Source organism: Panthera onca, chromosome C1, assembly GCF_046562875.1.
Source record: "Panthera onca isolate mPanOnc1 chromosome C1, mPanOnc1 haplotype 2, whole genome shotgun sequence".
Classification (NCBI taxonomy): Eukaryota; Metazoa; Chordata; class Mammalia; order Carnivora; family Felidae; genus Panthera; species Panthera onca.
The window spans coordinates 101,412,574-101,473,521 of record NC_138346.1 but is presented as its reverse complement, the minus strand read 5'-3'; the positions used below and the strand labels follow the sequence as shown (position 1 = coordinate 101,473,521).

General features: G+C 47.2%; 2 protein-coding genes across 2 annotated transcripts in view; both read right to left on the bottom strand.

The window, feature by feature from the left end:
* Positions 1 to 3,484: 3,484 nt before the first annotated feature.
* LOC132673255 (5-hydroxytryptamine receptor 5B) lies at positions 3,485 to 19,245 on the bottom strand. Its single transcript, XM_060625762.3, has 2 exons — positions 18,059 to 19,245; positions 3,485 to 4,989 (listed from the first exon to the last, which is right to left on the bottom strand). Exons 1-2 carry the CDS (start codon positions 18,833 to 18,835, stop codon positions 4,657 to 4,659), a joined length of 1,110 nt encoding a protein of 369 aa, XP_060481745.1. The 5' UTR covers positions 18,836 to 19,245; the 3' UTR covers positions 3,485 to 4,656.
* Positions 19,246 to 44,453: 25,208 nt separating this feature from the next.
* Positions 44,454 to 60,948, bottom strand: part of DDX18 (DEAD-box helicase 18) — a 19,029-nt gene continuing 2,534 nt past the window's right edge. The window contains exons 3-14 of the mRNA XM_060625763.3: positions 58,261 to 58,401; positions 56,481 to 56,616; positions 56,025 to 56,125; positions 55,706 to 55,905; positions 55,496 to 55,610; positions 52,508 to 52,647; positions 51,001 to 51,162; positions 50,544 to 50,696; positions 49,320 to 49,433; positions 47,760 to 47,816; positions 47,216 to 47,393; positions 44,454 to 46,162 (exon numbers count right to left, since the gene is read on the bottom strand). Of these exons, the coding sequence (XP_060481746.1) occupies positions 46,020 to 46,162; positions 47,216 to 47,393; positions 47,760 to 47,816; positions 49,320 to 49,433; positions 50,544 to 50,696; positions 51,001 to 51,162; positions 52,508 to 52,647; positions 55,496 to 55,610; positions 55,706 to 55,905; positions 56,025 to 56,125; positions 56,481 to 56,616; positions 58,261 to 58,401 (1,640 nt within the window). The 3' untranslated portion in view covers positions 44,454 to 46,019. The remainder of the gene's footprint in view (positions 46,163 to 47,215; positions 47,394 to 47,759; positions 47,817 to 49,319; positions 49,434 to 50,543; positions 50,697 to 51,000; positions 51,163 to 52,507; positions 52,648 to 55,495; positions 55,611 to 55,705; positions 55,906 to 56,024; positions 56,126 to 56,480; positions 56,617 to 58,260; positions 58,402 to 60,948) is intronic.

The window sequence follows — 60,948 nt, the reverse complement described above, 5'->3', positions numbered from 1 at the left end:
CGTGAGGACAGAGAAACCCCACAGACTGAGCTTGGCAGATAGAACAAGCTGGACTTCCTGAAGGCACAGCAGGCCTCTGAACCAACCTGGGGATCCCACACCCCCATATTTCGGGTTCCATGAGAAAAATAACTCCCATTCAACCAACAAATAGTTGAACTTCGACTGGGTCAGGCCCTGGGAATGCAGCAGTGGACAGAGCAGACGAAAGAACGTGCCTTCACTACCCTCCCGTGGGGGAGCCGTCAAGGAGGGCAAACCGGGTAGGCCGTACGGCATTACTGCCTCAGCATGCTGACTGCGGCCCAAGCCTCGGGAGTGCCTGGCTCAGCCATGATGGTTGCAGTGTTACGAGGAGTTAAGGACCACCCTTACATTCTTTACCGGCTTTTCTTTCTGGAAACTTCTCCAGGGCGCCAGTTAATCTGCTGGCTACTGGAGACATCACACCTTGTCAGGGCCGGCCCAGCATCAGCGTCCTGGTGCCATCCAGGCTCACCATAAATGTCACCAGAGCACCTGCTTGCAAAATGCCTCCTGTCCCTCACTGCCTGTTCCATCTGACTCTTAGCCGCCCTAATTTTCTTTTAATTCTATAAACTGCACGTTATTTTGTATGTTTCTGTTTTATTTTTGTCATGCGTAAGCCAGGTGTGGGTTCTATGGCTTAAACGCTATGGGCAGCTACGCTGCTCTGCGTGAATATTGGCAGATATTTGGAAGATAAGGTTTACGTGGTCTCGGCTTGATTCGGGGAAGAAACCATGTTTTACATTTTCTAGATTTGTGGGCTGTTGGGTTTCAGAAGTTTGAATCGCTATTGTTTTTATGATCAAAACGTCCCATCCGGAAAAAACTTTCTCGGTTGTTTGTCTCTTCTTTCGGGTATCAGTGTTCTCAGCATTAGATAAACACCAACAAACAAACGCACGACCAGGGAGGAAGGGAGCCACATGGACACTGTGAGGGAGATGCCAGGCAGAGGGAGTCGTGAGGGGAAAGGCCTCAGGGTAGGAGCGGCCGTGTTAAAGGGGAGAAAAGTAGCATACTTTATCCATTACATATGACTACATTATAAAATAAAACGATTGGTTTAGCCACAGCCTTCCTACAAGCCTAGAACTTTGTGAAACGAGATTCTGACATGAAGACACCGTATGATACCTTAATCAGGAAATGAATCCCGACAGGGAAGAGACTAATTCCTCCTACACCCCCCCCACCCCTGTCTTAGTCGTGTTCCTCAGGCAGATTTGAAGCAGAAGAGAAACATGCTTATTAAATAAGTTCCTGGAATGTTCATTTTAAATCGGATACTTTGCCAATAGACTTATTTCTAATACTCTTCTTAAAAGGAATTACAAGTGCATCCTTACATAAAGTCAGTCATCAACTGATCTGTTTCAGAAATCTATGCATTTTGTAATTACAGTGAGTGGTCAGGGAAGGCCTCACTAACTGAAGAGAAGATTCAAGTCTGAAAGGTCCAACAGAAGTTGCCACCAAATTAGCAAGGAAACAACCTCCGTTTCCAAAGGACTCAACGTACATCATTCCTTCTGCCTGGGATGCTCCCATCATGACCCCGCGTTAAGTCAAAGCCCAGGCCAATGGAACACAATCATAAAGCATCCCACCCATGCGTAAGAGTAAACAAAACATTCCACAAGTCCCCCGCTCCCGCACCCCCCCTCCCACAACCCTCCCTAGATCCTTCCTCTAAGGCTCCTGCCTAGAATCCAACTAGAACGATGCAGGCAGACCCACTAAAGCGTGTGCAGGTCTCATGCTGCAAAATGGGAGCCAACATGGAAACATGGAGTCCAGGCAGACTTCTGTTGGCTTCCCTTCACTGCCCCGTGCTTGGATGCAGGCAGCCCAGTGTCCACACACCGGTTCTGCCAGGTGTTCCTGTGTGACCAGATGCAGGCTACTTCCCCTCTCGGAACGTGGTTAAATGAGAACAATACCTACCTTGAAGGATACATGTAGGATTAAATGAGCATTTATATATGAAACCTACTACAACAGCAACACATGGCAGATGCCCAATAGATGGTACTCTTAAAATTATTCCCGATTGTGTGTTTTATGAAGAGAGAGACAGGGAAGAAGGTCTTTAATGCCGCCTAGTGTGATTCAGCCAAGAGGGGAAATCCCCAGTAGCCCCAAGCTTGAGCTCCAGCCTTGTAAAACACAACAATGTGCCTAGTTTTCTCTTCCCTGCCTTGGTTCACGGAGGATTTGAGGTGGCTTTTAGGAAATGCACAGAATATGAGAGGAAAATACAAATCGAACAGAAAACACCAGGATAGGGAAGCCCTAAGTAAACACTGGAATTACAGACTGGCTAGAAACATTAGACACAAATCTAGTTTGTGTAGGTTGCCAGTTCCTACACAGATTCCAAAGTTAGGCCAGAAATTTGGATCTGTTCTTCTCCCTGATCAAGGGAAAAATGCAAACAGTCAAAGAAAAGTCCTCATTATCATAAAAAAAAAATGGCCTTCACAAAGAATGGAGCAGATGACTACATTTTTATGTGAAATGCATTAACAGGTTTCATAAGACTAGTTCTTGAGGGGCGCCAGGGTGGCTCAGTCAGTTAAGCATCTGACTCTTGATTTCCCCTCAGATCATGATCTCATGGTTTGTGAGTTCAAGCCCCACGTCAGGGTCCTCACTGACAGCACGGAGCCTGCTTGGGATTCTCTCTGTCCCCCTCTCTGCCCCTCCCCCTTCTCGCTCGCTCTCTCTCTCAATATAAGTAAATAAACTTCTAAAAAATTTAAAAAGACTATTTCTTGAAGCATCTTCCAATGAAAATAACATTCCAAAATGACTCCAAAAAGGCTGTCGTAGGGACATGCATAGCACCTGCGTGATGGGCCACTCTCCAGCGGTGAAGAAGTAGTGGGACCACAGTCTCTTCCCAGACTCCCTTTGGAAGTTCTCACCTGAACGGGGCTGACATGCAGCAAAGCTGGGACTGTGGATCGTCTGAGGTCTTACGGGCCCTCTATCGTAAAAACACTGAGTTCGGTGAACAGGTTGTTTCTGACTCATTCGATGACAGGATCTGATCTCAGTGTGAGCTATTTTTAGCCTTTTCTCACAGTGTAAATATTCATATATTTCACTGCACAGTTTGAGTAGAGACTGCTGCCCCCACCCCAGCTGGGGGTGTTATCTAATTTATGCAACACATACCATATTGCCTTTCTAACACTTAAAAAAAAATTCTAAACTCCAAAGCCTGTCTGGACCCAACGATTTTGGAAAAGGCACTGTGGACCTGTATACTCTGATAAACCCCAAAGTACCAAATCCCGAAGAGTATCTACATACCTCAGACATCTAGTGAGCCAATGGCAGAGGGGTCTGTTTTGTGTACATTGAAAAGCATAATCGGTAGGCAGCCAGCACTTCTCCAAAATCAGACGGACTGTGGCCTGCATGACTTGGTCCAGGAATCCCCCTCATCCAGGCCCTCGGACCCCTCCATTCCTGGGCCGCATTTGGTGTTTTCAGGAAGGCCAAGATCCACTATGGAAGTTGGGGGGCTGTTGTATCTTAGTTCTACAGTAGGTGTCCCTCTTTCAAAGGCATGTGTATGTGTGTGTGTGTGTGTGTGTGTGATCAATCATACATATGAATGATTCTGAGCCTAGAAATAAATGCTTCAAAAGTATTTTTATTACACATACAAATCCATATGCTGAAGAAGGTGGGAACATTTGTTACAGCTGCTCTCCCTTGTACAGAAGCAGAGAAAGGGCCCCACCGGGGTCCTCAACCCTGGCGACACGGTGAGATCACTTGGGGAGATTTAAAAAGCACTCGCGCCTGCAATTCACCATGCTCCCCCCCACCCCTGAAATGCCTGTTAAATTGGTCCAAAGAACAATCTAAGCACCCAGCAGTGAAATGCCTGTTTAATTGGTCCAAAGAACAATCTAAGCACCCAGCAGTGTCCCTCACTGATGAAAAAGAAAATCATCTGGAGAAGTCAATAACATAAATTGCCAGCCCTCTTCTCTGAAAGTCTCCTTCAGTAGATACGGCTGCACAGGACACTTCTTTTAAAAAACCAAAGTTCAGATGATTCCCGTCTCCCAGACTGGGATACACCACCTTGGAGGGTGGGGAAGAGAAGTTGAATCGGGTGGATAGAGGGTGGGAGAAGGGCTGTTTCACAAACGAGACAGTCTCCTGAGTGGACTCCCAAACAGGCCCCTGGGCTCCGTGCTGCGGGACCCACCCCCCCACCGGCCCCGCCGGAGAAATAGGGTTTTATGCGAAGGAAAGGCAAGCCGGCTTGGACTCCCCTGTCAGTTTCAGCCGGTCAGCAGTCACTGCCAGGAGCGCTGTCTGAAAAGGATCCCGGGGCAGAGGTCTACTCAGTGGACAGACTGCCACGATCAATTGGCAGTGTCTGTCACACATCCGGAAGAGGGCACACCGCAGGCTTGCCAGACGCTTTCTGCAGAGCCCTTGGCGTTGCTGCTCCTCCGGTCCAGGCCCAGCGGTGCGGCTCTCACACGTCAACACCCCGCTTAGGGGGAGAGGCTTCCAGATGACTGGGGTGGGGGGGAGGCGGGGGTCCTGCCCACCGGCCCACAGCCCCCCACCTGCACATCTCTCCAGGCCCCGCGTTCATCTCTGCCTGCTGAAGAGACTCTTGAAGGCGTTGTTGTAGTTCTTGTTAAATGCCGTGTAGATCAGGGGGTTGAAGAAGGAATTGGAGTAGCCGAGCCACAAGAATATGCTTTTCCAGATGGGGGGCAGGCTGCAGGCACAGAGGGGGCTGATGAGCTCCGCCAGGAAGAAGGGGATCCAGCACAGCACAAACACGCCAATGAGAATGCCCACCATCACGGCCGCCCGCTTCTCCTTCTGCTCCCGCCATGAGTCCCCGCTCATCTGAAAGGCCACCACCGGGCGACGCGCCGTGAACACCATCTCAGCCTCGTGAGGGGCCTCCTTCACCTTGGGACAAAGGAAATGTGCTGTTAACACCGAAAACCCAACACTGGATGCTAAAGCAACGTGGGGTGGCTCCCGTGCGGCCAACCCCTCCCCCGCAGCCTCATTCAAGACCCATTTATCCATAATCCATCACAAATGTTCGGTGAAAAGGTTCCTGAGACTGTAGGTTAAATTAAGCCCCGAAGGTTCTTCCGGGAGTGAGAGTGGCAGTCTCCACAATGTCAATATGATATAAAAAGAGAGGGAGGCAGTTAAGAGCGGGAGCCTCGTGTCAGACTCTGGCTGGAGTCCCAGCCCCACGGGCCATGTGTGAAGCTGGGTGACGAAAGTCCTCTCCCCGGTAAGGACACCATGGAGGTGAACTGGGAATGTGCTGGGTGTGCCATTCAATGCTCATGGAGTGGGCTGGGTCGGGGACTAGGACCCCAAATAGAACAGCCCTGACCCAGGCCAGGCACCAAGTTCGCAGCTGGAGAGGCAGCCTATAAACCTCAACATTGCAAGAAATTGTACAACTATGTGCTAAATGGATTCAATTCGGATTTGGGGGTACTTCTGTACTACCTAACTTTGGGGGCACCTAGGTGGCTCAGTCGGGTGAGCGTCCGACTCTTGGTTTCAGCTCAGGTCATGATCTCACGGTTTGTGGGTTCGAGCCCGCATCAGGCTCTGCACTGACAGCAGGGCTCCTGCTTGGGATTTTTCTCTCCCTCTCTCTCTGCCCCTCCCCAGCTTGGTGTCTCTCTCTCTCTCTCTCTGTCTCTCTCTGTCCCTCTCAAAAAATAAACATAAAAAGTTTTTAATTAAAAAAAAGACAGGGGCGCCTGGGTGGCTCAGTCGGTTGAGCGTCCGACTTCAGCTTAGGTCATGATCTCACAGTTCGTGGGTTCGAGCCCCGCATCAGGCTGTGTGCTGACTGCTCAGAGCCTGGAGCCTGCTTCGGATTCTGTGTCTCCTTCTCTCTCTGCCCCTCCCCCGCTCACGCTTTGTCTCACTCTGTTTCTCAAAAATAAATAAATGTAAAATAAAAATTAAAAAAAAAAAAGACAGCTGTAAATGCCTTTGTGGTAATAATTCACTACTCTTTAAGGAGTCCCCAGCACAATGTCCACCCTGTCACCCCCATCCTTTGGCTAACTCCTATTTACTTCTTAGGTCTCAGCTTAGAGGCCACCAACCCTCTCAGAGTGGCCTTTGTGACCCTCTAAACTCAATCACATTGTCCTCTTCCGTAGCAATTTGTGTGACTGTGGCTATTGCATCTGCCCCGCCCCCGCCCCAGTCCAAGCTCAACAAGGGCGGGGACTGTGTCTTCTAGGACTGTGTGCCACCTGCCTGGCAGCAGCAGCCGTGCCAGGCAGGTGCTCCGGGAAACAGCTGCTGCGTTAACGAGTGACCATGACAACAGGAGGGTCCGCATCTGCATTTCCCTTCCTGCCCGGATGCTGCCAGCCGTGGCCCACCGACACTGGGGGCACCCAAGGGCGGGAGGCTTGGGAGCAAGGGTTACATCTAGCTTGGACACCGCTGGAAGCAGCTGTGGGGACAGCATCACGGCCGTGGAGCACAATACAGGGCCCACAGCCCATTTGCCGTCTGCTCTCACTGGGTTAGGATGGCCAAAGCCAAGTGCTGCAGGACCCCCCGGGGGGCCTGACCCATGCAAACCTGGGACTCCACCCTGGGAACCACCTTCGAATTCAGTGCCTTCTGCTACTTTCCCCACCACCCCCAGCTCCTTTCGTGGGAAAATCACTACACCGGCCTGGAGAGAGATCACGAAGACGTGGACAAAGAGTCCTTGCCTTTGCCAGCGCCCACCTGGCTTCCTGCCCGCTGCCTGGAGAGAGACAATGACAAGGAAAGTGATGGCAGCATGGGAACAAACAGCATTTCCCCCTCCCCGCCCTGCGCCCCCAGAGCGGCCAGCCAGAACCCCTCTAATGAGCCTTTCCAAGGTTTGCCAGCCCCCCATGGGCAGGTATGAGCCCCATGTCCCCACTCGTCTTCAGAAGAGGCAGTACTGATCGGCTGATTGCCTCTTTTTTTTTTTTTTTTAATTTTTTTTTAACGTTTTATTTATTTTTGAGACAGAGAGAGACAGAGCATGAACGGGGGAGGGGCAGAGAGAGAGGGAGACACAGAATTGGAAGCAGGCTCCAGGCTCTGAGCCATCAGCCCAGAGCCCGACGCGGGGCTCAAACTCACGGACCGTGAGATCGTGACCTGAGCCGAAGTTGGACGCCCAACCGACTGAGCCACCCAGGCGCCCCTCAGCTGATTGCCTCTTGATGGACCACCAAGTCACCAGACAAGTCTGAGCCACAAAACGTGCCTTCCTGAAACCACCTCATGAATATTTAACAGTCTACTAGGGAGGGGATCATGTTATCAGAGCAGGAGCGGAAGTGAGAGGTGATGCGTTTGTTTCTCTCCCACGGCGCTCCCGCTCCATCCATAATGGGCACTTTTCTTTTTTTTTTTTTTTTTTTTTAATTTTTTTTAATGTTTATTTATTTTTGAGACAGAGAGAGACAGAGCATGAACAGGGGAGGGGCAGAGAGAGAGGGAGACACAGAATCTGAAACAGGCTCCAGGCTCTGAGCTGTCAGCACAGAGCCCGACGCGGGGCTCGAACTCACGGACCGTGAGATCATGACCTGAGCCGAAGTCGGACACTTAACCTACCGAGCCACCCAGGCGCCCCAAATGGGCACTTTTCCAGCCACTTCTCTGCTGACCTACGCGGCCTCCCAGGCACTGGAGTCCCTCCTCTGGGTAAGGCAAGTTCTAAGTCCTTGTTATGCTGTTGAGGGAATGAAATGGGGTGAATTCAGTTCAAAGGGCTCCCGGGGGAAGAGAAACAGAAAAGGCAAGTTCACTGATCAAAGAGGTTTAAAATACCAGGCCTCCAGCACCACGGCATGACGTGGCAGAACCCGAGTCTGTCCCGCCTCAGCATCTGTTCGCTAGAAGTAAGCTCACAGCTTTCCACCTGAGCCTGCTGCACTCTGTGCAGAGAGAGAGAGAGAGAGAGAGGCTGGGAGATCCTGGAATCTTTCCAGAGACGGCTTCAAAGAAACTGAGTCAACCTGGGATGATCCTGGTTGGCGAGGGGACTGGGTAGCTTGGCTCTTCTCATTTGAAATGAGATATCCAAAAGGGGCTAAGGGCAACTCTAGAGAAGTTACTCTAAGACAGACATGATGCTAAACGCTTGTGACGGATAACTTTAATTCATTCTCACATCAGACTTTCGAGGTATTCATTACTATTATTATCTCCATTTTGGAGTTGAGAAAACACTCTGAGAAGTTACATGCCTTGTCCAAGGTCACCCAGTTGCTTCTTATAAGAGCTGGAAGTCAGACTTGAATATCTGGACCCAGAGACCACACTCTTAATCCCTATATGTTGTTCCACACGTTTAGTAAACGTGATTGCTCTGAATAGGTTCCGACAGAACCTATCTTAAGGATATTTATGCCTGGAAATGTTTTCAGAACGGACATGAAGGGTTTCCTGGTGATTTCTCTGGCCACCAGCTCTGGGGCCACCCCTGAGCTTCTCCATCTCTCCTCTTTGGTCTTCTCTCTCCTCAACCTCCTCACCCCAACTTCCCTCTACACCCCTGTCTGAAAACTGACCATCTGGGCTTTAGAGGCCTCTGACCTCTGGTTAGAAATCCGCTCATGTGCAGACAAGAATACGGGCTGGTGAAAGCATACAGTCAGTGGGTCCTGCAGAAAAAGGAAAGGTGCTCTCAATACACAGAAGTTTGGGCACGTCAAATGCCATGGCCAAGGCCACGCAAGCAGGGCAAAATGCCAGACCTTCCCGGCTCTTGACGGTTGTCTGGTACGCAGCTAGGCGGTTCCACACACTGTCTTATTCAGTAATGACAGCGACCAGTAAGGAGGGGATGAGGAAACCGAGGCTCAGAGCAAGTTAGTGATTAGACAGGATTACCATCCAAGCCCCCACTTCTACATCTGTAACCGTGAAGAATCTTGTCTGTACTGTAGGCCTAGTGTGAGGATCACAATGAGGCACAGTGCATAGTAGGACCTCATAAATGTCAGCCTCCTGTCCCCTTGTTCCTTCCTTCTCCTCTAATAAAAAAAAAAAAAAAAATTCTAGTGGGGCACCTGGGTGGCTCAGTCGGTTAAGTGACTGACCAGCTCAGGGCATGATCTCACAGTTCATGGGATTGAGCCCCGAGTCGGGCTTTGTGCTGACAGCTCTGAGCCTGCTTCCAATTCTCTGTCCCCCCTCTCTCTTCCCATCCCCCACTCGCATCCTGAGACTTCGCCTCAGGTCATGATCTCATGGTCCGTGGGTTCGAGCCCCGCGTCGGGCTCAGTGCTGACAGCTCAGAGCCTACTTCGGATTCTGTGTCTCCCCCTCTCTCTCTGTCCCTCCTCTCTTTCTCTCAAAAATAAATTTTAAAAATTTTTTAAAAATTCCAGCTGCTGGGGCTCCTGGGTGGCTCAGTCGGTTAAGCATCCGACTTTGGCTCAGGTCATGATCTCACAGTCCATGGGTTTGAGCCCTGCATCAGGCTCAGTGCTGACAGCTCAGATCCTGGAGCCTGCTTCGGATTCTGTGTCTCTCTCTCTCTCTGCCCCTCCCCTGCTCATGCTCTGTGTCTCTCTGTCTCTCAAAAACAAATTTTAAAATTTTTAAAAAATATTCCAGCTGCCACAGAAAGAACCCACAAACATTTTTCATCCTCTAATGTTGTTAACTCAACATCCTAACAAGGAACAGGAGAGGAAAGCAGAAAGAAGCATTGTCCCAATCACTTGTGGAACAAACACCAGTTGGTGCTGTGACCCCACGGGTAGGATAAGAGTCTCCATGAGGCAGGTGTCGGGGCGGCCATGCTAATCCCAGTGGTGAATCAAGGCCTACGGCCTCTGAGCGAGGAGAGAGGGCATAGAGAGTTTCCTGGTTCGGGCTGAAGGCACCCCGGATCGTAAGTGGAATCCCCTGTTTCTAACCAGAGCTCGGCAGGTCAGGACCAAGAATGCCTGGGGCTCCAGTCTCTCTGCCCCGGGGTCCACGGGGCACATCAAGCTCCCCACTGCATTTCCCAAAGGCACACCAAGGACATGACTAGCCAAAATAGCCCCTCAACGTGAACAGAAACTGTCTAGCTTGTCTGACAACCTAGAGCAGCAAATGTTCTCGGCTGCTTCTCTGGCAGAAAAAAAAAAAAAGAAGAAAGAAAGAAAAAGAAGAAAAGAAATAAAGAAAGAAAGAAAGAAAGAAAGAAAGAAAGAAAGAAAGAAGAAAGAAAGAAAAGAAGGAAGGAAGGAAGGAGAGAGAAAAAGAAAGAAAGAAAGAAAGAAAGAAAGAAAGAAAGAAGAAAGAAAGGAGGAAGGAAGGAAGGAAGGAAGGAAGGAGAGAGAAAGAAAGAAAGAAAGAAAGAAAGAAAGAAAGAAAGAGAAAGAAAGAAGAAAGAAAGGAGGAAGGAAGGAAGGAAGGAAGGAAGGAGAGAGAGAGAAAGAAAGAAAGAAAGAAAGAAAGAAAGAAAGAGAAAGAAAGAAGAAAGAAAGGAGGAAGGAAGGAAGGAAGGAAAGAGAGAGAAGAAAGAAAGAAAGAAAGAAAGAAAGAAAGAAAGAAAGAACCAAGAAAGAAAGAAAGAAAGAAGGAAAGAGAGAGAGAAAAAGAAAGAAAGAAAGAAAGAAAGAAAGAAGAAAGGAGGAAGGAAGAAAGGAAGGAAGGAAAGAGAGAGAAAAAGAAAGAAAGAAAGAAAGAAAGAAAGAAAGAAGAAAGAAACAGAAAGAAAGAAAGAACCAAGAAAGAAAGAAAGAAAGAAAGAAAGAAAGAAAGAAAGAAAGAAGAAAGAAAAAGAAATTAATGAAGTTTTCTTGTAAAAAATAAATAAAAGCAGAGCATGCTAGGCTTGAAAAAAATAACCTTTCCTTCAGTGTAATTCTATTTGTAATAGAGTATAGTTTTGCTGAGCTCTTGGGTGTGATCATAACAGAAGGTACAACTGCTATCATTCTTGTTTTTGGAGAACGTGGATTTTTGTGGAGAGGTTGGTCACTGTGGTTTGGCTAAGAATCCACTGGAGTTCATGCTGAGAAGGAGAATATAGCTCTGTTTTCAGCTCTAATATCATCTGATCTGAAGTCATCCCCCCTTTACGAGTGGATGCCAATGGAAGGGCCTCTGTTGAGGCAAGAGTTCACCCCTGAAATCCTTGGGACCCCAGGACAGAGAGGCCTGGAATGGTGGGGTGGGGAGGAGGGAAGGGGTAGAGGGAGAAATGGAGAGAAGGGAGGTTTTGCCTTTTGCACATGTACTGTCAACCCTCAGTGTTCCAATGCACCCCCCCTGGAGGCCACACCCTGATGACTACAGCCCTGCCTCAGAGAGTCACAATTCCCACTGCCCTGTAGGTTCCATCCCTCAAGAGGGCCAGCTGGGAGCAAGGCTCAGTATCACTCTTCAGAGATGGGCTTCAGGGAGCGCCCTATGCAAAATGGCTAAGTACCTACATACCTTTCTGGGCAGCAAGTCCAAAGCTTTCTTGAATTTTCAAGTCATCTGTGACCTACCAGAAGGTTAAGAACCATGGAGTTCTGATCTCAGTGTTCCACTGAGAAGCTCAACCTTCTCCAGGAACTACACGGATTTAAGAAGCAGCTCATTGCAAGGTCATTGGTGAAGACACACGGTGCCTGCACCATATTCGCCTATGCCCCCTTCATTTCCCCTTCTCCCCCTGCACTCTTCCTCAATGATCCAATCAGAGAGAAAAGAGAAACGGAAGTAGACGTACAGAGATAGAATGAATGTGATGATGTAAGGAGAACAAAGGAGAAGTTTATAGAAAGGGGAAGGCCAGGGACATTTCTAAAGGGGTCTAGAAAATGCTCCCTGGCAATTCCAAGTATTTCTGAAAACAGACTATTAGGTACCCATCTTAAAGGAATCAAACCATAAACCAGATTTTTGATTACCACTGATACGATTTGATTCATAAAATGTACTTTCCTAAAGTTAAAATAATCTTGCAGTCTGGAATGGAATGTGTTTGAGCCCACAAGTTCTTTTAATAGACAGAGTGAGAACGAGGGCGACGTCCTCTTCCCGGACCCGAGCTCTGACAAGAGCAAAAGCCCACCAGCAGCTTAGTCTTTGGGATGGTCTGGTGACAACTAAACATTGGACAAAGGACAAAAACAAAAGGGGCTCTGTGCAGATTTCAGTCACTCAAGGCTCACGTACTGTATGCTTACAGCACACAGACCTGCTTATATTAATACAGACAATTAACTTAAAGAGGCAAATATTTTATAATATAGCATTAGCTAACACTCAGATCCAAGTTGTCATAAACCCCACAGCTCAATACTACACATTTATTTTGCCTTTTGCAGTTTACAAAGTGCTTTCCCCTTTATTATCCAGTCTCTCAGGACCATTGTATTCTGGACAGACTTCTAGCAGAGCACCTATAAGAGTTTATTCACTTTTTAATGCTATGGTTGTAGTCTACTAACACTAACCCCTGGAGAACAGAGGTCTTGCTTGCGCATTCCTTGAACCTTCGGAAGCTACCGCACTGCCTGATATATAGGTCAGCGATAGTCAATCAAGTAATTTTGAGCACCATCTATGTGGTGCTCAATTACACAGATGGTGGTGGTTTTAAAATCTGTCCACAAGTTTCCTGACACTTCTCCAAAGGTAGAGCTTAATTCCCCTTCCGTTGAGTGTGGGCTGGAGTTGGCGACTCACTTCTAGTAAATAGAATATACGGGAAGTGATTGCCTGTAACTTCTGAGACTAGCTCATAAAAGGCATTGCAGTATCTTCCTTGCTGAGCTCTCTTGGAATAGAGGAAGCCAACTGCCATGTTGTGACAACACTCAGGCAGCCTTATGGACACCTCCTGCTAACGGCCATGTGAGTCAGCCATCTTGGAAGGAGAGTCTCCAGCCCCGGTCAAGCCTTCGAATGACTTCTGCCCCGTCTGACATCTTGGCCACCACCACAAGAGCCCTTCGGTCCAGAAGGTCGAAGCCATTCCCAAGCCTGACCCACAGAAATGGTGAGTTATTACATGTTTGTTGTTTTACACTCCTAATACATGTTTGTTGGGCTATGTTACTCCAGCAAAAAGTAACTCTTCTGCCTAGAATGGTGAGTAATAGAAATAAAGAGGACTAAGATAAGAATTCATTATTTATAACTTACAGGGGGAATTTTAAAAAATAATAACAAAGATAATACAGCAGCTGTCATGGATGGTTTACCGTTTTCAATACTCCATATACACCATTATCTCATTTACTCTTCACAAGAATATTATGAGGCAGGCAGCAGTATTTCCTTTTTACCTAAATACAGCCTTAGATTAAGTCACTCAGCTGAAGTGCTAATAAGTCGCACACAAAGAACTGAAAATCAGGTCTCCTTGCTTCCAAATCCCATGCTCTGAACCACTGTGCACGGTCTCCCACCGCGTGTTTATTGACTGAGTGCATGAGTGAAAGGTATCACCCAGGGTGGCGTTATCACATCCCTGAGCCTCAGGCATCTTTGCCTCTGTGGGCCCTTCCCCCATTAAGAAGTATTAAAAATTACATTTTATGACTATATTATTAGAAAGACTAACATAATCGAGGCTGGACACATTATTATATATTCATTGCTGCGATATTCATTGTCCCCGTAATTTTAAAGGAAATTAAAAGTAAACCAGTTCCGTGGGCCCCAAAAAGTATGGTGCCTCCGGGTTGCGTGCCTACTTTGCCTAATGAAAAATTAGACCCTGGCATCAACTTGTATACAACAATCAAACAATTGAAAAGAAAAAAACTTCTTTTTATAGAATTTGTTTATAGAATTTTATTTATTTTGAGAGCGAGAGTGGAGGAGGGACAGAGAGAGAGGGAGAGAGAGAGAGAGAGAGAGAGAGAGAGAGAGAGAGAGAATCTCAAGCAGGTTCCACTCTGTCAGTGCAGAGCTCCATGCAAGGCTCAAACCCAGAAGCTGTGAAATCATGACCTGAGCTGAGATCAAGAGTCGGATGCTTAACCGACTGAGCCACCCGGGTTCCCTGAAAAAAAGAAAAACTTTTTGATGCTACATGTTGAAAGGCAGATAAATAATCCCCATTGATTCTGCTTTTTTTCTCCTAAACAGAAAGGGCACAGGGCAGTAGGAAACGATCACAACGCATGGGGGTTGCTCTGTGGGGAGCAGAATATACTGTATATGCGGTGCTCAGTCTAGAAAGCGGAAAGAAAGGATGTCAAGGTAGGAATGAAGCCTGCCTCCTGAGAGAAGCCGGCAGTGCCTCTGTGCTCAGCTGTTCTGGAACGAACAGAGTCCCGTGCACAGTTTTGAGATGCTGCTCCCATACCCCACCTTGACTGGGATACGACTGCCTCATTCCTATGAAGGTTAGATGCTGTGGGCAGTGGGGCAGCGCTCGGCAGTTAAGTCCCCAGAAGGGCACGGAGGAATGACAAAGTAAAGAACGGTGACTTGAGGTCTGCGACCAGCCTCAGCTTCTCCACTCCATAACTCTGTGGTCTTAGATGACCTAACTTTGTGGCAGCTGAGTTTTATCAACTGGAAGCTGAGGGCTGGTGGCAAAGATAGCTCTCACCAAATATCCCTAGGCTCCCCTGGATTTCACAGCCAGTGGACCGAGAACAGAACCGACATGTGTCCACTTGAGGGTAAGGCAGGTAAAAGCTGCTGTATTTCCATATATCTCTTCCCCTCTCACAGCCACCTTGGAAGCCGCCGACAGAGACTTTAGGCCAACCTGGCTGGGCCATGATGCTTAAATAAGAAGATGAAGAGAAAGCATCAAAACAGTATCCAGAAGAGGGGACTGACTTAATAACCACTGGTTTCTGTCTCTACTGTCGAAAACTGCATTTGTTCCCTCAAAGAATTAAGCCACTGCCCAGGAACTGTGGCTTGGCCCTTTCTGATAATATTTCAATGTTGGGACCTGGCCACAGAATTCCAAAGAAGAGGAGGGATGTACACAGCCCTGTTACCAGAGGCCCTCAGCCTTCCTAAGTGCCTCTATCACCCACAGAAATCAGTACCGACATGTCGGAGTGCAGGAAATGGCAGGTGATAGGGGTGGGGAAGGTAGAGAGAGAGTATTCCTGGCATATTTTTTTTTAAATTTCTGTTTGGGGGTCTTAATACTAGAAAGCTTGCTCAGCAGCATTTCCCAGGCATTTGCATGAGGCCTGGCTGAAGCCTAAAGACGCAGGCCTCTCTCCAACACCCTCACATCTACAATCTCAGCATCACGGGACTCAAGACCCCCAGGCCTGGCCTAGACTGATACCAGAGAACTTGCAGCACCCAAAGCAGGGAACCGGGTTGGCAGGGGGCCCACTGCAAGTGGAAAATCACAATACTTCGCCCTGCCCCCCAGAGCTCCTCCTCCCCACCCACAGGCCACCCCGGATTGGCCAGGCTCCTGTTCACTCACTTCTTCTCGGTATCACCTGCTGGAACCGGGTCTGTCAAAAATAAACACCAAACCCCGACTTGGCAAGCCTTTCTGGCGTCCATTTCACCATGATTTCTCTAGGTGCACGTTGGATTAATGTAGCTATTAAAAGTCAGCCCTACCTCGCAATCAGACAGAAAAGCTATAATCACCCCAGGCATTTCCAAAGGACCTTTCAAAGAACATCATTAATTCTGAACAAAGCTCTCCCCTACCAACACTTTCCAATTATAGTCTTGACATTCCTATTTTATGCTACAAAATCTCTCTGCCATTTAATGGAGAGGGGGGAAAAAAAGCCTGCTTTTTAAAACACATATGTTTGAGTAGCCTACGTATCTGAGTTAACTTTCCAAAATTAAAACACAACTAACAATAGAAAACTCACTGTCCCTTTCCTCCCCCCCACCCCCATCGGCAGTCCTTCCTTGGCCATAGGCAGTAGCCCTCCCCCCCCCCCAACCCGCCCCCTCCACTATCCATGGTTTCAGCTTTCTGAAGTTTCAGTTATCTGAGATCAACCACAGTCTGGAAGCAGATGACCCTCTTGATTTTTCCGGGTCAACAGGAGCCTAACACTATGTCACAATGCCTACATCATCATTTCACTTCACCCCATCTGGTAGGCATTTTACCATCTCACATCATCACAAGAGGAAGGATGGGTATAGTAAAATATTCGGAGAGAGAGGCTGCATTCACACAACTTTTATTGTTATAATGTTATAATGTTCTATTTTATTATTATATATATTATGGGGCACCTGGGTGGCTCAGTCGATTAAGCATCAGACTTAAGCTCAGGTCGTGATCTTGCGGTCAGTGAGTTCAAGCCCCAGGTCGGGCTCCGTGCTGACAGCTCAGAGCCTGGAGCCTGCTTCAGATTCTGTGTCTCCCTCTCTCTCTGCCCCTCCCCCACTCATGCGCACGCTCGCGCGCGCACTCTCTCTCTCTTTCTCTCTCTCAAAAGATAATAAACATTAAAAAAAAATTTAGGTGTGCCTGGGTGGCTCAGTGGGTTAAGTGTCTTGACTTCAGCTCAGGTCATGATCTCACGGTTTGTGAGTTCGAGCACTGTGTTGGGTTCTGTGCTGACAGCTCAGATCCTGGAGCCTGCTTCGGATTCTGTGTCTCCCTCTCTCTCTCTCTCTGCTCTCCCCCTCCCCGCCCCCCCCCCCCCCCCAGCTCGCATGGATGTGCATGCACTCTCTCTTTTGAGAAATGTTAAAAAAAAAAAAATGTAGGTATGTTGCTATCCCTGTGCCTAGTTTATAAATTAAAATCTATCTTAGGCATGTATAGGAAAAGACCAGTATACATGGTTCAGTGCTATCTAAGGTTTCAGGCATCCATGGGGGGCCTGAAAGGTATCCAAGCCGGTTGGGGTGGGGGGAGGGCTTGGAAGGTATCCCTGTGGACAAAGGGCAACCACTCTATTGTATTTGGAAAGGGGCAATAAGTCCTGTTTTTATTCTCCAGGACTTTGAGCCTGCCCCACCCCCCACCCCTTAACAGGGAAAGTCTGGGGCTTGCAGGGTGAGGAGGGAGCTGACTCTACTAGATCCCGGCCCAAAGGCAGAAAGGTCCAACTTTAACTACAAGCAGAGAAGTTCTGCCAAATGCACAGCCCTGCATCTCATTCATTTCCAGGTCCTGCCCAGTGCACACGGCCTGGCCGGACCTCGTTGATTTCTATTCTGCCGCCCCGTGTGCCTGGCACCTCACGTTCTTCATCTCATGTGATCCTTTCTCACCATGAAGTAGGAATGAACTTGTTTAAAGATATGGGAAAGAGGCCCACAGACATTAAGGAACCGCCCCCAATATCCCAGCTGAGGTTTGAACTCACGGTTCTATGTCGTTCGGAAGTCACTAGAGGAAAGCACTGAGGTTGGGGTAGTGAAAGGAAAGCGACGCTTGGGTTCTGTTTTACGCTCACTTCCCTCTTTGGCATGGAGCTGGCTGATAGAGTTGGAGATTTAGTGTCTGGACTGCAGAGCACGGACCAGGGTGTGGTGGGGACGAAAAATACAGGAATGTGCTCATCTGCAGGACGCACATTTCCAGCCCGCCGCAGTCCCGCTCTGTTTAGTCGGGACGGGAAGCTGGCGGCTGCACGATTCACACAGACACAGTCACTCCCCCGGAAAGCACCCGAGGGCGAGGCCGATCGGTGTGCCCTCACTATTGCCCCGACACGCTGCCCCTGCGAGCCCCCCTCAGCTTCGTGGATTAGCGGTGGGAGCGCCCCCGCCAGCCCCAGTGTGCGGGTGGGGGAACCCCTTCCCCCGCGCGTCAGGTCCGCAGGTGGCCAACCGGTGCGCGCCTGGGGCAGGCGATGCGCCCCTCCGCGCGCGGTCCAGGAGAGCAGATGGCAAACTCCCTGTGCGCTCCAGGTGCGCTGGCGGCCAGCCTGGCGGCCAGCCTGGCGGCCAGCCTTCCGGCGCGCGCCCCAAGTGTGCAAGCTTCCGCCGCCAACTCTCCCCGTAGCCGAGCTGCGTCCCCACCCAGCGACCCCCTCCTCCAGCCCTCCCGTGCCGCAGCATGCTCGCTCCTCACCTGCACCTTGGCCGGCAGCGGCAGCACAGCCCCGCGGCGGCGGCCGAAACGGAACTTGGCCGCCTTGTAGATCTTCCAGTAGACGAAGAGCACCACGCCAAGCGGCAGGTAGAAGGCACCGCAGGTGGAGAAGACGGCGTAGGAGGGTTCCTGGCTCACCTGGCAGCGCTGGCGCCGTGGGTCGTACGCCTCACCCCAGCCAAAGAGCAGCGGGGCCAGGGCGATGAGCGCCGAGAGCGCCCAGGTGAGCGCGATCATGAGCGCGGAGGCGCGGCGGCGGGTGCGCAGCGTGTACTGAAGGTGGCGAGTGATGGTCCAGTAGCGGTCCAGAGCGATGGCCGCCACGTTCCAGATGCTGGCGGTGCAGCACAGCACGTCGAAGGAGATCCACACGTGGCACAGGCTCCGGCCCAGCAGCCAACGTCGCCCGGCCGACAGCTCGCTCACCAGGCTCAGGGGCATCACCAGCGCGGCCACGAGTACGTCCGACACGGCCGTCGAGGCCACCAAGTTATGAGGCACACGATGGAAGGCGCGGACGCGCAGGATGGTGACCAGAACCAGCAGGTTCCACAGGAAAGTGGCCGCGATCAGCAGCACTAGCAGCGTCACCACCAGCACCGTGAAGACGGAGAAAGGCGGCTCGCGGCCGGGCAGGGCGGCCCCGCCTGGGGTCGACCCGATGACCCCGCCGGGGCTTGGGCTGAAGCTGCCGGCCTCGGATCCCAGGGGCAGGGAGACGCCGGTGGCGGCCACCGTGAGGTTAGCTGCTTCCATGGCGCGCGGCGCGCGGGATCTTGGTTTCCCGGCAGGGGACACACGCGCGCGGCCGGGGGCTCGGTGTGGACCGGGAGGGTGGGGGCGTGGAAGGGGTCGCCGCGTGCCCTGGGAGGACAGAGCGGGGTCCAGGTCGCCCCACCCTGTCCCTCTTTGGGCCGCAGCCCACGCTTTGGCTCCTCTGTCTGGAGCCCTCGTGGACCTCTTTTCCAGTGGAAGAAAAAAGAGTGGGACCCCTCTGGAGTCCAGCTCAGCTCGGCGCGCCAGTCCCTCCCACCTCTCTGCGCCGTCCCCGGGGCAACGGGCTGTCACAGGGCTGGGAATCCGGGAGCGCCGCGGAGTGTCCGCGCGCAGGGGCGGGTTTGGAGAGTTGCCCCCTCCCGCAGCCGGCCGCGGCAGGAGCCTGGCTGCAACCGGGTGGGCGGGTGGGGGTGGCCTGAGGACCCGCCAGCACCTGCCAGGCCTTCACGCAGCCTCACCGACCCCCACCCCCACCCCTCCGCCGGGCGGAGAGAACCCTAACTGCGGTTGTCTCCGGAGAAGGTTCATGATCGCGCAGCAATGCCGCAGCCACCACCTTCTCGGATCCGAGACAGAGAGACAGAGGCGCCCACCCTCTCTCCTGGCGAGGAGGAGTTCTGGTTTCCTCCAATGACGATCCTACGTATACCTGAACTAGGTACCGAGGTACAGACAACAGCAAGCTCCTAAAGCCGGCTCCACTCGGAGCACTTCTGACCGGCAGGGGCTTCACGGTGCCTTGAGAAGTTCACTCCGGGAAGAAAGGACGCTACTTCTAGGCAGTTTGGCAGGGGCCCCCAACGGGGAGCGTTTGCAACCTGTCCCCTGACCCCAACCCTGCCCACCAACACCTGTCCGCCGGCCTCAACCCTGCGGCCATATCTCTGTTTGTCCTTCCCTCCCTGCCCTTTGCTGTTGCTGACATCCCTGACCACACTCTATGTCTTCCAGGCTAAGGCTGGGGTTATTTTTGTTGACCTGTGAGCAAAGGTAGACACCAATTAGAAAGGTGAAATCACCCTAACCTTCCACCCCACCCCGCTCCCCATTTTCAGTCTCATGCTTTTGAATAATAGTTCAACAATAATTAAATCAACCCAGTGCGGGCACTACTTCTGTGCCCGGGAATCAAAACAGGAACACAGAGCCCAAACGGCCCCTTTTCTTTTCACCGCCGCAGAGGGACAGTCACCCACCAGCTTCTTACTGACACCTGAGGAACAGCCTCAGGCTAAGCAGGGTGCTCAGAACAGCCAGAGTGGGCACGGCACTGAGTCAGCTCCCAGAGAGAGACTTTCTGGAAAAGTCCCCTGAGACCGTAGCAGGTGGAAGGGGTTTCTTCCCATGAGCGGCACCTGGGGCAATCTTTGGGGATCCGGACCTGGCAGGGAGGACATCCCAAGAACGTCCTTCTCCTCTGCTCTCCCTTCGCTTCATCCATTCGCTTTGTAGATGCTCTCTGCTGTCTGCATACCCTGCCTGGCGGTTCTTGCTTACACACTCAGACTTGATAGCACACTCCTAGGGCATAAAAAGCAACAGACAAGGAAGTCAAAAACACTTACAGGCAGGGGCGCCTAGGTGGCTCAGTCGGTTGGGTGTCCGACTTCGGCTTGGGCCATGATCTGGTGGTTTGTGAGTTCAAGCCCCATGTCAGGCTCTGTGTTGACAGCTCAGAGCCTGGAGCCTGCTTTGGATTCTATGTCTCTGTCTCTCCCTGCTCATTCTCTCTCCCTCTCTCAAAAATAAACATAAAAAAAATTTTTTTTAATACAGGCATAAGTGTCAAGTGATTGATAAAATGATCAGAAATGGGCTGCTCAGTGACCGCAGAGACAGAGGATGCTGGGGTCAGAGACAAGGCTTTGCACTTACTGAAGCGCAGGGAAGGGGTGTGGATATTGGACAAGATGAATGGAAGGTTGGACCTGGCAGGGGCGTGAAAGTCTGGGGTCAAGGGGACAGATATGCAGGTGTAAATGACAAGGAGCAGGGTTTGCATGTGGCCATGGAAAAAGCTGGATGCTGGGCGGTTTGGGGACAGTGCCCATGATGAGCAGAAAACGGGGACGGGCCTTTGAAATACTTTCACGATAGTCTCCCCCTTCTATTGGACAAGAGTGTAACCAGAGCAAAGACTATCAAAAATGTAAAAGCATCCGTACTGCAGCAGTCAGATGCTTGACTTGCTGTTATTCTCTTACCTTTGCGCCTACCCGCATGCATGTTTTATTAAACCTAAAATCAATTTCTTATTTGGCAGAGTTCGCTTAACGCTCTTCATGTTGCTAGATATTCTCTTCGTAGCTGTGCTTTTTATACTGTGCCGTTTATTACTTGAGAGACTTTGAGCAACTTAGGCTCTGTTTCCTCATTTCCAAACCAAGGCGAATTATGCCTGTCGGGCGAGTACTAAAGGACTACAGGTAGGGGCGCCTGGGTGGCTCAGCCGGGTTTCCGCTCAGGTCACAGTCTCAGGGTTCTTGAGTCCCCAGTTCGGACTCCACACTGACAGTGAGGAGCCTGCTTGAGATTCTCTCTCCCTCTCTCTGTCCCTCCCTCGCTCTCTCTCTTTTTCTCTCTGCCTCTCTCTCTCCCTCCCTTTCTCTCCAGATTAATAAACTTTAAAAACTTTTCAAATAATAATAATAATAATAATAATAATAGAACTACAGTTAGAGGAAGCTGGTAGCACTGGCTTGAGTCAGGGTTCAATACAGGGTCACTGTTGCTACTATTTCACTCTGAGTTTAACCTTCCATTCCCTTCTCTTGTGATCTTTTGCTGTGGTTCCGTGTTTTTACAGTTGTGATCCCTTGAATATTTGCAACAAGAAAACTCGTCCACACAGTTTATCTCACTTGATCCTACCCGCACCCCTTTAGGCCTCATTCCCATCTGCAGATGGAGAACAGAGAGGTCTGTGGTCTTAACCTGCTGCCTCCCAGCTGGGACTCAGCTCTTCTGACTCCCTGCCCCTCCCGCCCCCGTGTCCGTGACGCCAGGCTGCCCTCCGTACACGGGACTGGGGTCCAGTCTGATTATTTTCCTTTAACTCTTTTATGAAATTTTTGTTTTTGTTTTAGAGAAAGAATGCATGAGCACGAGACGGGCAGGGGCAGAGGGAGAGAGAATCTTAAGCAGCCTCCACGCTCAGCACCAGGGCAGAGCCACACTCTGGGCTCGATCCCGTCACTGCGAGATCATGACCTGAGCCGAAATCAGGAGTCTGACGCTCCACCGAACGAGCCACCCAGGCGCCCCTAAATATTGTTTTATATAAAAAGTCTGTGTTAGAAAAGGTGCCCCCCAAACATATTTCAAAGTTACTTTCTCACTTTGGTTTCAAGCAGAGGGAACGCCTTTCGAGAGAGGGACAGACTGTAGACCTGATGGTCAGGGGAGGCCAGAGAGTGACATGGGTGCAGAGACCAGGATGGAGTGAGTGAACAAGCCTCGCCTAAGGGAAGAGCATCCCAGGGAGCGGGAACAGCACACCCACCAAAGCCCTGAGAAGAAATATGTTTGAGGGGCACCTGGGTGGCTCAGTCGGTTGATTTCTGCTCGGGTCATGACCCCAGGGTTGTGAGATCGAGCCCCGCCTCAGGCTCTGAGCTGGGCACAGAGCCTGCGTAGGATTCTCTCTCTCTCCCTCTCTCACACACCTTTTCTCTCTCTCTCTCTAAAATAATAATAAAAAAAGAAACTTAAAAAAAAAAGAAATATGTGTAAGGAATGTAAAGCTTTAACGACACACAGGAACACCCTTTCTGATTAAGAAAATAAACAAAAGGAGAAAGAAATGAGCCACAAAGAATCAAAATATCACTTCAGGCAGGAAAGAGCCTTATAATTTAAAAAAGAGATTCTAGATATCCTAATTTTACCTTTTGAAGAAAGATACAAAAAATAAACTAAGTGCCTTCACATGTTGCGTTGTTAATAGCAGAGGCCTTTTCTTGGCAGTGAATAAATCTAATTTACGGAAAGCTAAATAAAAATATAAAGCATTCTCTAGCTCACTGTTCTGCTTTGTCCTCACAACACTTCATGAATTGACATCATGTTGTGTATTTCGGCGCTTTTTGTTACCTGCCTTTCCCAGAAAAATGTTAAGTTCCTCCAAGGCAGGGCGGCTTCTCACTGCTGTATCTTAACTTCTGGTTCTGCGCACGCACATAGAAGGTGATTGGATGCATTTGAAAGGATGTCTTGAACGAATGAAGGAGGCGTTGTTGGGACAGGTGATCCACGGGCCCTGAGCGCCTCACCCCGTTCCGGTAGGACGCGCCGAGGACAGGGCTCTGCGTCACTGACCAGGCCACTTGAGAGAGTTGTGTTTGCAGCAAGGGGCCGTAACAGATGAGGTGACCTCTCCCCCTGGGCAAAGGGGATCCCCCAAGCCCAGGGTTCCTCTCCTGTAACACAGTCGCCTGCCCGTCCGGGTGTCATCACAGGCTCTTTCTACAACCCCCGTGGGATTTGGGGAGTGTGGGGAACCAGCACAAATGAACACGGAGGTCAGGCCGCAGCTTTTGCCCAGAGGAATAAAGTCCTTTGTCTCTGACCCACTGTGTCTGTCTTCTGACAACATCTGTGAACAGTTACACAGTAGCTTGTTGCTTGCAAGTAAGGTCAAGTCCCGGACCCTGCACGGTCCGGGTACCCGGTTCCCCACAGGCACTTTGCTTGCTGATTTTTAAATTACAACGAGCAAAATCATTTTGCCCCTTGGGGAATTTTCCTTGATACATTGTTCTTCCAAATTTAATAACTGAGGCAAAAGGTAGGAACAGTATGATTGTTCTTTTTACATATTTCCAAATCGTACCTTAGAGAGATTTAATGGATTTATTGTTCTCTCGGCCTCAGCTTTGGAGAAACGAGAGAGAGATTGACAACCTTGCCAAAACCAATTTTTCTGTCACTAGAAGAAAACTGCTTAATTGGTGTATGATCATGTATTTTGTTTTAATTTTCCTTTCTTCAATGGCTAAGCATCCTGCATTCTCCCACATGGTGATATATTTTCTATACATCCCTGTGTGGATCTGTTCGCCCCATTTTAACTACTTTATACAGGAATCCGGGTACTGACCCTAGGAATATTGATCAATTGCAATGTAATTGGGGAGCCGATTTTCATCAGTGCTGTTGTCACATACCTTTTGCGCTGTCATTCCTCTCTTTGCATTTATTCCATCACGTCTTGTTGAAAACAGTTTTCTTTTATGGGAGAGGACACGTCGATCCTGCCTCCCTCAATGTCCTTAATTTATTCTGTCATCTTAAGTTGCTTTCCTGCCCTCTCTCACTGCTATTAAAGTTTATGAATAGATTTAGAAATTTCTCTCTTTGATTCCTCTGGAGTCGTGTGTGACACAGAAGACCATGATGTTTGGACCCTCCCATCCGCATGCTGGCCGTAATCCCGTCCAGGGAAGCCCAGCCCTGATTACTGAGAGAAAGACATGGTGTCACAAATGCAGGCCAGATGCTGTCCTGATCCTGGATCCTTTTCATCCCCCAGACAACAAAATCTATCTGATAACCAGAATACAGCAACATGTGCCAGCAGCTGATCAGAAGTATAAACAAAGTTTTCTGGTCTTGCTGGGAGAGAGAACTCACCTCCGGTGAGGAGAAGCAGAAAAGGCCTCTTGAAGGAGGCAGACTTTTTTTTTTTTTTTTAATGTTTTATTTATTTTTGAGACAGAGACAGAGCATGAGCAAGGGAGGGGCAGAGAGAGAGGGAGACACAGAATCCAAAGCAGGCTCCAGGCTCAGAGCTGTCAACACAGAGCCTGACGTGGGGCTTGAACTCACGGACCGCGAGATCATGACCTGAGCTGAAGTCGGAAACTTAACCGACTGAGCCACCCTGACGCCCCAAAGGAGGCAGACTTTGACCTGGACATTAAGAGGCAGGAGGTTTACTGACAGAGGTGGGGGGAAGAGGAGGAGGGACTACCCATTAGGAAGAGGGTGAGCAGAGGCTTAGAGGCTAAAGAAAAAACACCGACATACCAAACACATGAGCAGAGAATTGATCAGGAAGCACCCAACGTTGCCCAAATGATAGTTCCTTCCATTTTGGCTTGTCAGTTTTTGTTTTTAAAGAAAACATAGGGAAAACATTTCTGTCATCTTTTGTCAGCGGATCCTTCCATTTCTCTTTACTACTTTCATTTCTCTCCCATGATTTTGTTTCTGTGTTGCTGTTATTAAAAAGCATTCATTCTTTGATATTATTGCCCTTGTGTTCTTCCCGGTGATTTTTTAATATCATTGTATCGGGCTTTTTTTCTAGTTGTTCATTAAGTCTCAAACCAAAGTGTTACCTCCCTTGAGAAGCTGTTCTGATCTCTGCCTCTGCCACACCCCCAGACTCTGCTGGTGCCGGTGCCGGCCCTCTGGAAGCCAGTCCTGGGACAGAGACACAGGAAGAAAGGAAGGAAGGAAGGAAGGAAGGAAAGAAGGAAGGAAGGAAGGAGAGAGACATTTCTGTCTCTCTACTAGTGGACTGGGTACTTGAGGATATGGTGGGGCCTCTCCCTGCTCTTCCTCCTGGCATTACTCAGTGCCTGGTGTGGCTCCTTAACCTGCATGGAGGAAGGGAAGGAGGGAGGGAGTGAGGGAAGGAAGGAAGGAAGAAAGGAAGGAAGGAAGGAAGGAAATGAGGGAGGGAGGGAAGGAAGGAAGGAAGGAAGGAAGGAAGGAAGGAAGGAAACGAGGGAGGGAGGAAAGGAAGGAAGGAAAGAAGGAAAGGAGAGAGTGAGGGGAGGAAGGAAGGAAGGAAAGGAGGGAGGGAGGGAAGGAAGAAAATGGAAAGGAGGAAGGGAGGAAGGGGGGAGGGAGGGAGGAAAAGAAGGAAGGAAGGAAAGAAGGAAAAGAGGGAGGGAGAGGAGGAAGGAAGGAAGGAAAGAAGGAAGGAAGGAAGGAAGGAAACGAGGGAGGGAGGGAAGGAGGGAAGGAAGGAAGGAAGGAAGGGAAGAAGGAAAGGAGGGAGGGAAGGAAGGAAGGAAGGGAAGAAGGAAAGGAGGGGGAGGGAGGGAGGGAAGGAAGGAAGGAAGGAATGAAAGAAGAAAGGAGGGAGGGAGGGAAGGAAGGAAGGAAGGAAAGAAGGAAAGGAGGGAGCGAGGGGAGGAAGGAAGGAAAGGAGGGAGGGAGGGAAGGAAGGAAAAGGAAGGGAGGAAGGGGGGAGGGAGGGAGGAAAGGAAGAAAGGAAGGAAGGAAGGAAGGAAGGAAGGAAGGAAGGAAGGAAAGAAGAAAGGAGGGAGGGAAGGAAGGAAGGAAGGAAGGAAGGAAGGAAGGAAGGAAAGGAGGGAGGGAGGGAAGGAGGGAGGGAAGGAAGGAAGGGAGGAAGGAAGGAAAGGAGGGAGGGAGGGAAGGAAGGAAGGAAGGGAGGAAGGAAAGAAAGGAGGGAGGGAAGGAAGGAAGGAAGGGAGGAAGGAAAGAAAGGAGGGAGGGAAGGAAGGAAGGAAGGAAGGAAGGAAAGGAGAGAAGGAAGGAAGGAGATTCAGCTTTTATACCTGCATAAACGCATCTAAATGCATTTCACTACCTCCACCTAGGTCAGAGTTTCTCACCCTAAGCACTATTGACATTTCGGGTTAGATAACTCTTTGTTGTGTATGGCAGGGGTGGGAGAGGCTGCTGGGGGAGGGCCCTGTTGTAAGATGTCTAGCAGTGTCTCTGACCTCTACGCACTAGATGCCAGTAGCAACCCCTCAGCTGTGACAACTGAAAATGTCTCCAGACATTGCCAAATATCCCCTGGGGGTCAAAGTTGCCGCAGGTGAGAACCACTGACTTAGGCTGATCAGATCTCTCTCTCTAGCTGGCATCTCCCCTCTGGAAAGTGCTGCTTGACCTGGCGAATTCTTAGTCCTTCTAGGTTCCCTTCCTGCGGTTTCCCAGAGAAAGCTCCTCAATGCTGGCATGGTCCCCATGTGATACCTGTATTTACAAGGAATCACACAGAAAACCACTGGCTGCAGGATCTGGCTGAAACACTGTATTGCGAGGTTAGCCACCTGCCTCCATGTGGGGGTCCTTGAGGGTTTCTCCCCTCTCTGGAGTTCCAGCAGTCTTTACACCCCTTAGCCCATTTCTGGTATTCCAGAATGTCTACTTCCATCAGGGATAAATGTTCCTCCTCAGGCCCTGCCTTCATTCCTCCCTCATCTAGACAAATACCAGGTAAAAGCCCAGAAAAGGTACACTGCCTGAAATCAGAGTTATTCAATCTGCTGTGATGTCTGATGGGAAGCTTCAAGACGGAAATATGGGGGCACCTGGGTGGCTCAGTAGGTTAAGCGTCCGACTTCAGCTCAGGTCATGATCTCGCAGTTTGTGAGTTCGAGCCCCGCGTCGGGCTCTGTGCTGACAGCTCAGAGCCTGGAGCCTGCTTCGGATTCTGTGTCTCCCTCTCTCTCTGTCCCTCCCCCACTCACGCTCTGTCTCTCTCTCAAAAATAAACAAACATAAAAAAAGAAAAGAAAAGAAAATACGAAGGATGCACTGGATCCTTCCGGCTAAGGTCCCAGTGTCATTTTGCTCCTACCACAGGTGGGTTAAGCTCTTGAACAAGCATGTTTCTGCATGCACACACACCCCTCAGAAGTAAAATAAACAAAAACATTTTAAACACAGTATAGTCTAAATCCACGTTTGGAGGTATTTTTCCTCCCTGAAGGGAACATGATCAGCAGAGAAGAATTCCACACAGAGGAAAAACACTCTTTTATGGGGCCACGCAAACCGGTTTCCCTCCTTGTGCTTCCCGAACCTCTCGGTTCCAGAAAGGATTGCCCCTTTGCCTTGGCGTAACCAAAACGCTCAAAAAAAGCTGCCTGCCAGTAAAGGTGAAATTCAAGCCTCCACCTCCAGAAAACCCAAAAAGCAGCCTGCAAACTTTAAAATAGCCCTCTCTCCCCCTCACACCCACTGCTTGCCTTTATCAAGGTTTTAAAAAGCATGTAGGCTAGTCTCAGCCAGGTACCCCATTATATCTACAGTTGGAAATAAATCTAGAGACATATCCTCTACACATTAACATATGCCACCGTGTTATCTGCCTTTATAAAACTATTCTTTTTTTTAATTTTTTTTTTAACGTTTTATTTATTTTTGAGACAGGGAGAGACAGAGCATGAACAGGGGAGGGTCAGAGAGAGGGAGGCACAGAATCTGAAACAGGCTCCAGGCTCTGAGCTGTCAGCACAGAGCCCGACGCGGGGCTCGAACTCACGGACCTCACGGACCGCGAGATCATGACCTGAGTCGAAGTCGGCCGCTTAACCGACTGAGCCACCCAGGCACCCCTATAAAACTATTCTTAACCACACTTCTTCATTTAGGTCTTACATTGAAATTTAATACTTTTTAAAAAGCACATTCCTCTTCTCTGCTATGAACTACTGTCATTGGTCCCCTGCCATCCAGAGACGTGCATTCTCCGTGGGGTTGCAGACGGTGGTCTTTCCCACCTCACGCTCAGGAGGAAATTGCCCTGGTTTCTGTGTTGGTCCCAGCCTCCCCACTACTGTGGCTTTTGCTTTTGAATGAAACTGGGCGAAAATAATTTCTCCAGATAAGCAATAGGCTTCTCTCCAGCTCACTATCAAAGTAATGTTAATAATCAGATGGGGATGGTGATGGGGAAGAGAAAACATGTTCCAGGAAACATCTAGGCATAATTGGCGTTTGTTTTTCCATTGTGTGGGTGTTGGAGCTAATTTGTTTGCAGGAATGTGGGGAGATAGTGCCTTAGAGTAATTGTTCCTCCTACTACTCTTGGAGTTTTAATTAGCAGATGGACTCTTTTTTTTTTTTTTTTTTTTTTACATGGCTGCTTTCTTTTACACCACCAAAGGTAGCTGTTTGTTATTTGTTTTTACATTTCTATGCATTCCAACCTACCTCCTTAAAAACCCCACCTTCCTTGCTAAAGCAAAAGCCTCTGGCAAAGACTGTTGGTCCAGAGCTGAAAGTTCTCCAGAGTCCGTGGCGACGACAAAGAACCCCCCTGTGCAGGGACCCTGCACGGACAGGTCTCATCTCAGTGTGGATCCACGGCAGGCAGGCAGCTGAAGACTCTGCTCAATTCAGCAGTGTCCGGGCTGGTTGGTCGGTTCCCACCCGAATCTTACTCCCTCGGGCTCATCTTGCCACTTGTTGGGTAAGTGGCTTCATCAGAAGTGGGGATAGAAGCAGTGTAAGGTGAGGAAGCAGAGAGCATGCATCAAAGAGAGTGGTAAGCAGTTCAAAGGAAGGCAAAATTGAGAAGGGGGGCCATAGGGAGGTCTGAAAGTACCTTCATTTCCCCTTATAGGCTGATTTACATCCCACACCCTGCTCTGAGTGGCCAGGACCAGGTGATTCAGCCCCAGATCCTGTAACTGAACTATCAGCTCTAGAATGACCAATAATTGCAAATTGGAACTCCCCCGGAGCAAAAGACAAGAGTGCTGTAAACACAAAATGAACCCAAGAACTCCAAGGCTCTTAATTTAGAAAGGTGAATTAGGAAATGCCTCGTTGCTACAAGTATAGATTAGGAACATAGGTCAAGACAAGATGACACTTAGTAAGTTTAATGTATAGATTTATAGGACGAACACGGAGAACCATAAAGACATATGGTACCGATTGGTTGCTTGTGGGTGGATTTGAAAAAGTCATGGGTTTAAGTACAGATGCCAAGAGAAATACTTCACTCGCGGTTCTGCCTCACATTCCTGGGTGGAAACCCCAATTCTACCCACAATCCTTGGGGGCAGAGGCATTATGATTTCTGGAAGCCCCAGACTTTCATTCTGGGGGGTAGTTCCGAGACGACTTCAGATTCTTGTTGCAGTGGTTCTTATGTCCCTGCTGTGATGAGCAGCCGCTAAGCAAGCTCAGAAGTGGGAAGCAGGGAATAATGCTTTCAAGTGACCTGATCACACCCACACTGACGGGGCTCATCTCTAAGCAGACTCCCCCTGCCTCTCACTGTGATCTTCTCTTTGCTTGAGTTTGATTTCCTGTGTGGGTAGTTGGAGAGTCAGTACCACGCCTCTTCCATGTTTCTTTCTTGTTTATAATTTGTGATTCTAACACATTTCAGACCCACACTCTTTTATCTCGGTAAGTCTGAATCTTTTTTCTGGACTCTATAGAAAATCAGGTCTCTTACACTTTAGGCAAACTTAACTTTTTACCTCTAAAGACACCATTTGCATGCTGGATTATTTTGCTTCTATGAAATTTTTCTTTCAGTCTCTCAGGATTACAGAGAAAGCAGAGGATTCTAAACATTCCCTTTCTTTGCTTTGCGCCCTCTTTTCCTTACACCTCTCCAGATACTTTTTTTTTTTTTTAGTTTATTTATTTATTTTTAGAGAGAGAGCACAAGCAGAGGAGGGGCAGAGAGAGGGAGAGAGAGAATCCATGCTGAGCATGGAGACTGATGTGGGGCTTAAACTCACAAACTGAGATCATGACCTGAGCCCAAATCGAGAGTCAGATGCTTAACCGACAGAGCCATCCAGGCACCCTAACTTCAGATGCTTCTTGACCAATGACACAACCCGAGGCTAGGTTTGCCAATTGAGTGAAGGAGCATGTGGGATCTCTGGAGCCTGAAGATGTGGATGCCATTCCCAGCTCAGCGTTGGCCAGTAGAGCACCCTTTGTTCAGGACACTTCACCGCTCTGCACAGCAGTCCTCCTGCCCCCCTGTTAAGAGAGTGACTACCTTCTCATCTTCTGCTCCAAATGACACCTGACAAGGTAGCAAGGTGGACTCTTTCTCCCTTCCTCTCTCCCTCCAATCTCCCCTTTCTTGCCTCACTTCCTCTTTAAACTATCAGAGGTGACACCCAGGTCCCCCTTGAGGACTGAAGGACTTGTTCCCCAGGTGCTGCCACAGACAGTCCTCTACCCCCAGCTCCTTCTAGAGTTGCCTCCACTGAAGGGAGTCTGTTGTCCAAAGTCACAGGCTCTTCCAGGAACAGCCTTCAGCCATGATTAGCACAGACCATAGAGTCCTGTCCCCCTTTCCCCAACTTGAGACTCAGAAGGGGCATCACACCTTCTGAACCTCCCGATGGGCTTAGCCGTGATTTAGTGGAGATTGAGGCTCAGCTGCTCCTCAGCCCAAACCTTCAGTCACCCCCAAGGGGATGTTTCCCCCTAAGTCACACCTAATAAACCTCCTGCACACTAATCACCTCTGCATCTGTGTCCAACAATCGTGAGGAGGTAGGATGCAGAAGACATGATTTGATGGACAAAAGAAATACACATGAAATAGATTGGTAGCAATACGAGATGATGACTAATAAAGAGTCATGAGCTACCATTCAAACCACACATTCACAGGAAAACAACCATGGGGTGGGTGCAAAGGCTGCAGGGGAGGAGGTGTTGAAAGAGCTGTGACTTGCCCAGGGGTGGGATTTGAAAGGGGCCAGGAACGATACAGGAGGCTTTAGGTAGAGGAAACTGCCCAAGTGATTTGAGAAGAAACATCCCTAGTTTTCGAAATAGTTGTTATATGTGGGCAAAGCAGACACCCTTTTGCTGTGGGGTGGGAGGGAGTGAGCTATACGGCTTGGATAAGCTCGACTGTAGTTAGAGACTAGATTTGGAAGAACTTTGGCCGCCAGGCTGAGACATCCAATACTCACAAGTGGTGAGGAACAAGTAGACACATTGGAGAAGAGGGACACATGAAGCATCTAGGTGACTTGATGCCAGTAGTTGAAAATCACTCCTGATTTGACTTATTTGAGCAAAAATTCATGTGTTTTTGAGTGGTTGTCAAGGAGAACAGTGACCCAAATTTCACCACATGTGTAGCTGGGCTTGAGCTCTGGACCGTTCCATTGCAGGCACCTTTCCCCCTCCTGAGCTCTCGTTATGATGAGAGTTTGGGAGAGGGCGCTGGGCATGTGCCACTGTGCTTGCCCCCTTCTGGGTGTGTGTGTTTAGGAGGGTTGCTTTGCCAGCACTTTATCTGCTGGGTCAGCATTAGCACGAACTTGGAGGAAGGAAGCCAGGTGGGTGACACTTCCACTGGTGCAAGTGAGGAGTGAAGGGAGCTGGGACGGAGGTGGGAGGGAGTGTTGCAGCAATGGATCAAAGTCCTTGTGGGGCACCTGGGCGGCTCAGTCGGTCAAGCATCTGACTCTTGATTTCAGCTCAGGTCATGATCTTACTGTGCTGAGATTGAGCCCTCATCGGGCTTCCCACTGGGCGTTGAGCCTGCTTGAGATTCTCTCTCTCCCTCTCCCTCTGCCCCTCCCCTGTTTGTTCTCTGTCTCTCAAAAAAATAAATAAATAAAAATCAGTTAAAAAACAAAACAAATCTCATTTCTTTTTATGGCTGAATAATATGTAATTGAAATGTGTGAACCACATTTTAACCACTCATCTGTCGGCAGACACTGGGTAATTTCCCCTTTGGGCTAGTGTGGATAACGCTGCAGTGAGCATAGGCATTCAAATAAGTGTTTGAGGGGTGCCCGGGTGGCTCAGTCGGTTAAGTCTCCGACTTCAGCCCAGGTGGTGATCTCGCGGTTTGTGAGTTCAAGCCCCACATCGGGCTCTGTGCTGACAGCTCAGAGCCTGGAGCCTGCTTCAGATTCTAGGTCTCCCTCTCTCTCTGCCCCTCCCCAGTTTGCTGTCTCTGTCTCTCAAAAAATAAATAAAAAACGATAAAGAGTCTTTAAAAAAAAAAAAAAAAGTAAGTGTTTGACCCCTGTCTTCAATTGCTTTGCGTATACAGCTGGGGGTGGAATTGCTAGGTCATATGTTAATTCTATGTGTAAGTCATTGAGGAGCCACCAGCCTGTGTCCCACGGCCACCGCACCCTTTCACATGACGTATGAGTTACAACGTCTCCACGTCCTCACCAACACTTGGTATTTTCCATTTTTAAAACCATATGTATCCTAGCGGATGTGAATTGGTCTCTCATCGTGGCTCATCTCTAATTCTTCGTTGCAGAAATTTGCTTTGCAAATTTCTTTTTCCTTTCTTTGCAATAAGTTTAATGAGCTAGCTCTATTTCTTTTACTCGCAGTCTTGTTGGGTTTTTTTTTTTTTTTTAACGTGTATCTTTTTGGAAATAGACAAAATTTAAATCCCGCGCGAAGGGACAAAGTCAAACAGTGATGCAAAGACTTAACTGCTTTCAAGACGCTCGCGTGTTGTGTTATGAAGCACTCTGTTCCACTTGCTTTTCGCTTCCCAGATGATCTTGTCATGGAAGATTTTCTTGCTTTCCCTGTTTTTCTTTTTTGAGTGTCTTGTGTGATGTCTGTACGGTCCAGTGGAGATTTTTCTGTTTCCTGAGCAGTTTGACAGTTGAGCTCCGCTAGTCAAGAAAGCTGTTAGTCCTTGCTGTTTTTTAGAGGTAACGTTTATATTCTGTTGGCTAGACACGAAATGCGCAGGATCATGGTGTTTTTTATCGAGAATGAAATGATACAGGGCTGTGAAGCCACGACAGCCAGACCCACCCTTACCCTGCTATGATTGACTCCGTGACACATTCTGGAAATTCTCAGATTGTCTTTCTTTAAAAACTTCCCCAGGCAAATACGAGGCATTATTCCCATTAAGGACTTCAGGAAGGCCTGATGGCAGTCACAGTGGAAAATAAAACATGCTTTCTTTTCTTTCTCTTTCTTACGTGTTTTGAATGTGAAATAGGGGAAAGTTGACCTTTGGGTGTTGTTTCCAAATCTTTAAAAAAAATTATACCAGTATGTAATTAAAAAAAAAAAAAAAGCATTTGACAAATCTAACACCTTTTCAAGATACAACACTCAAAAAGCTAGGATTAGAAGGCAACTTCCTCTACATAATAAAGGATAGAGATGAAAACCCCACAGCATTATGGTCAATGGTGAAAGCTTCTCTCCCTAAGATTAGGAAAGACAATTCTGTTCATCACAGTTATCGCCACAGCAGTTAGGTGAGAAAAAGAAATGAAAGGCAGCCACGTTGGAGAGGAAGTAAGATTAAGTCACAGATGACATGATCTGATAGGTAGAAAATTCTAAAGAATCCACAAAAAAACTAGTTAGAGCTAATAAACGAATTCATCAAAGTTGCGGGTTACAAGATCAACACGTGAAAATGAATTCTAGCTCTATATACAAGCAATTGAGTTAATTCAAGAAGGAAATTAAGGAAAAATCCATTTACAATAGCATCAAAAATAATAAAATGTGTAGGAATAAAGTCAACCAAAAAGGTGTGAGACTTGTAAATGAGAATTACAAAACATTGCCAAAAGAAAGTTTAAAAGACCTAAATAAAGGGAAAGACATCTTGTGTTCATATATTAGAAGACAACATTGTTAAGATAGAAATTCTCCCCAAAGTGACCTTCAGATTCAATGCAATCCCTGTGAAAATAACAATGGCTTTTGTGCAGAAATGGAAAACCTAATCCTAAAATTCATACAGAATCTCAAGGGGACCCTATATATCCATCAAATTTTGAAAAAGAGCAAAGTTGGAGGATGCATAATTCTCAAGTTCAAAGTTACTACAAAGTCACAATAATCAAAATAGTATGGTACTGGCATAAGGACAGACAATAGACCATCAGAATGGAGAGTGTGTAAATAAACCCATATATCTATGGCCAATTGATTTTGACAGCAATGCTAAGACCATTCAGTGGGGAAAAGAGCATCTTCTTCAACAAATGGTGCCAGGACAACTGGGTCTCCCATGAAAAAGAATGATGTCACATCCTTAACACGCACCGTATGCAAAAATTAACTAAAATGGATCAAAGACCAAAATGTAAGAGCTAAAACTGTAAAACTGTCAGAAGACAACATAAAGGAAAATCTTCATGATCTTGGCTTTGGTAATGTTTCCTGAAATATAACACCAAAGGTACAAGCAACAAAAGAAAAAAATAGATACATTGGACTTCATCAAAATTAAAAATTTGTGTGCATCAAAGAACACTAGTAAGAGAGTGAAAAGACAACCTACAAAATGGGAGAAAGAACTTACAAATCATAGATTTGTGAAAGGCCTAGATTCTAAAATAAAGAACTCTTGAGTGGTGCCTGGGTGGCTCAGTTGGTTAAGTGTCTGACTCTTGATCTGGGCTCAGGTTGTGACTTCACGGATCCTGAGGTGAGCCACCCCCCTTCCCCCACTGTAAGTGCAAAGCCTCCTTGGGATTCTCTCTCTCCTTCTCTCTCTTTCTGCTCCCCCTAATTGCACTCACATGCACACATGCCCCCTTTCAAAATAAACTTTTTTTTTTTTTTAATAACTCTTGCAATTCAACAACAAACAACAACCACAAAAACCACCCACATTTTGAAAAGGGCAAATGATCTGAATGGACATTTTCCCAAAGAAGATATACAAATGTTAACAAGCACACGAAAAGATGCTAAAGGACATTAGTCACTACGGAAATGCAAATCAAACTCCCAAGATACCATTGCACACCCGCGAGGATGGCTATCATTTAAAAAACAAAAAAATAACAATATTGTCAAGGACGCAGAGAAATTGGAACTCTTACACTTTTCTGGTGGAATGTAAAATGGTCCAGCTGCTGTGGAAAATGAAGATCATGGTTCAGTAGGTCTGGGGTGGTGTCTGAATTGTTCATTTCAAAATCTCTCAAGTGTTGTTGGTCCATGGTTCACACGTGGAATGGTAAACTGGTAGGGTCTCTTTACCTTCAGGGGAAAAAAAAGAGACTTCAAGAGAAACAGGCCTTTCTTCCTGCCTTTCGAATTGTTATGTAAAGCTGTGATCCCGGGAGCTGCTGTAACATTTTGAACTTGTTGCCACCATGCAGAGAAAACGAGGGAAACCACAGAGAAAATCACACGGAGCCCTGACTGACCAACCCTGAATCCCCAAGTCCTGGACTTTGCGTTAGGTGACAGAGAAAAGCCCCTTCTATTTTAACCCTTTTGGGTGCTGAGTGTCCTAACACGGGGAAAGCCCCCTAGCAGACATAGCTCCCCTCTCCACCGAGGGTGCTCCTGGGAGGAAGAGAGGGTGAGCTGGGGGCTGTCCACCTGCTCTGTCTGCAGCTTGTGAGCATCTCACTTGACTGGGAGACGAGCACTTTCCCCCCATTGGAAATGACCCTTAAAGTCCAGACAGTCACTTCACCTGTCTTTAAAAAAAAAAAAAAAAAAAAAAATCTGTTTCTGGAGAAACAATGAGTTTTGTTTGGATTTACTGAGAAGTATTACATCACATTTCTACTTGGGCAAATACAGCCACAATGAACCTAGCACTGATGGCCATCAATAATCGTTCAAGAGACATTCATGCTGTATTTTTTGGGTGATTTAATGGATTTTCTAGGAAAAGTTAACTATATAAATTTGCCACGTTATGGTCTGACTTTGGAATCTAATTTCGTTTTTTTTTTTTTAATTTTTAAGTGTTTATTTATTTACTTTGATAGAGACAGCGTGAGTCGGGAAGGGGCAGAGAGAGAGGGAGAATCCTAAGCAGGCAATGTGTCATCAGCACAGAGCCTGACATGGGGCTCGAACTCATAAACCGTGAGATCATGACTGAGCCAGAATCAGGGGTGCAATGATCAACCAACTAAGCCACACTGGTGCCCCTGGAATCTAATTTCTATATAAAATGTAATCCCATCATTATTCTTGTTTTTTCCATATTAATATCACGGAATGGCAGATCCAGAAAGGCTATTGTATCCTGTTTTGTAAGTAGATTAAGGTATTATTGCTTTTGGTATATCGTTTCACTGAAAACACAACTTTTCTAACGATACAGAAGCAGCTACAATTGGAAATAAAACTAGAGAAATCCTTCCATCAAAAAGGAGCTAGAACATGGGATAACAAAGAAAGGGTTAATGTTAATACATAAAGAGATACAACAAATAAAAAAGCAACATTCCAAATAAAAGCAGATGGAAAGTAAAATGAAATATTAGTGATACAATGTAGGTGATAAGGTGTGGGTAGTGTTGTACCACACTTTTCGATTTTGCCAGTTTGCTTGAATTTTTTCAAGATAAAGTGTTAGCAAAAAGCAGACACAGGTCCTGATTAGGCAATTAAAAAAGAAGAAATACAAATGGCTAAAAAGGATATGGAAACGTGTTCTAACTCACTGGTAAGTAAAGAAATACAAGTTGTTACACATTCAACATTAGAGACATTGAGACATACAAGATGGACTGGGCTCTCACCTGCACCAACCCCCCCCCCCACCTCAGCCCCCCCCCAGCCCCCCCCCTCCCCGTGGGCTCAGCCCTGCAGGTACAGCAGCGGGAAGCCACCCTTGTCCTGGGCGAGGGGGGGTGGGCTGCCTGGCCCATGCCCACCTGCAGGATGAAACCCCCGTTAAGGCTGTAGCGTGGAGGGTAGAACAGGGATGGCCATATGGAGTCACAAACATTAAGTTTCTGGAAACATTAGGTTTCTGGGTTGGGCTTTTACCAAAGCAGTGGGGCAGGCCCAGAACCTGGAGGCTCCTGAGGAGGAGGGGGGCTCCTTGAATCAGGAACCCAAAGTCTTCTCCCAGATCCTCCCCGAGGCAATGGGACTACAGTCCTGATGATGTGTGTATCTTCCTCCTCTCAGTGTGCTAACATCCATAGACAAGGGGCAGCTGCCGCGGGGCCGGGGGGAGCACTGTGGGCACAGGACAGCCTTTGCTTGGGCCCTCCCTGGGCTCATTCCAGGGGTGCTCTGACTCAACGATGCCACCTCGGCTGACTCACAGTGTGCAAAAAAACTGGTCTCTTCTCCAGGCCGCGCTGGCCCGAGAGGATTGAGCACACATTCTTACCCAGATACATTTAGTTTCATTAAGACAACATAAATCTAAATATATTCACCAATATTTTGATGGCTTTCCCTTCCAAGTTCATCTGAAACTTATAATTATTTATTTATTTTGAGAGAGACAGAGACAGTGCGAGCAGGGAAGGGGCAGAGAGAGGGAGAGAGAAGCCCGTGCTGTCAGCGCAGAGCCTGATGTGGAGCTCGAACCCAGGCACTGTGAGATCATGAGCTGAACAGAAATCGAGTCAGATGCTCAACGGACTGAGCCACCCGGGCGCCCCATAAAATTGATAATTTTTAAACATATATCCAGTCCATGGAGGGCTCAAACAGGATAAGAAGAGAGGAGTGAATTGCTCTGTTTGAGCTGGGGACGTTCACTTTCTCCTGCTCTTGGACATTGGTGCTCCTGGTCCTGGGCCTTCAGTCCTGGACTGGGACAGACACCACTGGATCTGTCCCCAGGTTCTCAGACCTCAGGGACTGGACTGAGTTGTGCCACAGGCTTTCCTGGTTTTTCCAGTTTGCAGATAGTGTATCATGGGACTTCTCAGCTTCCATCATCAGGTGAGCCAATTTCTGTAATAAATCTCTCTCTAGATAGGTAGGTAGAGTGATATATAGAGATCTGTCTGTCTCAGTCCGGCAATTCTACTCCTACATATATTCCCAGGAGAAACGAAAACATATGTCCACACAAAAGCTTGTTCAAATGTCCATAGCAGCATTATTTATAATCATCAAAATATGGAAACCCAAATGTCCACCAATGGAGAACTGGAAAAATAAAATGTGATGTTCACACCATGGGCTATTATTTGTTCATAAAAAGGAATGAAGTCCTGGGGCGCCCGGGTGGCTCAGTCGGTTGGGCGTCCGACTTGGGCTCAGGTCATGTTCTCACGGTCTGTGAGTTTGAGCCCCGCGTCGGGCTCTGTGCTGACAGCTCGGAGCCTGGAGCCTGCTTCGGATTCTGTGTCTCCCCCTCTCTCTCTCCCCCTCACCTGCTCATGCTCTGTCTCTCTCTGTCTCTCAAAAATAAATAAACATTAAAAAAAATTTAAAAAAAAAAGGAATGAAGTCCTGATTCGTGTCACATGGGTGAACCCTGAAAACATGCAAAGTGAGAGAAGCCAGACACAAAGGGCCTCATCTTGTATGATTTCTCTTTTATGGAAGGTCCAGAATAGGCAAATCTATAAAAACAATGCAGATAGTGGTTGCCAGGGCGCAGGGCAGGGGGACACGGGGAGCGCCTACTAATAGGTACAGAGTTTCCTTGAGGCGGTGGAAATGTTCTCGTATTGATTGTGGCGGTGGCACAACTGTGTGTGAAGAAAACACACAGTTTTCTGGAGTATGTGAATTGTATGGCATGGGAGTTACAGAACAACACAGCTCAGAAAGGCTACCAGAGAGTTCAGAGAGTTGACTCCTCCAGCCCCTTAGACCACATGGCGGCACTTTGTCCCCAGTCACCAGAGAGTGGGAAAAGCCTGCTGTCCCCTTGGGTATGTTGGGGACTCTCCGGTTCTCAGGTCCATCAAGCTGCCGCATTTCCTCTGGCACTTCGCCGGTAACAAGCAGTCGCGTGGCCGTTCGGTGCCTTGTCCCACCCACTTGGATTTTGGGGACACCCGTCACCTGCTTTTGTTGTAATTACTGTCTTTGGCTTCTTGGTTTTGCCCTCTAGGTACTCAGCTTTTATGTGGGGTTCAGAAAAATCCAGAAGTTATCCTGGTGTCACTGCCACCATCTTCCCAGAATTTCTGTAGGAGGCCTTTGCAAAACACGTCGTTTTTGGTATGAATTTCAAGTATCTCCCTGCCTTCCTGTTTCCATTTGTCTTTTGTCACTTGAGCTTCTGGGATGAGCGGCTTGGAGGTGAAGCGCTGGGGGGCAGTTGGGGGGCAGTTGGGGGTTGTGGAAGCTACTGGGAGTTGGAGATGCCACACCACAGGCTCCCTGAATAATCACCCAGGGAATTCATCCATCCCGTCTCCTGCCCCGAGTTAGCAGCCTCCAGGCTTGGAGGGGATCAGACTTCCTCAGGCTATTAGTATTTCAATAGTGCAATTCGGTTCACCTACTGCTCAGAAAGTATTGCTATGGAAACCTTTTCAGGCATGTTTAGCAGGTCTTTAGAGGTGAAGAGAAAGAAGAGGGACAAAAAGCAGAGTCCTCCCTCCAGCCACTCAATCCATTTTAAGTCCCCCAGAGCTAAGGGGAAAAACACGTAGAGGGATGTTCTTTCCATTGCAGATGAGAAAGGGCTAACCCAAGTGGATTTGTCAGAGGACAATTCTCTAAGGCAGCAGATGGTGGTGAATTTGATTCCTTGCCACACTGGTTTGTGGAATAGTCTGTAATGAGACTGTTAAATGTCTAATTTGGGGTCAACACATAGCTTGTCTCACACCGTCTTCAGTTCCTGTGGAGTCCTATTAATATTCAAACCCCAGTTTTTATAGCTGTGGAACACGGTCCCAAGGCTGAATGCAGCTACTCTTCCAAATGGCTGCCAAGAATCCTGAGCAAGGTGCACACGTACAAAATGTCCTCCACTGGCAATAAGGGGAAGATGGTCCAGAGAACGAAGTTGAGGCCGCCACTTTGTGGTTTCTGATCTTTTATCTTCCTCGATCAAAGCTGCCCTGGTAGCTGTAAGGACTAGTGTCCTTGCCTCGCACGGCCAGCTGTTAGGACTCAGGTTCTCAGGTACTGACCGTCCCTACCCTGTGCTTCGAGGACACCGGTGTTCCCTCTCCTGCGGGAGGAGAAGCCCGGGTCAGCCAGCCTAGGAGCCAAGTGAGTGGTCCAGTGCCCCTGGCTTCAGGGTGAGTGGGAGAACACTCTATAGTACAACAGAGACCCTGCTGGAAGTAGAGGTGGCCAGGCCATTGACTAAAGAAGCTATTAGGGACCACAGGGGCGCCAGGGTGGCTCAGTTGGTTAGACCCACTTCAGCTCAGGTCATGATCTCGTGGTTTGTGGGTTCCAAGCCCTGTGTTGGGCCCCGTGCTGACAGCTCAGAGCCTGGAGTCTGCTTCAGATTCTGTGTCTCCCTCTGTCCCTCCCCCATCGGTGTTCTTTCAAAAATAAACATTAATTTTTTTTTTTTTTTTAAATAAGCAGCTAATAGTGACTCTCTCCTGAACTTCCTTTTCCTTTGTAACATGGGGATGATACCTGTCCTTCCCAGGGCTGCCAGAAGGCAGGTGTAAAGGTGAAGTATATGGAGAGCTAAGTCAGAGGCTGGCCTTCCCAGGGGTCAGACCTGTAGCTCAAGTGTCCTAAGCACATGCTTGGAGGATGACAGAACCTACCAAGTGCTTGTCCCCTCTTCCCTATGCTGTCCCCTTTCCTGTAGCTGGAGAGGAGCCCCCTGCAGCCCTCCTCTACCACAAGACAGAGTCCAATCAACCCCCTGCCCCAAGATCCTATGCAGAAGTGCAGGGGGAGTGTGACACCCCTGTGGCAGCCGCTGTCCCTTTCAGCCCTGGCTAAGGGCCCTCTGCTGGGGAGCTTGGGGAATCAGAAACAGGGAGACCCTCAGAGTTGATTGGCCTAAAGACACTGAGCCCATGACATTCTGATGGTGGCAAGAGGATGTGAGAGAGCAGGTAAGTTCTAGAGAACATTTTTTTTTTTTTTTTAATCACTGTCTGTCCCCTTTCTTGATGTTCTCGGAAGTGGTTACCAATAGCTGTCATTTCCTTTTTTTTTTTTTTTTTTATGTTTATTTATTATTGAGAGACAGAGAGACACAGAGTGTGAGCAGGGGACGGGCAGAGAGAGAGGGAGACACAGAACTCGAAGTAGGCTCCAGGCTCCGAGCTGTCAGAACAGAGCCCAGCGTGGGGCTTGAACCCACAAACTGCGAGATCATGACCTGAGCTAAAGTCAGACGCTCAATCGACTGAGCCACCCAGGCGCTCCACCAATAGCTGTCATTTCTAACGGCGGACTGCTCCATTCTGTGCTAAGTACTTCTCAGGCATGACTGCGTTTACTCCCGTCGACTCCACCGCTTCCTTCTACAGCTGAGGAAACTGAGGCACAGAGAGGGAAGTCCACTTCTTCAAGGCCTCACAGTAAGTGGCGGGACGGAGATTCCCACCAAGTTCTGCCTCACTCCAGAAACTGCAGCCCTGGGCCCTCCAAAGCCCGTCAGCCTCCCCCTCCCCGGTGCGTATTTATTCCCCACTAGGCTGAGCAGTGCTGGAGGCACCGCTTCTTCCTGCTTCCCAAACCTCCAGCTCCAGACCCGCTCTTCTGTGATCTGTACCTCGAGGTGGTGAGCTGGCCGCTTGTTCTTCCTTTCACACATCCTTCCTTTCATGTTTCCAGTCCTGGCCTTGCTCTAAACCCACCACTTCCCCTGTGCTGTGGGGCAGGGCAGCTCCGGGCAAGGGAGGCATGAAGGATGCAAGCAGCCTAGACAGCCTACCTACAGAGGGAGACGGAAACCAAGTCAGAGCATCGCTACATGTCAGAGGGGCCTTGGGTTCTCAAATAGGAGCAACAAAGAGCTACTCTGAAAGCGAAAAGGAATTAATTGAAACAACGGCAACCACAGAGGACTAGAGAACTAGGTTTGGAAAACCAGAGCTGGTCACGCCTCTGCTCCCAACACAGCAGCCTCCGGAAGCGGGATCAGGAAGACGCCACTTGTAGTGTTAGTCCCTGACTCCGAGTCTAGGGCAGGATACCTGATCTGTCAAACCTGGGTTCCAGGCCGGTCCTGGCTGCAGCGGAGGCTTTTCTGATGGGGAGTGGGTTGAAGGCCCAGCAGGGGTAACACGGCACCGTCTCCAAGCACAGGAAGGTTAGACGCCAGGCGGCACCTCCAACAAAAAACGTCCACTAGTCTCGCCCAGTTAAAATGTTCGCATTCCCCCTTAAATTACAGATGAGGATGCCGAGTCCTGGACAAAGTGGCCAAGGCAAATCAATTTCACCTCCTGTGCCAACACCAATCAACGGCATTCCAACTGAATGGAGTGCCGTTGGGGGATCTGGAGGCTTTGGCTGGAAGGAGGGGAGCCATGGTTGTTATGCTGACCTACAGCGAGAGCCTTTTCCCACATAAGCCATTCAAACTCATGGCTGCTTGCTCTGGAAAGCCCGAGTCTATGTGTCTCCTCTGGGCCACCCAGTTCGTGCAGGACTAAACATGTTAACACCATTTCCTGTATTGGGCATTCTCCCTTTGCAAGATGAGAACGTTAAAAGGTTTAGTAAGAGGCTGTAGGTGTATGGATGTCCCCAAACCTACTGGTGGCATGAAACCCATCCAGAGGTTCTTCTGCCCCACCGAAGGCCTAAGTCACAATCTCCTAGAAACGAGGGATGAAAATCTTACATCTTGGTGTTTCTTAAGAAGCCAATCTTAAGTCAAACCAGTATTTGGGAACTCCAGTTCCCGAAGAGAGGCCTACCTTCTACAGGCAGAGAAGGTTCCATCACCTTCCCACCAGCTAATGTCTACCAGAATCCAAGGATCTTTCAGCCTCAGAAACGGTTGGAATCTCTATCGGCATCCATCACACAACTTAGACAATATTGCAATTGTCACCTCTTTACCTTCTCTATACCGTAACCAGGTTCATAAGAACTCATCCTGTCCACGAGCACCTAGCAGGCTTTCAATTCATGACAACCTAGGATTATCCAAAGACACAATTACTGCCTCCACTAACACCCAGTACAAAACAGAGTAGCCTTGAAAATGGCTTTCATCTGTTTGACAGTTGCCTTAGGAAAGTGCTGCAGAAGAGGAATGCTTTCCAAAACCTGGGTCAGATCATAATTCCAAGGCACTGGGCTGCCAGAAATCCTGCCTGTATTTTGCCAGAAGGCTCAAGCTGGCTCAGGGTTTTTGGAGTCCCTGTACCCGATGCTATGGAACGGCAAACCTTTCCTGTGGGACGCGCTCGACAGACAGCTAACAGGAAAAGAGCTTTGCAGCAAACATTCTCCTACGCTCTTCTGTGAGCTCATTCAATTCTCATCACCTTATGTTGTTCTGTTACCTCCTTTTACACATGTAACAGACCTAGAAAGGAGGCACAGCTGGAATCTGAATCCAGGCACTCATTTTTAAGCACTACATATTTTTCAATAGACAAGATCCTCTTTGGGTATTTTGAATTTGGCTTTATTTACACCAACATGGGCAGTTAAGACAAAGACTTAGATAAGGAATGGCGTATGATCCCTGGAAGCCCAAAGGACCCAGAGATTTCTATTTGCACGAGTGATCTGCTTGGCTCCCTGCCCATGCATGCTGCCTGCCCTTCCTGGCTGAAGCCACTTAATCCCATTTGTCATGTTACCGGCCCCACACATGCCCCCAGCAGCTGCGTTCTCAGCACATAAGCCGAAGGATCCCTTCCTCTCGTGCACATGAGCCCTGCACACGGTACTGCTCTGACCTCCTATCGGATTCTAACCACTGGCTCTCTCACATCTGAATCCCCGCCAGGCTGGTCAGGACTGGCTGTCTGGAGGCCCCTTCTCTGGCCCATGCTGCCAGCAGATCCTCCTGACTCAGCAAGTACCCGAAATGAGCCATTCCCATAGAAGGAACAATCTTTCCACCTTCTGTTTATGTACTGATCTCACGAGATCTCTGTAGACTGACTTCTACTCATAATGGAGGTCAACCACAGCACAACATATGGGCACAAGACCTCTGTGACCAGCAGGTACCTACAACCTTGGTGTAGGTAGACCGAACGAGAGTTAACAAAATGTAGTATAAAGGAAATACAAAAGTGACATAATTATTTAATGACACAGGAAAATAGCATGTTATGAAAAAAGCCGGTTCCAAGTTGGGGATAGAGGATGACTTCACTTCTGATAAAAAAATGTAAAAAGCGTGTATACAAAACACTGGATGAGTACGTACTAAAATACTGACAGTATTTACTCCTGCTCTGGATTAAATACTCTTCCCTTTGTTTTTGTGTATTTTCTGAGACACGACTATGTCTGAAATAAAAAAGAAAAACAAGTTACCAGATGTCTTAGAGGAACAGTTATTAAAAACCAGGAGTCCAGCGGTCAAGGCCTGAACCCCAGGGCAGCTTGAGCCATGGGGCCAAGGGGCCAGGGGTCGGGTCCAGATGCAGAATATCACTCTTCTTTTTTACTCCTGGGATGCTATTTTTATCAGGCTGTTTCTTCCACATTTGACGCTCTCAATGTGCTTATTTTATTAGGAGCCTATCACTATTACCTGGCGTAACAGCAAAATGACGCTAAGCAACTTTAGTTTCAAATTGATAAAAATCTAATAACCATTTTTATAGTTACAAGATGCACTGGAAATAAGACATAGGAAACACGCTGGAAATCAAGAGCTCTCGTAACAAAACCCCCGCCAGACTAAACCCGTCTCTGTGGCTCTGACCTCTGTTCATGTCCAATTTTCATCACAAATCTGTGTTTTGTGGATCCGAAAGGGGCTATTTTTCTCAACAAGATGCTCTCTCTGCCTCCCTGATACTCTGCAGAGTCGGAAGGGCTCACCAAAATCCAAACCACCTGAAGCAGAGCCAAGTGAGGTCTATCACCACTCTGCCTTTTCGAAAAGGTTTTTGCTAAGTTATCAAATGGAGAATAGAAGAGTATTACACCTATACTGGTGTAAATGAGGCTCAAAGATCTGATTCCCTCTGCTCCCAACAAATGTTGGGAGGGCTGAGGGTGCTTTATTCAAACAACGTCAAATAACCCAAACTTCTCACTCTTGAAAAAAAGAAGGGGAACAGCCACAGTTTTAAAATCTGGCCTATTTAAAAATCAATGCCACCTCTGACCTAAGGTGCTTCCTAGCCACAGCAGCATTTTCAGGGGAGGTCAAGAACTACAGTTAAGGTCCAAGAAACAACCCAAAACAAACCCAGGTAAGTGGAGACAATTTTCTGCCTCACTACCACCAGCACCTGTTCAGAGTATCAGGTCACTGCCTTTTACAGCAGGTTGGTACAAAATCCGTGCCGTGAAAATCCTCAGCCACCCAGAGGAAAAGGTACAAAAGGAATTATATTAAAACAATGACAAACTTGGAGGAAAAAGAATTAAAATATTCCATCCAAAAGATCCTTTGTTTTGCCCTTGAGCAACCTAAAAAAATGAACTGTGTTTTATATCCCCAAGTAAGAGAGGTATTTCCTGGAAGCGATCAGTGCCCAGCGCTTGTAGCCCAAGTCCATGTATACTCCTGTTCCATCAGTCCCAATCCTGAAGCCACAAAAATTCCTCTGTTAGAGAAAGGGAAAAATCCGTATCAGGACGAAGCTACTGAGGAAGAGAGGAAGGCGGGTCTTCAGTGGGAGAACTGCCTGCTGTCAGATGACTTCCTGCTGATGTGTTTGAAGATTCTGGACTTCTCCACCTTCCTGGCTTTCTGGTAGCCGAATCCGCCGCCTCCACCTCTCTTCTTCAGCTTGCCGTCATTGCTGTTCACGTCTAAAGGCGGATGTTAAGGAAATCAAGCAACATGCAGATAATGAACTCCCACCTAACATCCACACAGAGAACGAACCAGTGTGTCCACCGCTCCTCTGCTGCCACACCCCCTCCCTGCACCATGAAAATGTCAACATAAGCCTATGTGACATTTCCAGGAAGTCTGGAATGGCCCCTTGGTGTGGCCTAAAATTAGCAGCTATGACTTTTAGGCCTAAGGTAATGGTCCTGTTAACTGTGTTCTCCACACAATGAAACCGAAGACAATTACTTATAAGGAGTCCAGAGGTAAATTAGCAAGTTTACACACCACCCTCCGTGTCAAAACAAATGACTTTCACCTCTGTTCTGACTGCATTCAGGAATGTTATAGTGACTGAAGGAGTCCTTCCTTCCACATGATTCAGCAAGCATTCATCACGACGGACGTTCACGCACTGCCTACGATGAGGCCGGTGACCCCAAATCTTGTTGCCTCGGGAGTCCGTGCCAGAGCGTTAGCTGGCCTCACTCTAGCTGGTTGTTTCCTCTGCGGAAAACGCGATCAACCTCACAGAAGCAACTGGAGGGGTTTCCTTTGCCTTTTACCCTGAGTAGCACTTAGATTTTATTTTCTTTTGCTAATCTTGCAACTTCCTTGTATGAAATCCTTCAATGGCTCTAAGCGGATAAAAACTCTGAGGTCTCATCTCCTATCTTCAGCTCCAGGACATGCTGGTCTCCACAGACCTCAGATCTCATACAGGGAAGCCTCATAACCACCCAAGCCCTGCAATTTTACCCCTCTGCATTTCTCTCTGGCCTTCACTGTTGGCCAGTTAAACTCCTTTGTTTTTAACAGGCCAAATCACAAGCTGTCTTGTTTTTGCAATCCCCACTGTGACAACTAATCCCGGCCTACTTTGTGCTAGCCCTGACAAGCAGTGACCAGAATGCATTCCCGGGCTTCCAGACCTCAGGCGGAGCACATACCAAACCAAGTGCTAAGCCCGAATGCCCCTGTCAACCTTCTGTCCCTTAGTTCCTGGATGAATTCCTAACAACAAAGGATACTCAGATCAACGAAAGGAGGCACCTTGAAACCAAAGGACAGAGCAACTTGAGGCAAATTTAAGTTATTAACGTTAAAGATCTGTTTCAGAGAATGAGAATCATATGCTCGAATGTAGGACTTATATGCTTCCTGGGCTGACTTATGAAGGAAGTAGTTCTTTTCAATCAATTTTTCAAGCTGAAAAAAGAGACATCAGTGTCAGTAATAATACAAAAGCAGACTTCCTATATATTATTAGAACAAAACCACCCTATAAAAAAACACATGTTCCAAAACATCTGCTCCAAGTTTCGTTAATATGTGCAAAACCAGGATGGGGGAAGAATAATGTCCAAGTTCTTGTAAGGTATGAACTGGAATGAGGCAGGGAACCCTGGAATGTGGTAACCAGCACAGCAAGAACCCTAGAAGAACACAGTTCAAACCACTGGTTTTATGGAAAGGGGAGACTCAGAGGACAACTACCAATGAAATACTATAAAGGCAGTGCCCCGGATAAGGCTACCTCTTACCCACAAAACAGAAACAAAACACAAAGCGTACCTGAGACTGAATGTCAGAAATCTTGGACCAGGAAAACTCAAATTCACTTAATGGAACCTAGAAAACAAAAGCATGAAGATCAGTCAACCAGGGTAGATCAACGTTGAGACTTTCAGATGAACGAGCAGTGCCAAGTGTCCCACGAAGAGCCGGGAAAAGCCGGAGCCGATGCAGCTGAGGAGGAACTGAAGAGAAGGACAGACAACCAGGCCTGTGCAGCTCCCTCACCACAGCTGCTCCTCTGGTCTCCCGAAGCCAATGGGAAAGTCTTATCTTCCCTCTGCTAACTTCACAAGAACTGGGCTGGGGAACCTTCCTGAAAAAAAGTCAAGGAACTGGACAGGGACAGTGGATCCATGAAGCCCTTTTCTACATAAGGATCTCTGGATGCCCCATGAGGCAGCCCGATGCTTCCAGTCAAAAGGACCGCTGGCTCCTCCCTCCGTGTCGGGAGAGCTGTCCTGGCCGCAAGCTGTCCTTTGTGATGGCCGGAGGTCGTGATGACCACAAACTCCTACAGGAAGGATCTCTCACCAGCCGTCACTTACCAGATAACTGCAAAAATGGCAGACCTCCAAGAGGGCTAGAAAAATAGCTGCCCCGGTCCCACCCCGAGCCTGCAATCTTGCAGGGAGCACAGGTAAAGGATAAAACAGCTGGATGAGCACAGGTGCTATGGAACATGAACGCCAGGAGATCAGGGACGGCTTCCCAGAAGACAGCACAGCTCGCTGAAACCAGAGGCATTCTAGAGATCCAGGCAGACAGCATTCCAGAGAAAAGGTGCAAGGGCCATTTCTGGAAACTGCACGTACGTGCAGGGTAGAGGAACATCCACCTGGCAGGACTGTGCCAAGTGGGGGCCAAATGTCAGGAGAAGGCCTGACTGGTGTGCACAAGACTGAGCAAAAAGGAGGCCATTCGGGATCCTAACGAATTCAGCTTTGGTGGATGGAATGAGGCCAGAGCCAGATTAGGGTGTGTTGCGGCTCACGGTGACTGGACACTGTATAGCGAAAATAAAAACCGCTTTCCAAAGCAGAAGGAAGAAAGGCAACCAGCAGCAGCCACGACGGAGGGAGGGGAAGAAGGACAGTGGGTTTAGGGTTGAAGCTGTTGTTTTAGTGGGAGATCGGAGATGGTCACAGGAGAGACTGGAGGTAAAACAGAGTCGATGAATAGAAGACAGAAGGAGGAGGAAGAGGCAAGAGTGAATGGAGTCTGGGTGAAAACGACGCTACAGCAGGGCGGCAGGTGGAGGCAATAGGTGTGACGCGGCTCAGAAGGGGCAGAGGTTTCAAACAGGGCTCTAGGCAAAGGGAGGCGCCAGGAGACACGACAAGCACAGTGGATCAACAGAGGCCCAGGGCTGTGCCTGTTTCAGGCCAGCCCCGCATCACGGTCACCTGTCCAACCGCTCTAACTGTTCCCACAGCAGCAGTGACTCCTGACACCTCAGACCCATCCAGAAATGGTGCTTAAGGCCATGGGCACTGGCACACAGCTCCTACCAAGAGGGATCTGTTCCCAGCTTAAGATTTTCCAAACTGGTATCTTTACCTTGGATTGCCTCAAGTAACGAAGGAAACCCAATTCTTCAGGGCGCAAAATGAGCAAGGCCTGCCCTCTTCCGTTCAGGCCTCTGGCTGTTCTTCCCACACGATGAATATATTCCTGTGGTGGAGAGAGAAGAACCTGAATTAATACACCAACTTCCACGGAACCTGTTTTTCCAGGACCCGCACGTGGAGGACAGAAGCATGTCAGCACATCTGGATGAAAAGGTGCTCCTCCCCCGGGACCGTGCCGCACGCCCCTTCCCCATGTCCCCAGCTTCCGCATGCACCATCACCAGAGCGCTAACAGGGCAATGCCCGAGGCCGACACTCACTGGTCACTGGACATGATATTCACATTAACTCTATGATCTAAGAAAAAAATGACTATTTTAATTTTTTCAAAATACTTATTTTTGAGAGAGACAGAGCGTGAGCAGGGGAGGGGCAGAGAGAGAGGGAGACACAGAATCCGAAACAGGCTCCAAGACTGTCAGCACAGAGCCTGACGCGGGGCTTGAACTCACGAGCAGCGAGATCATGACCTGAGCCAAAGTCAGACCCTTGACCAACTGAGCCACCCAGGTGTCCCCAAAAATGACTATTAATACTAAGTGTGCTTCATCTTCAAAATAACTTTTTCAACATGTTTTGATGCTACGTGACGATGTACGTAATCTCTTGTTGAAAGTATTTAATAAAACTTAATACATAAGCTACAAAACCTTCTCTATTTGTGGAAGCAATTTTATTTCCTTCTAAAACCAGTTACTGCTCTTAACAGACCATTTCAAGTACATGAATTCCTGACTTCAGTCTCACTGAGGCCTCTCAAATCTTGCACATCCACTTTGGGTCAGCAAAAGCCCTAACCACCATCAGCACCAGAGAAATACTATAGTCAGTATACAATAAAAATAAAACATGCCTTGAGGGGCGCCTCAGTGGCTCAGTCAGTTAGGTGGCCCACTCTTGGTTTCAGCTCAGGTCATCATCTCACGGTTTGTGAGTCTGAGCTGAGTTGGGCTCCACACCCACAGTGCACACCCTGCTTGCAACTTTTCTCGTGTGCGTGCTCTCTCTCTAAATGAATAAATTTTTAAAAACACGTGACTGGAGTAACTAAGGGGTAAACCTTTGAATATGAAATAGTTATTTCTCAGGGAAACTGGGATGTTTATTCTTTAATGTACAGCCATTGTGGAGAAGCTCTGAGGATGCCAGTTACCTTGGGGTCATCTGGAGGGTCATATTGCACAATCCAGTCGACTTCAGGGATATCCAGCCCTCTGGCCGCCACATCTGTACACAACAATATCCCTGAATCTGCATTGCAGAACTGGAAGAACGTGGTTGTACGCTTATTCTGCTTCTGCCTTCCCTAGAATCGAATCAAAACATCCATTAGAGCTGGAAACTTGAGGTCATTTCTGGGAGATCTGGAGGTACAACCCCCAAGCTGTGGAACTATTAACCTACATTTCACTTTCACTCTCTGGCCTGTATCCTATTTCCCTAAGTGGATGGTATCTCTTACCCCTCTGTGGTCCTCACCCCTCTACACCCAGCAAAGCTCCCTCCACGTGGGATCGTTCCAGATTTAGAAAGAGCGATACTGCAAACCCCACAATCCATATAACTTGGTAAGTGCAACTGTGCTAAATAAACTCATGATAATCACTTACATGAATGGCCAAGACAGGCAAATCGATGTAGTTCAGCAACTCGTAGTGGTATTTCACGGACATACAGGATGAAAAGAAGACCATCAGTTTCTTCTTCCGGTTCTTCTTAAGGAATGTAAACAGGAGGAGGAATCTCTTTTCGGAGGGACAAACAACATATCCCTAGAAGTGGTCCAAGTGAACAGGTAAAAATATTCAGACGCTTGCGGCTTTATGAACCAATACGATTTGAGGGAGAGCACATATACGCATCACATACTGCACCGTCCTGCCTTACCCACAGCAATTACTATCTCCATTACAACAGAGCATTCCTAAAATGAGACTAATTTTAGTTCTTTTGGCTCCTTTTACTGGGTGCAATCACTAGATACTAAATGCTTCTCATATCTCTGAGATTGCAGACTTCTGCTTACCAACAGTTTGTGTAATCATGATACGGTAACATCTCTGCTCATTGGGAACCCTCAGAGCATATCAATGCTTCATTTTTAAAAAGGTCCTTAAAAGCAAGATCTCAAATAACCATAGCCTAAGTGCACTGTCCTAAACAAAATAACAAGGCTGACTGAACGTATTTCTTAAAATACACAGCCAACGAAAAGACCTTAAGCTAGATTATTTGAAATATTTTATTCATCAAATGACTCAATCTTAAGGTTCTTTTTTTACTGAAAATTTTTTTTTTACTATTTATTTTTGAGACAGAGACAAAGCATGAGTGGGGGAGGGGCAGAGAGAGAGAGAGAGGGAGAGAGTCACAGAATCCGAAGCAGGCTCCAGGCTCTGAGCTGTCAGCACAGAGCCCGACGTGGGGCTCGAACTCACGGACTGTGAGATCATGACCTGAGCCGAAGTCAGACGCTTAACCAACTGAGCCATCCAAGTGCCTCTTTATTAAAAATTTTTAATGTTTATTTATTTTTGCGAGACAGATACAGAGCGCAAGAGGAGGAGGGCAGAGAGAGAGGGAGACACAGAATCCGGAGCAGGCTCCAGGCTCCATGCTGTCAGCACACAGCCAATGCGGGGCTCAAACTCATGAACTGCAAGACCATGACCCGAGCCGAAGTTGGTGGCTTTATAGAGTGAGCTGCCCAGGTGCCCCTAAGGTTCTATTTTTAATCCACCTCGTTTGGATCTGTCACCTCACTTCCAATTTTTCACAGCAGGGCTCCTGAAACCAGCCTCTCCATCTGCGAAGTCACCTTGCATCTTAGAGCAAAGTATTAAATGACAATGACTTTTTTTTAACTGCATGTGCAACTGGTGGTGATTAATGTCTCCCATGTGGCAGGCAATATTTAAGAGACAGAATAAAGAGAGCTGACCATGTTATTCAGAGTTTAAGATACTTGATAGATACCAGGAGAGGCAGCAATCCAATACCCAAGTTTACTATATTTGAAGTAAAAGTTCATTAATCCATCTGCTTTTGGGATGATCCTCCAAACAATTACAAGGGCACAGAGATGAGCCGTAAATGTAAGATGTAGACAAAAAGTACCTGCTCAAGACCATCCACTGTTGCATTAGCTTTATCATCATCAACACCAACGTACAATGGCTCCTTTTTCAGAGAAATCCTTGCCAAGTCTTCAACTTTTCGAGTTTGTGTGGCGGAAAAGAGCATGGTCTGCCTGCGAGCTGAAACAGATACACATAAATAACCCAAAGGTTTCAGGGAATTTTTAGAACTGCCTCACAACTAGAAATGCTGAGGAGAACTATCAGGAATGGGACATGTGGCATCACTACAGATGTTAAGGGAATATCACGAACAACTGTATGTCCATGAATTTGACAACTTAGATAAAATGGAGAAATGGCTAAAGCTCACTTGAAAAGAAACAGAAAACCTATATAGTTTTGAAGTACCTATTACAGACATCACAGCCAAAATCATCACATAAAGGAAACTCTAGCCCCAAGTATCAGGTGAATACTATCAAACATTTAAGGAAAAAATATTACCAATTCCTCCCAATCAATCTCTCCAGGACTTGAAGAGTTTTTACTTCCCAATTCATTCTTTGAAGCCAGCCATTACCCTGATACCAAACCCAATAATGATTCGTGAGCACAGATGCAAAATTTCTGAATACAATTTTAGCAAAGATGAATGCAGCATATAAAATGTAGCATCACGACCAAGTGGTGATTACTCCAGGAATGCAGGGTTAGCTTCATGTTTAAAAAATACCAATACAATTTACTTTATTAACAAATTTAAAGAAAAAACATCTAATCATTTTATTATTTTTTTTAACGTTTATTTTTCAGAGAGAGAGAGAGACAGAAAGAGAGAGAGACACACAATGCGAGTGGGGGAGAAGCAGAGGGGGAGGGAGACACAATGCAAAGCAGGCTCCAGGCTCTGAGTCTGACACAGGGCTCGAACTCACAAACCATGAGATCATGACCTGAGCTGAAGTCGGTGCTCAACCGACTGAGCCACCCAGGCGCCCCAACATTTGATCATTTTGATAGCCACGGTAAAAGCATTTGATAAAATTTAACATCTGTTTTTTTAACTTTATAAAAAATTTATTTTGAGGGAGAGAGAAAGCATAGCTGGGGAGGGGCAGAGAGAAGGAGAGACAATCCCAAGCAGGTTCCATGCCATCAGCGTAGAACCTGATGCAGGTCTCGAACTCAGACTGTGAGATCATGACCTGAGCTGAGATCAAGAGTCAGATGCTTAACCATGTGCCACCCAGGCGTACCACTAACATCTATTTCTTATGGTGATGTTACTGTTCTGTTTTATGCTGTTACTGCAATTTCATTTTCAATGGTTTGGAAGCCATTTTTGTGACGAAAAAATGCTCATACTGTACATTATCTGCAGCATGCCATTCTGGATTAATAAAAGTAATTTAGCATGTGCAGATAAACAGAAAAAAATCTCAGCAAACCAGGTACAGAAGCAATCATCTTCATCCTCCATCTGGTAAAGGGTATCTACAAAAAAATCTACAGCTAACATCATACTTAACGGTCAAAGACTGAATGCTTTCTTCTCTATGATCAAGAGTAAGACAAAAGATGTCTACTCTTGCCACTTCTACTCAGTACCGTATTGGAGGTTCTAGCCAGTGCAATCAGGTGAGAAAAAAAAACTAAGAATTTTATTTACTTTTCAATTTATAGAGGGTACAATTGCTTATGTAGAAAATTTAGTGGGTAGCTTCATCTGGAGGGTCATAATGAACAATCCAATTGAATATAGTTAATTACTTTGCGAGATACAGGACCAATACACAAAAATCAACTGCATTTGTGTATACAAGCCATGAACAAGTTCAAGTTGAAATTTTAATGAAATACTCAGGGGTAAATCTAATAAAAGACGTGAAAAAAATCTATGCACTGGAAACTCAAACACTGTTGAGAGAAAATAAGGAGCAAATAAATGCAGGCAAACCTTATTAATGGGTTGAATGATTTAACAGTCTTCTACCAATGATCTGTATTTGGTACAGTATCAACCATGATCCCAGAGGTTTATGGGGTAGAAGTGGACAGACTGATTCTAAAATTTATACAGAAATGCAAAGGGGAGAATAGCCAAAAACAATTTTGAAAAAGAATGGAGTTGGGGTTAATACTACCTAGTTTCAAGACTTATTAGAGAACACGGAACCCACCTATTGATGATGGGAATGTAAAATGGTACAAGCTAAACACGCACCAGCCACCCCGCTCCCAGGGGTGTGGTGTACTCATTTGATGGAATGCATCTCAAGAATACAAGAAAGTACTGCCACATGCAACAGCTTGGATGAATCACAAAAGAAACCGGACAAAAGAGTTTTACCGTATGATTCCATTCATAACTCTCTAGAAAATGCAAACTGATCTATAGTGACAAAAAGCAGATCAATGGTCACCTGGCAGAGAAGTGTGTGAGCAGCTGTTGGAAGCGGTGAGGGCGTTCCTTCTGAAGGGGGGAGGGAGGGATTATTACTAAGGCACACAGAGGACTTTTGTCCGTTATGGAGATGTTCACTGTATCGATTGTGGTGATGGTTTCATAGGTGTAAACATGTCAAAACTCACCAAACTGAATCCTTAAAATATGTACAGACTGTACCAATTATACTTCAATAAAGCATTAAAAAACAAACCGCGATAAATGGAATCACGGCCTTATTACAGATATAAGAAGTTTTAAATGTTACAAATACTATAACCGAGGTATGTGACACGTTTGTGGCTACCTGGGAGATGTTCGGTTGGGTGAGAAAAAGAGATGGGGTGGTGGGGGCAAACGGGAGTGAGAAATACCTCAGAACTGTCTAACTTACGTTATAATCTCTAAAATGGCAAAACCACCGTATTAAGTTACTGCTAAGTCTGATGCTTGTCCCGCAAACTACCTCTCCTCAGCACAACTACTGCACTTGGCTGTATTAAAATTCTGGCATTAGGAGGAACCCTCTCTTGCTCCCAACAACCACTTTGCAAACCCTCGCAGATATTACTGACTTACTTGGCAGAAGTTTAATAATTTGTTTTAATTCCTCTTCAAACCCAACATCCAAGATCCGATCAGCCTCATCAATAACCAGACACTGGAGATTTTTATACATAAACCCTGGGGTGTTCTACCAAGACAAAGGCAAAGAAAAACGCGTTAGCCGTGAGGTTTATGTTTCACACAAGACAATGAGACAGGCGCCTCATCATAGTGTTGTCTCACCTGCATATGGTCCAGGAGACGGCCTGGTGTGGCCACAATGATGTTGATCCCATTACCAAGTTTCTGTGCTTCAGCGGATCTGTTGCTGCCACCCATTATCAATCCGTATGTGTGAACGTGGTGCGTCATCAGCTCTTTGAGAACGCCAAAAGTCTGCATGGCTAGTTCCCTAGTAGGTGAGAGAATAAGAACGCCTGTTCCTAAAAAGCAAAAAACCATATACGGTAAAAGTCGTACTGGAGGTACTGCCAGTAGTCAGTAACAATTATGATAAACTTCCAGTTAGATATTGGCAAAAACGATCAGATCAGAGACTCACCATTCCTAGGCATGAACTTTAACTTAACAATGAGTTCAACTGCAGGAATGAGAAATGCCAGAGTTTTACCACTGCCTGTTTTTGCAGCTGCTAGAAGATCCCTAAATATTAAAAACGGAAAGGAAGAGAGAGATATTTAGTCTCCCTATTGAATACCTACCACATACCATCACATTTTAGGCATTAAAGCTAGAACGTGAATAAGAAAAATAAAGTCCCTAGTTTCTTTATCACCAAAATCAATCACAAGTTAAATACCTGGGAAATAAGAATTGTGCTATAAAACAGAAATGAACTCTTTTTTTTTCTCAAACACCAGTAACTTAGACTTTAATGAAGCGTGGATTATCAACCCAACACAGTGCAAAATCCACAGAACATACTGGCATTTTCTTTCTAAACTACTAGCACTAAAATAGACAGCAACGCCCAAACATCAATCAACGTTAATCATACCTGCCTTCCAGAAGTGGTCGGATACTTTTATGCTGAATTTCAGTCATGTTTGTAAAACCCATTTCTTTTATTGCCCTCAGAGTGTTCTCACTGACAAGATCAGTAAGAGAAGCAAATGAAGTGTCCTCAAAAGCTCCTAAGCAAAAGATATCTTATCATTAGTAAATTTATCTTTTTAAGTAGTTAGTAGTGCTACAGTTACGTAATCAGTTTTGCTGTTTGAAGACATTTCTGGGTGGGAATCAAGCTTGGAAGAGCTTCTTCTAGTGAAAAAGACTAAACCCCAACCACTGCTATGTAATACTAAGACAAAGACCCTTACTTTTGAAGTTTCTCCACTGCTGATGGCTGTGTGAAATCCAGAACCCACATCCTAACAACAGTAAAAGATGGAGGGGGGATGTAACTGAGGCACTTGTATGAAACGCTAATGCCAAGGATGGCGGTGGTTCAGAGGGAAATGAAATGTTTAAACAATCTGAAATAAAACGTGAAGGCATCCAGCATAACAAAAATGGAGTGGAAAGTCAATCAAAAGAGCTGTTAATCTCATTCCAGAAGGACAACTGAGAAGGTCAGCTGTAGCCACACACCATTTAGACTGAACCCACATGCCGAATGTGCAGTGGTGCTTCAGCAGGGGAAGGCATCAAAATCACCTGGAGTGCTCCCACCCCATACGTGCCCCTGCTTGTTAGCCAGGTGCTGTTCAACCCTGCCACTGCTGACATTTTGGGCTGAGTAACACTTTGTCCCGAGGGGCTGTCCTCTGCATTACTGGATGTTCTGCAGCCTCCCTGACCTCTAGCCACTAAATGCCAGTAGCCTGTCTCCAGTTCTGAAAACCAAATGTGTTGATAGTCAACCTTGACGGTGTGCCTGGGACGGAGGAGGTTTATGGGATGCAGGACCTCGAATGCTACAACTGGTCAAGTTCTGGGTAAACCGGCACGGCCTGGTCACTGCCCTGGTTGAGAACCACTGCCATCATCTTTGCAATTTTGATTAAGCCAGCCTGGGGTTAGGCTTCAACATTTTAACAACTGAAAAACCCAAACCAAACAACTCAAGTAACCCCTAGACACTTCTGGTTTGGAGCAAGCAATTCTAGTCTCAACTCTCGACCTTCTAAAGAAAACAGAGGCCAGAGGACATTATGCTGGCAAAAGGCCGACAATAACACGACTCTCACCCTTCCTTATTTGTAACTGGGCAGGTAGCAAACCTCTGATCGCCAGACTTCTGGGCCAATGGCTTTCCTACTGCAAAATGGAATGAGCTTTAGAAAACAACAAACCAGGGGTGCCTGGGTGGTTCAGTCAGTTAAGCATGTGACTTCGGCTCAGGTCATGATCTCACGGTCCAGGAGTTCGAGTCCCGCCCCGGGGCTCTGTGCTAACAGCTCAGAGCCTCAAGCCTGCTTCGTATTCTGTGTCTCCCTCTCTCTCTCTCTCTGCCCCTCCTCTGGTTGCACTCTGTCTCTCTCTCTCAAAAATAAATAAAACCTTAAAAAAAACAAAAAAAAAAAACAAAAAAAACCCAAAGGAACAAAAAACCCCAGAAGCTGTTTCTGTGCACATCAAAATATTTAGTGTCAGGAATGCAAGTAAACGAAGAACTAAGGCGCACAGTGTGCAAGATAAAGCAGTAGCTGGCTGACAAGTATTTCTTGTCAATACTCTTTTTCTAGGTAAATTAAAAGTCGCAACTGAAATTTCAAATGCTCTAATTCAGAAAGGCATGGCATTTTTCAGGGCTCTCTGGACATCTGTGAAGTTACCTGTCAGTCCCAGGGGTAGGCTGGGTACCTCAGCGTCTTCTTCCTGATCATCCGGCTTCTCCACATGGTTTTCTGTCTCTTCAGGCGCTTGTACATCTTCCTCAGACTCCCCCTTGTCTTCCGTTTTTGCTTTTTTGGTATCTTTGGTTATAAAGGATACCCCCCCCCCCCCGAATTTTTGTTAAAATAAAAATAGCAAATAGGATCACAAAATAAAAAGACATGTAATGCAAAGAGACATGTTCTTGAAAGCTTAATACATTTCCAGTTTTAATTCGCTAAGAATGTCTCTCCTTCATGATTTTCTTTGATTTAAAAACACAGGGGGACAATGCAGATTTTCCAACAAAACTATTTTTTAGGCTGGGGCGCCTGGGTGGCTCAGTCGGTTGAGCGTCCAACTTTGGCTCAGGCCATGATCTTGCGGTTCATGGGTTTGAGCTCCAAGTCAGTCTCTGTGCTGACAGCTCAGAGCCTGGAACCTGCTTCAGATTCTGTGTCTCCTCTATCTACACTTCCCACTTGTGTTCTGTCTCTGTCTCTCAAAAATAAATAAATGTAAAAAAATAAAATAAATAAAAAAACAAAAAACCCCCCACTATTTTTTAGGCCTATTACAGCACCTTAAATGACCAAGACATTTTTGACAAGTTGAACAACTCAAGTATATTAATCACATCAAGTTCCATGTATTTCACTGAGGGAAATAAGGGCTGTGATTAAGGTTTCATTATTTCAAACGCTTTTAAAAGCCCTTATTTCTCCTTATGCCATTAAACAGAAATCTTCTATAAAAGCTAACTTTGGCTTAAAGACGAGCAGAAACCCCAAAGGCTCTTCAGGTTACTACAGAGAGTGCAGAGCAAGAACAATCCACTTAGTTGGGGGACAGAAACTGGCAGCTCCTTGAAATGAAGTGGCCAAGGGAAGAAGGGTTAAAGCCTACTGGCATTTCACTTCTACGTACACCTTTCATATAGGGTCCCCAACTACCCCTCCAGACTTACCCCCCATCACACTCTTCAATGGTCCACTCTGGGTCAAGTGGGTTAACTACCATGCTGGGCTTTTACAAATGTACGGTAGCTAGTTATGCTAGTTAGAACAGAATTGACCTGGACCAGAACTCAGGACGTTTTGTGGTCCAGGACTGGCCTCTTCCTTGCACCTGACCACCACCCTTCTGGGAAACGGTCAACCCATGGGCAGTGTGAGGACAGGTACGCCATGTCTGGAAAACCACACAACTCCTTTCTAAAGGAGTTCTTCTTTTTAACATTTATTCATTTTTTAACATTTCTTCTTCTTTTTAACATTTATTCATTTTTGAGACACAGAATGTGACCATGGGAGGGGCAGGGAGAGGGAGGGAGAGAGAGAGAGAGAGAGAGAGAGAGAGAGAGAGAGACAGACAGACAGACACACAGATTCTGAAGCAGGCTCCAGGCTCTGAGCTGTCAGCCCAGAGCCTGTGTGGGGCTTGAACCCACAAACCGTGAGATCGTGACCTGAGGTAAAGTTGGATGCTTCACCAATCGAGCCACCCAGGCATCCCTGCTCTTGTCACCTTTAAATAAGACACTTGTCTGATGCTGTATGTAATTCCAAATTTTATTTTTGGTAACTGTTTTAAGAATTTTTATTCACAAACTCATTTTTAAAACAATGTTAACGTTTACTTATTTTTTGGGGGAGAGAGAAAGAGAGAGAGAGAGGGAGACACAGAATCTGAAGCAGGCTCCAAGCTCTGAGCTGTCAGCACAGAGTCCGATGCAGGGCTCGAACCTACAAACTGTGAGATCATGACCTGAGCTCAAGTTGGACGCTTAACCGACTGAGCCACCGAAGTGCCCCTATAAAGCTCCTTTCTAAAGCTCCTTTACTTCAGGGACGTCTGGGTGGCTCAGTCGGTTAAATGTCTGACTCTTGATTTTGGCTCTGGTCATGATCTCATGGTTTGTGAGATCAAGCCCTGCATTGACAGCAATGAGGGTGCTTGGGATTCTCTCTCTGCACTCCTTCACTCATCACACTCTCTCTTTCTCTCTCTCAAAATAAATAAATAAACTTAAAAAAATAAATGAAACCTTTATTTCAGTTAAGATAGATGAACAGAATATTCTAACCCAGTGCTGACAAAACTTTTTCTATAAAGACCCAGAGAGTAAAGATTTTAGGTTTTGCATGCCCTATGGTTTCGGTCACCATAGAAACGAAGTAAACAAATGGGAATGGCAATGTTCCAATAAAACTTTATTTCCAAAAGTAGGCAGAAGGCTGAATAGCTTTCTGACACCTGTTATAGTCTCCCTTGAAATCTCTGCTTGCTCATATCTCAATTAAAATGCCTATTCTTCAGGGTGCCTGGGTGGCTCAGTCGGTTAAGCATCTGACTTCGGCTCAGGTCATGATCCCATGGGTTATGAGTTTCAGCCTCGAGCTGGGCTCCTGCTTCAGATTCTGTGTCTCTGACTCTCTTTCCCTCTCCTGTTCATGCTGTCTCTCTCTCAAAAATAAACGTTAAAAAAAAAAAAAAAACAAAAAAACCAAAAAAAAACCTATTCTTCATGTAAGCTTATTCAAATATAATCACCTTCCAAGAGAAATTGGCCTCCCCTTTGTCCTGGCCATTCCACTCACTTCGAAATTAACGTGCCATTTATACAGAAGTTACCTGCTGGTTTGATA

Bases quoted from the DNA above. Each gene is read 5' to 3' on its own strand.
- LOC132673255 (XM_060625762.3), bottom strand. From the start codon at position 18,835: ATGGAAGCAGCTAACCTCACGGTGGCCGCCACCGGCGTCTCCCTGCCC. The intron at 4,990-18,058 runs GTGAGGAGCGAG...CTTTGTCCCAAG, and splicing joins CGCTGCCGGCCAAGGTGCAG to GTGAAGGAGGCCCCTCACGA.